Raw genomic sequence first — 70,151 nt, 5'->3', positions numbered from 1 at the left:
AGATAACTTCTTAGTACATTTTTCTCAGTTTTTATATAGTTGGTAAATTATCTCTTCGTTACTGAGCGCAGTTTTACTCTGTTGGCTAAAGAAATGTGCTGTGGTTTCCTTGCTCCATTTGACTATTTGAGGTAGTCTGGTCTTTTGCTTTATTGTGTGCTTGGGAAACACATTTTGCTGAAATCGACCTAATGTGTAAAATCAGGAAGCAAGAAGTCAAATTGTAGTTAATACTCAATGTAGTAGCTTGAATCAGCTGTTAATTTGTGTTATATATTATCTTGTTAGTAGAAATTGATGCATTTATTTTTATTGTCTTATGGTTGCTGACTCAAATGTAAGGAAAATGTAAAAACAGGTAAGGGTGCTAGGTATCTTGTATATACAGAACATATGCTGTGTTAAATGGTTTTTGTCAGGAATCAATCCCTAAGCCTCCTGTGTCCAACTTTTTTCAGTAAATGAAATTTGTCCTTTTGAGGTAATTTTCTGCAACAGTAGGTAGCACTTAAATCATTTACATGGCAGCACTATATTTCTCCAATTTGAAATCCTTTCAATGTTTCAACACTGTTTACTAATACTTTGGAAGTTAGCCTTGATTGATATGGCTGTGAGATGAAATTCAAGTTTTTACTCTTTTGGTTGCTATTCTGTTTATATGTACTTGAACCCCAAAATGCAAGTGAATTCTGTGAGTTTTCTGAATACTGGACATTTGTTAAAAGTCTGTGAAACTGCAGTATACAATTGTCCAGTATTGCAAATAGTGGAAAGATGCATGCACTAACAAGGAAGCCTAAGACGTGATTTCTCCCGCCAGTACCAAAGAAAGTGGTGAAATAAAGTGTGTGATTAAGAAAAATTCAGAGAAGATAAAATAATAACCAAAGTTGTAAAGGCCTTCCACAAATGGTATAGTATCAGTCTTGGAGCTAAAGTAACTGAATTCACTGTTACCAGAAGTATTTTCTGACTCTAAAACTGGAAGCATACTGGGCAGGTGCCTGGGTGGCTCAGCCTCTGTTTGAGCATCGGACTCTTGATCTTTGGCTCAGGTCATGATCCAGGGTTGTTGGATAGAGCCCCATGTGGACCTGAGTGTGGAGCCTGCCCCGGATTCATTTTCTTTCTTTCTCTGCCCCTCTCCCCTCATACACATGTGCTCTCTTCTCTTTCTAAAACTAAAATAAAAAACAAAACTGGAAGCATATTTTGAAGTGCCAGGATGAAATTTCTACAGTATTAAAAAGTAGTTTCATTTATTATTGTAGAGATTATCAAAGCTTAAATGCTTCACGTTTTTATGGCGTGCCTACATATACAAGTAATCACAATGTATAAAATATTGCCATTGCTTGTATAGTTTTCCTTGTGAAAAAGTTGCTTATGAGGATTTGGCTAGTAAAATCCCTTCCAGATGGGACTTGAGAAATACTAGTAAGTCTTTGTATAAGCTCTTGAATTAAGAGCTAATGAAAACAACTGTAGTTTTTGTGGAGAAACCACAGATCAAAGTTTGGTAAATGTTTATTTAAAGGTATTGTTTACTCAAAACTGATTCTACAAAATTCTGAGTGACCAGGAAGATTTTATGAGACTCTCAACATTTGATATTCATTTCCCTTGCATTTGAAACCCAGTGGCTGTTGAAAAACAGTAGGTGAGAGAATCAATCCTATGTATTTGAAGCACTAAAATCATATTTTGGGAGAAGAGGCTCTAAATGTTCTTAGTGACATTTTTTAAACAGTACATCAAATAAAGGTTACTTTCTTAGTTTTAAATGACTGTTTAGCAGGATTATGTAAATTCAGAGATAGTCAAAGAACTCACTGACCTGTATTTTATTGTTTTAAAGGAATTTGTTGAATCCTGTAAAGAATTGACAAACATGAAGACTATTTTTTATCTCTTTACTTTTTAAAAGGTTTTATTTTGGAGTAATCTCTCTACCCAATGTAGGGTTTGAACCCACAACCTTGAGATCGAGTCACATGCTACACTGACTGAGCCAGCCAGGCACCCCAGGACTTAAAAGAACATTATTTATGGATAGGAAACGAAATGCGAACTTGAAGTGTATAACAACTACACTTAATCATGACTCATTTGAAGAATAATTCTTTCGCATGGATGTTCATACTAGTATGAGAACAAGTATAGATTTCATGTATTGAAGTAAGGCATAGAAGTGGAGGGATGCTTTTTTTTTTGTCGGTAGACAACATTTAAATCCTTAAATTTAAGGAATGGAAAAGCAGGTGATGCCTTAGAATAGAAGACGGGTGTTTTAAGTGCTTTAACACATCCGATAAGAACAAGGGCTGAGTAGTTAATCTAGTGTATTTCTTTAGTAAAAGGCGAAAGATTTATGCGATCTGAAGAGAAACCAGAGTATTTAATCTAGTGTATTTCAAGTACACATAATATTTTCGTATGTGTTCTACAGGCTTAGAACTAAGTATATGTAACTGTGTTAACAAATTTTATTTAACTGCATTTTCTGTATTTTTATGTGCTAAGTCTGGCAGCCCTGAGCAGAGGACATAGGCAACATTGGCCAAACTGGCCTCTCTGCTCTTTCATTTCATTTATGTAAGCTGTTAAATGCATACTAGTACCATTGATTTCGTTTACAAAGATTCACATGACTTTATGTCTTTTTTGAAGTATTTGAAAGTAAATTATGTCTGAGTATAAATTCCCTTGCAATCAGTTTTTAATTATCTAGAGTTGAACCTTTTTGGTGGTAGGATGAAAAATAATAGGTATGTTGAACTGTACAAAGAAACATGGTTTAATTTATTGGTGTCTGTGAAGTGTTGTGGTTCTTTTAACCACATTTCTTTTTTTGTTTTCCAGGCTATTCAAGATCTCTGGCAGTGGAGGAAGTCTCTTTAAGAAAATAGTTTAAACAGTTTGTTAAAATTTTCCGTCTTATTTCATTTCTGTAACAGTTGATATCTGGCTGTCCTTTTTATAATGCAGAGTGAGAACTTTCCCTACCGTGTCTGATAAATGTTGTCCAGGTTCCATTGCCAAGAATGTGTTGTCCAAAATGCCTGTTTAGTTTTTAAAGATGGAGCTCCACCCTTTGCTTGGTTTTAAGTATGTATGGAATGTTATGATAGGACATAGTAGTAGTGGTGGTCAGACAAATGGAAATGGTGGGGAGACAAAAATATACATGTGAAATAAACTCAGTATTTTAATAAAGTAGCACTGTTTCTCTTTCTATTATTTACCCTTAAACTTTGTCAAAGAACTAGCTGTACATAGTTAAAAGTATCAGATAACACCTAAAAATCCCCTGAGAAACAGTCCTTGCCCTAAACCCTTTAAATTGTTCCTGCTTCTTAATTTTTCATCGTGAGCATTTAATGCTTCTACTTTCCTACCTCCTGATAATGGTTGATAATTGTGGTCATGCAGGCGTGTTTCCAGATGTTCGGTCAGGCCACCTATCCACGTACCCAGCCTTTTCACTGGTAAAATCTGGCATGTTAAACAGCTTGTAGCAGGCTTTCTTAACTTCGGTTCTTCATCTAAACCAGAACAGAAGATGAATTCTGTTGACCTTTTTCTCAGTTTGCCCAAAATAGCACATAATTTATACATTTGTAGATCCTTGGGAGAAAAGTTAATTTATTGCATGTGGTGGTTACATGAGGACATTCAGAGGCTAATCCTTGGGATCTATGTTTTACCATGTGCCAGTTGCATGATGGTGTCATGGTTAGATTACTGTTCTATTGTTTTGTTGTGGTGTATCCAGTAGTTTGCTAATCTGTGGAGGAGGTATTTTCTGAGTACATATAATCTGAAAAGTCACTTTTTAACCAAGTTCAGTGCCGCTAAATCTTAGAATTTTAATTGTGCCGTTTTTGTCCTCCTGATGTTTTCATGTGTTCTTTTGTATATGACCAGTTTTTCTGAGAATTCATTTTTAAGATTGTTGTTGGTTTTCTAAAGTTTTAGGTCTTATTCTGGGCCCTGGGTAAACTGGGTCTGTCCTCCAGAGACTTTTCCAGTTTGGGGCCATTTTCTTGGGAGATTTCAGTCTCTTGCTTAACTTCTATCTGTTCTTAGGCCTTCTCTTTGGTTCTCTTGGATGTTTTTCCTCATTCCTTTCTGTTTAAACTTTAGGAGAAGAGACTATTTTATGTCATCAAAATTGTGTTTTATTTTTTTAACTTCCAAATGCTCTTCCTTGGTGTTTGGGGACATAGTATCTGAAGTCTGAAGAAACTCTTTTCACCCCATGCATTGTTTACTCATTTTTTTTCACCTCTCAGTCTTTTTTATATTGATTAGGAGGATTGCTCTTGCTCATCAGGCTGCAGTTGCAGATATTTTGATGGGATGAACAGATACCACCAGCCTTTTAATTTCTTGAGTGTTTTTGGTACAGTAACCTTATTTTGGGAGGTGGGGAAAAGGTTGGTGCAGTACTGTCTTTCTAATCCCAGTTTCCAGGGGTTAGGTGCTTCTTCTAGTCGTTTACTTCAGGTTTTGTTTTTCTTCATTGAGTGTTCCATTTCCTCGCTCCAGGAGGTCTATCCTTGTAGTTTCTCATTTTATACCATTGTTAATGGAGACTCCAATGGAAATGGTGAATGTTCATTGTTCTTCATTTCACTGAACAGTGCCTTTGGCTTAAAGGATGTTTATATTAATGTTTAAAAGATCATTAAGGGGGCGCCTGGGTGGCGCAGTCGGTTGAGCGTCCGACTTCAGCCGGGTCACGATCTCGCGGTCCGTGAGTTCGAGCCCCGCGTCGGGCTCTGGGCTGATGGCTCGGAGCCTGGAGCCTGTTTCCGATTCTGTGTCTCCCTCTCTCTCTGCCCCTCCCCCGTTCATGCTCTGTCTCTCTCTGTCCCAAAAATAAATAAAAAACGTTGAAAAAAAAAAAAAATAAAAGATCATTAAGTTGATAGAATTCCAAAACAAGCTACACATGACTTTTTAAAACTTACTGGTGTAAAATAGTGCTACCGTGAGTTAAATACATTAGAGTTGTCGTTCCTTTCCTAGGTAGTGATTTACATTGCAGAATGTGATGATATGGGAGTATATTAGGTAATTAGTTACTTAAAATGTTCAAAAGTAGAAGTGTACTTTTGCATTATGTCTCCAAAATGTAGGTCTGATTTGTTTATTTGAGTAGCTTTGTGTAGAAGTTAACACTTGGGTTTATTATTTCATGGGTACGGATGTAGCAGGAAAATCAAAAGCACTACTCCCCATTCTTAGGGTTGGCCTTACTGGTGACCCTGTACCCTGTTCTTGCTCATAAGATAAAACTAATCAAATCCATCTTCAGTAAAGATTCCAGGTATGTCATGTGCCTCAAAAGTCACTAATAGTGCTTGGTTGTTCTAGACCTCAGCCAACTAAATAAGGTAAGGCTTATGACTAGAAATTCCTCCTTTTCAAGGAGTGCAAATTATTAAGTGACATTGGCCGTACTTAGATCAATATTGGTTTAATTGCTAAAAACAAATGAGGTACTTTGAGAAAACTAAAGTTTTAAAGCATATTTAGCTTTTAAAAATTAGTTTTATGTTAGAGCACCAGCTGGGCAGAGAGGCGAAGGGGGAGAGAGAATCTCAAGCAGACTCCATGTCCAGCATGCAGCCCAACATATGGGGCTCAGTCATGACCTGAGATGAAATCACGAGGTGCTTAACTGAGCCACCCAGGCACTCCACATTTTTAGTTTTCTAAGATAAATAGGAAAAAAATTATTTTTCTTTGTCCCTAATACTAATCTTTTTTGATTCATAGTAGAGGGACCTGTAAGAGAAGCTGCTTTGTTCTTAATTTTGAGAATTTATGGATTTGCCAGGAGTAATACTTTTTATATTTAGTACTTTTTGATGGAATAATTCTGGAGTAATACTTTTTATATTTAGTACTTTTTGATGGAATAATTCTATTTCCCTTCCTTAGGCCAGTCTGCTGAACATGAATGTTTAATGGCTTAGTTCTTAGCAATACCATTCACTGTTCTGCAGACATTTCTTTTAAAATACCCACTTTTATTGTTTCCCTTTGTTCCTGACTTCGAAAAACAGATATTTTAATGTTTTATTCTTTTCACTTACCAATTTTCAGAATGATGGGTTGATGTTCTGGTAACCTCTGGAAGTGTATTGAGTTTTAAGTATCCTGAAATCCTGTATTGGTATTTCACTGTAACTTTTTTGGCTGACAACCACTAGCTTAATGAGGGGAGAGAAAATGTCTAGGGTGTGGGGCTTTTTGAAACTGTCCAAGAAAAGTTGAGGGTCACGTGCACTGATGCTCTGAATCAAAGGTAGTGATCTGGGCTCTGGAGATAAAGGGGTTAAAATTTTTTATTTTGTTGAGTTTTTTAATTCCAGTATAGTTAACAGTAAAGGGTTAATGTTATTTCAGAAAGTCTAAGGCTACCTTCCAGCCAGTTCTTGCCAAAGAGCCAGTTGCTGCTCCCTGACTCATGAATTTGGCAGTTAGAGGTCCTGTTTAATGCTGTGAAAGTTCTAAGTGCTGGTTTTGAGAAAATTGTTGAGGCTTATCTGTGTTAAGGGTCTGCTCTTAACCAAACTACTTGATGCTGTTGAAGGCTTGAGGCTCTGTCCTGGGTTCTTAGGCTGGAGGTTCTCCCATCTGTCTCCAAAATACTTTATTTTAGTCTTATGTTGGGGAGAAGTGGGAAAAAAAATGTCGGATGTTAATTTACTTTCACTCTTGAAAAAGAGATGGGAGGAATCTAAAATAATTAAATGTATACTGTGTACCAAAGTTCTAAGTGTTTAGGATTAGTAAGTAAGCAAAACAGTTAACTGTCCTGTAGGACTTAACATCCCATTGTACTAGCAGTCAATACACATTCCCAACTCCCTTTAAATTTTCAGTTCTGCGGAAGACAACAAGGGGGTATTACTGGCTTATTACAGCTGGGAACTGAATTAGCACACAGCCATGTAGCCCAAACTGTAGTGGCCTGCATTGGCCTCCCTCACTGCCACAATTGGAACATTCCAACTCATTATCACCTACAGTAACCTTTTGAAAAAATGGATTTTGACCCTTCGTTTCAAAGCCTTTGACAGACTAATTGCATGTCCACACTGGTGAGTACTACTTGGCAATAAGAATGAACAACTGACCATCATCAATGGATGAGGATGAATCTCAACATGAGAGCAAGAGGCCAGACACAAAATCGCACATAATACATGGTTCAGTTTATGTTACACTAGAATCTAGTGCCAACAAATGTTAAATTGGGACCAGTGATGGGTGTGGGGAGCCTATGCTTCAGGTTTTTGTTTTGTTTATATTTTGAGAGGAGGGACAGGGAGGGGGAATCCCAGCAGGCTTCACACAGTCCGGCACAGAACCGGATGCAGGGGCGGGGCTTGAACTCAAGAACCTTGAGACCATGACCTGAAGTAAAATCGAGATGCTTGACCGATGCTTAACTGACAGCCATACAGGTACCCCCAGAAAGGTGTTGACATACAAACATTTTCCAAACTCACACTTAAAACATACGCACTTAAGAATTGTACATAAATAGTGGCTTAAAAAAAAAAAAAAGGCTTTTGGGTATGTATTGGCCTCTGAGAGCCTACAAGTCATGATTGAGCATTTGCCTGTTTTTACCCTCAACTCTTGCCACTCACCCCTGGCTTAGTCCTTCCTGTCACCTAGCCTTTTTCTCCTTGCAGGCACTTGATGTCTTTTGCTTGGAATATTCCTTTGCATGGCTGGTTCTCCCCACCTTTGTGTCTTAGCCCAAGTATTACCTAGAAGTGTTTTCTTTACCACTGGTTTTCTTCAAAGCCCTGATAACAAGCTAGAATTTCTCTCTTAACTTGCTCATTGCCCATCTTCCCTAGAAGTGAAGTGGCTTTTTATTATTATTTTTTTTATTACTTTTAAGTTTATTTTGGGGAAGGGAGCAGAGAAGGAGAGAGAATCCCAGGCAGGCTCTGTGCTGTCAGTGTAGAGCCTGATGTGGGGCTTGATCCCACCAACCGTGAGAGCTTCACCTGAACCAAAAAATCAGGAGTCAGATGTTTAACAGACTGAGCCACTCAGGTGCCCCCAATGAAGTGGCTTTTTCAGGACAAGAACTTGTCTTTCTTCCCCCATGGCCTGACAGCAGGATCTCCATAAATGGTGATTGAATGAATTGATAAGTGACTACCAAATTAGTATTACATATTAAGTGCTATATGAACATGTCAAATTGAGATAGGAAAACCTCATAAAAGATTCACGTATGGAGTAAGAAAAGTATGAAAACTAGATTTGAGGTGTAAATCTGGAGTCAAGACCTTCTGGTTAGACACCTCTTCAACTGTAAGTTGAGAATGATACTACCTACTTCATGAAATCATAAGTGAAAATCTGAGAATCATAATTACAATTACTAATAACAGCTAAAACCTTTGGAGCCTTCATTATGTGCCAGACTCTGAATGACCTCATTCAGTAACTGGAAACAACTCGGGTTGTTACTGTTCTTAGCCATAGTTTGTAGATGAAGCAGAGTCTCAGACTGTTACTTGCTGGAATTTATAAGTAAATGTTGGAGGCAATATTCAAATCCAGGATTTCTGACTTTTGAGTTGATGCTCTTATTCAGGACTGTTCTCTTGACTGGACCTTTTGGGTCAGCCTTAACTTGGGTGATATTTGTGCAGTTGAAAGACATACTTTATCTGAACATTGGAAAAAGTTGCAAGCATTTTACGTAGAACACAGTTATGTATGCATTCCATTTAAAAGTAACTAATAATAGTATAGCAAGATCAGTCCTTGCAATGAGAATGTCTAAATTGAGTCCAGTGCTTCACACAGGGACCTTTTCATCACCCAGTACCCAGTTTTCAAAAGGTTTTCTGCTCTTGTGTCCAATGCTGAAATAGAGGCTGCCTGTTTAAGAGCCTCAGCTTTAAAAGGAACTTAAAACAGCTTGCAGAGAGGACTGATACTTGGAACAGTTGAAATTTCGTATTCCGTAACTGAGAAATAGCGCTGTTTGACAGCAGCTACTTCAGTTTATGCTCTAGTGAAATGAAGGCTGTCAGCTGCCGCCAAGGACACAGGAGGGATCTAGCCCAGATAGCATGGATTTCTGAATTTTGCTCTTTGAGTTTGTTCTTCAGTGTCCTTCCCACTATGACCTCTTTCCCTTAGCATCAGGAAGCCTGCCACTAGAAACTTCACTAGAGAGTGAGGCAGTTGCACATGACAAGAACACCTACAATTCTGAAGTTTGTGGGAAGGACGGGAGTGACGCCTCTGAAGCGGGGAGAGGCGGTGAGAAGAGATGTCCTCATTGTTGACCTGGTTAGAAAAGAACTAAATCGCTTAGTGTGCAAACGGAAGCAAGTCTCAGCCAGGTGGCGGGAGGAGGGCCTGGAGTGGTCGCTGACCAGAGTCCTGCTGGTTGCTTCCTGTAGCCCTCTTGGGCGGGATTGCAGCGACACTTCAGTGCCGCTAGGTGGCAGCCGCGCGTTTCCAAAGCAGGCTTGTCTACCCGGGAGCCCAGCTGGGAGCGGGAGAAGCGACCCGAGAGTCCTGGAAGGGGTTGAGGGGGAGAGAAGTCCTGGAGACCCCCTTTCCCGCAGGGGCAAGGACGGAGAGATACGAAGGGGTCTCACTTAAGAGTGCCAGCCATCCGAGTAGGCATCTGGGGCACGCCACGTTCCTGCGTGGACTCACAGGGCGGGTAAAAACGAACCCTCTTAAGCGGTGCCGCCCCGGGGGCTGGGCCTGACCCGCCCCCTCCTGGCTCCCCACTCCTGCGCTAAAGGGTGTGAGTGAGTGCTAGTAGCGAATGTGGGCGAGTGAGGACGCCCCGCACCTAACTGCGTTCTTGGGGACCGCAGCCTTCCCAATTCCGGCAGGATTTGCGCCGCGGCGCGGGTCATTGCGCCCGGGCGCAGAGCTCCGACGGCTTCCAGCGTTCACCAGCTCCAGCCTCGCGGGCTCTGCCCCTCGCCGGTCCTGTCGCCGAGAGTCTGAGCGCCTCCCTCCAACCCGGAGCCGCCAGGAGAAGGCGGAGGCAGTGGAGAGGCCGCGGCAGGCAGGCAAGCAGGCTGGGCCGCCTTTGATGTGGGCGCGGCGCACCCAGCCGAGCTGAGCGCCCGTCCGGCCGCGCCCCGAGGGGGGGAGCCCCCGGGCCCCGCATCCTCATTGTGCCGACTCGGGCCCGGGCCCGCCCCCGGCCCCCCGCCCCCTCGCCGCCCGCGCGTAGAAAACGCCCCGGCCGCCGCCAGTGGTGGGAGGCGGCGATGCGCACGGCCGGAGAGACGCGGAGGAGGAGACATGAGCCGGCGGGCGCCCAGACGGTGCGGCCGTGACGCGTTCCTGCTGCAGCCGCGCGCCCCGGCCCTGGAGCGCTGACCTCTGGCCCCGCACCGCCCCGCGCCCCGGCCGGAGAGCGCGCCCCAGCTTCCAGCCCCGCCGCGCATGCTGCCCCCGGAGTGAACCGAGCAGCCAGCCTCCCGCAGACGCCCGGACAGACGGACGGTCAGCAGTGAGCAAGCTTCCCCGCACCAGCCGGGCGCCTCTTGCACAGCGGCGGCCACCCCGTAGCCCCCGCGCCAGCCCGGAGGGCGCAGCGCTCGGGAGGAGCCGCGCGGGGCGCTGATGCCGCAGGGCGCGCCGCGGAGCGCCCCGGAGCAGCAGAGTCTGCAGCAGCAGCAGCCGGCGAGGAGGGAGCAGCAGCAGCGGCGGCGGCGGCGGCGGCGGCGGCGGAGGCGCCCGGTCCCGGCCGCGCGGAGCGGACATGTGCAGGCTGGGCTAGGAGCCGCCGCCTCCCCCCCGCCCAGCGATGTATTCAGCGCCCTCCGCCTGCACTTGCCTGTAAGCGCCCGCGCGCGGGGCTGCCTACCCTGCCTTGCCGTCTGTCCGTGTGCCTGTGACTCTGTCTGCCCGCCCGGCCGTTCGTCTGACTTTCCGACTGCGTATCGGTCTGTCTGTCCGCGCGCCCCCCTCCCTCAAGTCCCACTGACCACCTCTCCATCTCTCTCCCGCAGGTGTTTACACTTCCTGCTGCTGTGCTTCCAGGTACAGGTATGTGGGATCCTGACTCTGACCTCCCCCTGCCCCTGCCTCTCGGTACAGGTCGACCCCCCTTCCCCGGGCCGCGCCCCCTCCTTGTGCCCCACCCCTACTGGGCGCCGAGCCCAGTGCACCTGTTCCCAGGGCGCCAAAGGGCGGCTCCGCGCGCGCCCTGCGCCGGCGGGGGACCAGCCAAGGGCAAGGGGCTGTGCTGCAGGGCTCAGACTGGCGCGGCCCCTGTCGGCCTCGGCTGGGAAGAGATCCCCGGAACCAGCGGACTCACCCGCTGCAATGTGCCCTGCTCCAAGGCCCCTGCCCACAATCGGCGAGGAGTTGGGACCTGGGCATTTTTTCTGCCAACCGTCCTTAATATCTCCGCTCGCTCTTCCAAACAAAAAAGCTCCTTTCAGCCGAATGGATTTTGAGTCCAGGGAGAAAGCTTCAGTTGTAAATTACTCTGTGGTTTCAAAGGCGTTTGCAGGAGAGAGAGAGAGGGAGAGAGAGAGAGAGAGCACGCGAGCGAGCGCTAGGAGACTCGGTGAGAGGTAGTAGAGACGGGCGATTGGGCTGAGGGGCCATTGCCCTTGAAGCCGCTACGGAATTGGCCACGTTCTGCACACCCTTGCCCAAGGTGGTGTGGCCCTCGGCTTGTTCCCCGCCTTGCTCCCCGCTCGCTTGCTCGCTCCCTGTGAATCAGAAGAGGGCTTGGCGCTCAGCCTGGAAAGCACTTGCTAAAATCTGATCTGTTACTTCAGCAGCTTTCAGACTCGGGAAGGTCTTGGCACGCAGACAGTTGGAACGCGCTGGCTTCCAAAGCCGTGGAAATGAAGGAAAAGCGTGGGGGGGGGGGCAGAGAAAGAGAAGAGGGAAGGAGGGAGCGACTTCAGCCCCGATTAGAACCAGACCAGGGCTGCCTCAGCATGGTTGGGGGGGGGGGGCGGCAAAGGGAAAGGGAATAGGAAGTGCCAGCTGCCCTAGCCCCCCACCCACTTAGAGCTGCAAGGGAGGGGTCCTAGGAGGAGCTGGATAGGGGCCAGAAGAGATTATCTGCCCCTTACCCCCTGGGTTGAAGGCAGGTGTCTGCAGGGTTAGAGAAGATGCTCAGGTTTTAGCTTTTGGGGTTCCAGAGGTGCCCCAAAAGACCCTCGAGCAGGGAAAATTGTGGCTCTCCCAGCTTTACGGCATAAGGAGTGTTGTGAGTGTTGAGTGCTACTGAGACTCAGCAGCCTCTCTCAGTGTTTGGTGTGGTGGCGGGTCTGCTTACCTCGCCTTCCACTCCTGGGAGAGGACTCAGCGTCAGGATGGACACTGGGCTTGGGGCAGCTAATTGGGGCGGGGGGCTATAAGGATGGATGGATGGATGGGTGGACGGACAGACAGACTGATGGGTTCTCTCCTCCTGTTAGTCAGGCCGGGGTCCCCAGTGACTCCTTGAATCAATATAACTGGAGTCAGTAACTTAAAACTGGCTGTTTGCCAAAGCAGATGTGACCCTATGATGGTGGGGGCAGGGGTGGGAATGGCTGGTGTCAGAGAGCCAGTGCCAGGCATGGCCTGCCTGGTTTACAGCTGAGTCTCCAAGCAGAGGGCAGGTCCCAGGGTCACTCCAGGGGATCTGTTTGTCTTACCTGGATGGGAGCTCTTTTCCCTAAGTGCTGCACCTGGGGATGGGGCCGTGATGAAATGGGCATTGCAGGCAGGGAATGGCTGTGGACTTGGTGGCCCTCCTGGTGCTGGCTGCCCCTTGGTCCTTAAAGCAGGGCCCAGGAGGGTTTGCAGTATGGTCTTTGTATTCTCTGGGGAAGTGTGAGGGAGGGAACCTGGACTCTGCATCCCACCTCCACCTCCTGGCCAGAGCTAGAGCTAGCTTCTTAGGAAAGAGCTGGGTGGGACACCTGGGTTAGGGCTTCAAGCAGGTGATGGCGCCTCCTCTCCTCGCTGTCTTCCCTCTTCCTTTCTTGGCAGCCTTTCCCCATCCGAACTGCCATCAGGCTGATGTAGTTAACCCATGGTCCATGCACCCAGAGAGTATCTAAGGACGGGATTATGGAGGAGGCAGGCCCCTGAAACGTTGCACCAAAATGGTGCTCAGATGCGCTCACATCTTCGAGAGGACTCTCAGCTCTCCACGGATTTTCAAAAGCACCTATGATTCCTAAACAATAAAGAAACGGCAGGCTTATGTCCCCACTCATGCTTTAGGGACAAAGGTGGAGTGGCTGTGAGAGGTAGAGATGAGGGGTGGGAGTGGTAGTTGCTGGGAGCTGAGGTCCGCTGCCTGCCGAGGCGGTGTTGGGAGAGCAGCTACTTCGCTGGCGGGGTGCACTTAGCAGGGGTGATGAGAGCTCCCTTGGGGCCAGGGGAGGCCTTCCTGCATGGTGGGAAGGGCTCAGGGCTTTACAATCTGTCAGACTGGACCTGAGTTCCAGCTTCCTCCTTCCTCCTTTGTAGACCCCTGTGAGTGTTAGCTTCATCATTTGGGAGAAGGGTGGCTTCGAGGCTGAAGTGATACATGCTAAGTGTGGAGAAGGGTTTGGAAATTCTCACCTACCCAGGAGGGTATGTTGTTCTGCTGGGAAATGGACACACCTATGCCCTTCCCTTCCCCCACCTCTATGTTTTGGGGGACTGCTCCAGTCTTAGCAGTTAGAGTTTCTGGGCTCCTCCCTTCTCCCCAGCCATCAGTCATCAGCCCCCATCTCTAGCCACATTTTCGAGAGAACACAGTCAATGCCAGACACTGCCCTCCCCCTCGCTCCCCCCCCAACCAACCATGTGGTGAGCCCCGCCCTGCCCCCTCCCCCCTGCTGACCACCCCAGGAAGCGGGAAGCTGGGAATTTAATAAAATCCCTTCTCCATACAACTTGGGACACCACGGATAGCTCAAATCGGAAGAATTTTAAAAATTTCCGAGGGGAGCAGGCGGCGTGACCAGTAAATTGCTTTTCTGCACTTGGCTGAGCTCTGACAATGACACCGGGCTGGGCTTTTCACGCAGCTTGGCCGGCACCTGCCTGACATTGTTCCTACCGCCAGGCTCGGCTAGGTCCTGGCCTTCCCCAGACAGGCCAGGCTTGAGGCGAGCCTGGGAAGGGGGGTTTCTGCCATCCAGCCCTTGTCACTCCCAGAGCTCCACTTCCTCCCTCACCGCATGATGTGTTCAAGTTTTGAAGTTTCCTTCCACGCCCCCTCTTGGCCTGACCACCCCCCACACCTGGCTTCCTCAGTGAGGATTTGAACCTTTCTTCTAGTTGGCTACAATAGGAAAGCCAGAGACAGAGTCCTTTGGGACATGAGGATGATGGGAAGCTATCCTATTGGGTAGCACATTTGATTTCTTAAGGCAGCAACATCATCCCTCTGTCCATCCGGTCAGGTATTCATTCAACAAACACTTGCTGGAAACCTCCTTCTTGCCAGCCCTGGGAACAACCCGAGTCAGTTTCTGGCCTCAAGATGCACCCAGGCTAGAGGGGAGAGTGCCAGATAAACCTGAGTTCCTTTAATCCTGCCTCCTGAGAAGTGCAGGGAGGCTGGCATATCCAGCCCAGGAAAACTCTAAGGCTCTTGGTTTCCCCGACACCAGACAGACTTTTTCAGAAAGAATACCAAAATTATTCAGAAAGAATACTGGTGGGAAAGGAGAGTTCCAAGAGGGATGCTAGGGTTCCTCAGTGAGAGATTCCCCTGGGATTCTCCTGATGGGTCTACGTTGTACCAGATGGTCAGAGCCCGGGTAGGTGTCTCCGATGGGAGGCATCTGACTCAGAGTCTGCAGACCTTGATTTTCCTGGAATGTTCTGGACTGAAAGGGTCGCTATGTGACAGGCAGGCACTTTCTCACATCACGGAGGTTAAGCCTCACAACCAGCCTGGCACTAGGGAATTCTACAGACAAGGAAGTGTGGCCCAGAAGCATGAAATAACCTGCCTCTGTCCACTGAGCAGGACAGAGGCAGTGCTGGCTTCGACTCTGGGTCACCTGGCTCTGGGCCCCAGGCTTATTAAACGGCAGCCTAAGGGCTCTGGAGTCCGCTAGCCTGGCTCCCTGTTGCCGCACTGCCTTACCTTTGCTGTATGACCTTGGCAAGTTTCTTAACCTCTCAGGTCTCAGCTTTGGGATGTGTAGAATGGGAAGAAAACAACCAACAAAGCAGTGAGAGCAGGGTGAGAGCAGGGGCCAGTGCGGAGCCTGGTCCTCTGTCCAGGGCTCTAGCCCCAGTGCCTCTTGTTTGGGGAGGGCTCCCTGGCCCCCACGCCCCTGTCAGGGTGGTAAGCTCCCCTTCCCCAGGGCACTGTCTCCTCCTGGTGGCCAGGAGAGGGGAGATGTGGATTGTTTCCTTTCTGAGGGCGGGGACTTTCTGGTTCACCTCTGTGTGCTCCGCATTTTCTTACCGTGTCCAGTTGCCCCCACTCGCAGACTGGCAGAACACTGCCAGGGATACAGGGACCCTGTATGCCAGGGATACAGCGGTAGTGCTAAGGGCCTTATCAGGGTGGCCTGGGCTGGGCGATGGCCACCGGGCCTCAGAAAGGGCAGAGGCCTGTTGTCTCCACTTTGGGCCTGAGTCTGGGGACTTGTTCTGAAACGTTGGTGGGTCAGCGGGCCCCTCAGGCTTTAATCAGGCTTGCTGGTAGGGGCTGGGAGGTGTTTGTTCATTGCTCTGACATCTAAATGGCGTCACGCCCATGGGCCATTTAAAATGCTCCGGTGCCGAAGATGGGGCCAAGGACAAGCCTCCTGTGGGCCACAGAGCAGAAACAGTCTCAGGACCCCTGGGATCAGTCCTGGATTTGTCACTGGCTCACTGAATGGCCTCCCTCCCTGGGCCTCAGTTTACCCACCTGGGTATCAGTGACATGAGCTAGATGACTTCCGTGGAGTTTGAACACATGGGCTTTGGCACAGGAGAGACCTCGGTTTGAATCGTGCGCTGCTGGGCAAATTTCTTAACCTTAAACAATTTGCACCTCGGTTTTCCCCATCTGTAAAGCGGGGGCAGTGAGAGATACCTAGTTCTTAAGGGTTATTGTGGGGACTAAATGGGCTAATGCACACAGAGTAGCTAGCTGGCACTCAATAATGTGTAACGGTACTCGTTAAATCAGTTACATGCTCTGTGTGTGCGTTAGGTGGGTACCGTGCTGCAGGGTGCTGGGCAAGGCTAGGAGGGACATACTCCTTGCGTCGGTGACTTCCGGGCTCCTCTTGTTCAAGTTGAGAGCACAGGCTTTGGACTTAGGCCTGCATTTAATCCTCATTGCACCACTCCCAGGCTGTGTGGCCTTGGGCAAGATCCTTAACCTCTCTGAGTCTCTGCCTCCTCATCACACGAGATATAGGGATGATAATACCACTCCCCAAAGGTGTAATTGGAATCATGTCTTGGGCCAAGTATGCAGTAGGTACTCAGTTATGGTGCTGTGCCTCAGTAGCGATCAGCAAACATTTATGGGACATCCGCTGCCTGGGTGGCCTTGGACTGGGTTTTAGAGAGAATGCCAAGAAGGCATCCAAGGCTTCAGTTTTTTCCTCAAAGTGTTCCCTGTGAAGAGACTTTGGGCTGATGCTTTGGGCAGCTTTATTTACCTCCCTCATCCCCATTCCGCCTCTGCCTTGGAACCTCTTTGCACTTTGTCACTGTCACAGGCCCCAGTGTGTTCTCCGTGAGGCTCACAGGGATGCATAGGAGCTCAGGCTCTGGGTCTGGCCCACCAGATCACACCCCGCCTTGGCCCCTTGGTAGTCTCAGATTGAGCATATTGCTCGGCCTCACGGTGGCTCATCTTTGTTGTGGGTGTCAGGGTAGAACCTCCCTCTTGGGGTTGCTGCGAGGGTGAATTGTGATCACCCGGGGGCACAGCACCTGGATCACTGTAAATGTTAAGTAATACACGCTGCAGCTGGGCATTTGACGTTGGTGCATCTAGAGGCCTGTTCCTGGAAGTCAAGGGAGGCTGGACCCATCCCGAGGGCCCTACGGCACATCGCACAGACCTGGCTTGCGGGATGAATGTTGAGTAAGTGAGTAGAGGGGCCATAGCTTCTCTAGGGCAGGTCCCTTCTGGCACCAGGCATGGGGCAAGGAGACTCAGGACCTATCCCAGCCCTTGGGGACTTGAGAGAAATCAGAGGGGTCTGTGCAGGGGGACATGGGCTGCAGGGGGACATGGGCTCCAGGGTGCCATGGGTACCCTGGTGAAGGGCCATGAAACCAGACTGGGGGCAAGAGGATCTGGCCAGAGAAGATGCCCTGTTTGAATCTTAGATTAAGAATAAGGCAGATGAAGATGCTGTGAACCTGTGTGTACATGTGTGAGTGAGTGAATGAGTGTGTGGTTGTGTGTGTGTGTGTGTGTGTGTGTGTGTGTGTGTGTGTGTGTGTGTAAAAGCCATTGCAGGCACATGGAATATCTCTAGATGGAAACAGGGAACAGCCTGATATGCTCAGGGGACTCTAAGCCTGTTGCAGCACCAAGTTTAGGAAGAAGGGTGATGTAAAAGGCCATGGTAGGCATTGAATGCCAGAATAAAGGGCTTGTTTCTGGTCGGCATGCATGACCACTCTTCCCCCACCCCCCACATGCTTTAAGGGACAGGGAAGTGAAACAGGGTTTGGAGGAGAGGGGAAAATAAATAAAAGAAGGGAATGTGGGTCTTTAGGGGTCCTGCCTCCTTCCCCAAGCTGGCTCCAGGGTTGACCACCAGAGGTACTCGTATTGACGATCTGTATGGAGAAGGCTGATGTGTGGGGAGAGGGGCTTCTAGTCAGCCACCTTGGGTGGCAGCACCTCCCTCCCATGCTGATGGCTCAGCCCTGCCAATCAATACCTTGGTAGCCCTGGGAGCTTAATGGACAGGCTGGGGGTGGGGAAGGGCCCTTTACAACATCACCAACATCACCGTTCCGGCTGGGTTGGGTGTAGGGACTGTGACGGGATAGAGGGGGAAAGCCTGGGGCTGAAAGGGGTGGTGGGAGCGTGAACCTGAGCCAAACTGAGATCCAGAGGTGGGCTCCACCTTCCTCCTCCCTTTTCCGCCTACAGATGCCAGCTGGGGAAAATCCTTGGGCTCTGGAGCCAGAGATGGGTTCAGATCTTGGCTCTGTCGTTTTGTGTACAACGTGGATGAGTCCCTTGGCCTCTCTGTGTCTCCCTTTGTCACAGGGACGGGAATCGTTCTGACCAGCCCAGATTGTGTGAGGAGGAAGGAGACCTTGCTTGCAAAGTGCTTAGCTCAGGCCCCGGCACAAAGCAAGTACCTAGCAAGTGGGAGCCAGTGTTAGTTTCTGCCTCACAAATAATAAGAAGCCACAGAGCACTGGGGCTGGCAGCCACTCCTGGGCCTGAGTCCAGGCCCGCTCTCTAGGAAGAGTTTGTGGGGAGCTGCATTTTGGGATGGAGAGCAGGGCTGACTTTACCCGGGACCACTCCTGGAGGGGGGAATTGAGACTTTGGAGAAACTCTGAACGCCCTCAGCAGGGCTGGCAACATTGCTGCTGGAGGAGGAGGCAGGCGGTGGTGGAATGTGGCCGGAAGTCTGTGGGCTGCCCCTCCTGGGACGGGGAGACCCTCCCTTTCTGGGCAGGCTGCCTGGAGACAGGGGCATGGATTGTATGAGGCCTCAAGGATGGGGACCTGGGCGGGAGGGGGCAGTGTGACCCCATCCTCCTCTTGAGTAGGGGGAGTGAGCTCAAGGCCTTGAGCCCTTTCATGTTTAATCCCTGCTCCAATCCCTGCCCCAGCCATGGCTTGTGGCCAGAACCAGTTGCCATCCTGAATAGAGGTAGAGGCGGGGGTGGAGAGAGGAGAGAGTGAAAGCAGGCAAGAGTGAAGGGGTGGAGAGCTTGAGCTCTAGACTGAGATGGATTTGAATCTGGATTCCTTTTCTCAGTAGTGAGTGTCTTTGGACAAGCGATGTAACCTCTCTAAGCCTCAGTTCCCTCATCTGTAAAGTGGGTACGATAATTATAGAACTCATAGGCCCGCCCTGGGAATCCCATAAGATAGTTTACCTAAAGTGATTCTTAGCACAGAGGGAAGCGCTCAGTAAGTCATGGCGTGGCTGTTCAGAAAACAAAACACAAGAAAAAAGAAAAAGAAAAAAGTTGTGGCTGTGTTGTCTTTTTCTCTGAGATAGATTTTTTTTAATGTTTATTTTTGAGAGAGAGAAAGAGCATGCACGAAGCAGGGGAGTGGCAGAGAGAGCGAGAGAGTGAGGAGGGCAGAGGATCTGAAACAGGCTCTGTGCTGACAGCGGTGAGCCCGATGCGGGGCTTGAACCCAGGAACTGGGAGACCATGACCTGAGCTGAAGTTGGACATTCAACCAACTGAGCCACCCAGGCGCTCCTGAGATAGATATTACAAACAGTCCCCCTTCTGCTAGTGAGAAAACTGAGGGGTTAAAGAAATCAAACTGGGGCGCCTGGATGGCTCGGTCAGTTAAGCGTCTGACTCTTGGTCGCAGTTCAGGTCATGACTCACAGTTTGTAAGTTAAAGCCCTGCGTCAGGCTCTGCGGTGAGGAGCCTGCTTGGGATTCTCTCTCTCTCCCTTTCTCTTTGCCCCTTCCCCCGCCAAAAAAATAAACTTAAAAAAAAAAAAAAAGATACCAAACCGAGTGGTGATTCAGGGTGCAGCCAGGTGACCCCAGACGTCAGTTAGTGCAAGTCATTTTGTTGTTGACTACATGTGGTGTGTGCTCACTTGTGCTGTGTGTGTACATAAGTGATGTGTGACCATGTCTGTGGAAGGTGGGGAGATATAGGAAGCCCCCACACGTGTCTTCAGAGCATGAGTGGGTCCGTGAGGCCGAGATCTTCAGCCAGAGGGAGGAGTCGTGGCTGACAGATGCGCCAGAAGGAGGGGACCTGGGTTGATGTCTGGAAGCTGGCACTGAGATCACCCCATGGAAGGTTCACCCCAGGTGCCTGAGAGAGGAGGGTCAGAAGGTAGGAGAGGCTAGACTATAAAGGCCCCTGAGTGGGTGCTGTGGGCGGTGGGGAGCCAGGCAGAGTGTGGGGTAGGAACCGAACTCGCCTTGTGCGTTAGAGAGCTGGGCTCCACTGCAGGCCAGGCCGAAGGCGAGGGGCTCTGTCCCACCAGACACCTTGTCTGTGCCGGGCCTGGGACCTTGGTGGACCCCGGTGCGGGGAGATGTGAACCTGTCAGCCCGTTGTTGCCTCTGTGCAACTCCTGGATGGGGGAGTGAATATTTCCACTGGAGCCCCAGCTCTCAGGGCAGGGAAGGGGCTGGCAGGGGGGTGGTAATTGGGAGTCTTGGGCTGCATGGGGACCCCTCTATATGCCATCCTGCTGTGGGAAAAGCTACTTCGACCCAAAAGGTAATTTGGGGTGGGGGGAAGGCAGAGTGACAGAAGGTGCCTTCCTGTGCCTAAGGACACATCTTGTCTGTGCCAGCCCTGCTCACCTTGTGAGAGCTGTGCCAGTCTGGTTTTGTTCACCCTGCAGCTCTTCAACAGCCCAGACAACTGTGTACCTGGAGGGGCGTTAGCCAGCAGACAGCCACTCTGACTATTCTAGGAAAGGCCTGGAAGGCAGGCCCCCTCTTAGGCACCGGGGCCAAGTGGCCTGCTACCCCATGAGCAGGAGAGGAGGAGAGAGAGATTGGTCCCGAGGCAGACGCAGGAGCCCTGCTTGTCCACGTTCTGGCTCCGTGGCCCTGGAGAGATGCCTCAGAGGTCCAGTGACCTTTGCGAAGCGAGCTCTACCTGGTGCCCACCTCCCAGAGTGGCTGAGAGAATTATAGGAGGTACCACAGAGGGCTTCGGAGCACAGTGCCTGGAAGGAAGTGCCTAGGAAAGCCTAGCAGCTGATAGCTTTGCAGACGCCCCTTGCCACCGCTCTGTTGGGCATTCTGCTTGTCTGGGTAGTAAGTGGTGGGGCTGATTTTGGCCTCTAGGTTTCCCTCATCCTCACCACAGTCATTTAGCACACATCGGCCGGGCACCCTCCTGGGGCCAGAGCTGGAGATCCCCAGATGAGCTGGACAGGCTAAACTCTGGGGACACTAAGCCATTACTGTAGTGCCCAGAGGCCCTAACCCAGCTGGAGGATGGGGAGCAGAAAAGGCTTCCAGAGGAGGCACCTGAGGGCAGGTGTCGGCTGGGCAGAGGGGGCAGGGTGCCCTGGGCAGAGGGCCTGACCTGTGCAAAGGCCTGGGGCTCCCCAGAGGTCTTGCCCAGGAAGCCCAGGGGCGTCGCTGCCTTTTCAGAAGGATGGACTCTGTGTATGTATCAGAGGCCCACCCCTGCTACCTCCCTTGGGAAGAATGTGACCACAGAATGTGGCTTAAATGGTGGAAGCTGGGCAAGATGGATTGTTCCCCCCACATCCTGGAGAAGGGCCACCGGATAGCCCCTGCTGACCCTGGGTCACCCACACTGCCTCTGTCCAGTGGGCCAGGGAGAAAATCGTTAATGGGAGGCTGGCTTCTGGGGCAGGGCAGCTCCCCTTGGGGACCCAGGGTAAGGAGATTGGTTTGACCTCTGGTCGATAAGGTCTCCTGTGAGCAGGAGGAGAGTTGGAGGACAGGGAAGGAGGCTGGAGGCCTGCCCTTGGGGGAGGGGACAGGGCCGGGCTACCTCAGGAAGTCATACCAGGAAGGTCGAGGGCCATGGGTGGGGGCTCTTCAGGACATGTGCCCACCAGGTGTGAACCTCAGGGGCTGATGGAGCTCTTCCCTCCCTGAGCATCAGGATATGGAAGGGGGTGGGTCCCAGGCATCAGAGCCTGGCTGTGAATGGTGACAGGGGCTGGCCACGGAGAATAGAGGAAGTAAAGGGCGTGCACCCTTGGTGGGCCTTGCACCACTGGCCGTGTGGCTCGAAGCCGCAGTTTCTACATCTGTTAAATGGAGGTGGTAAGCATCCCCATGCTGCAGGGGTGTCTGGAAGGACCGGAAGCAATAGCATCTTCCCAAAGCATGGTTTGCGAGGAGAAGTGCCCTGCGTGTACGGACGAGGAGTGTGATATGAGGGTGTTTCTGGAGAGGCTTCACGGTGAGCCTCTTAATGCCCCTTGGGTTCCCTCACTCACGCCTACTGAGTGCGTACTCTGTGCCAGGCCCTGTTCTAAGACTTCCGTGTTTCATCTGCAGGGCAGCCCGTGACATGGGTGCCACTGTCATCCCTCTCGTTTTCTACGTGAGGAAACTGAGGTACAGAGGGGTTAGTGACTTGCCTGGGGTCTCTTAGCTAGTGAGTGGCGCACCCCTGGGTTTCGAATCTGGGACCTCCTCCCGATCGTGCCAGAGGGGCAAGTGGGGCCCAGCCAAGTGGGGCTGAACGAAGGGCTTTGGGGCCATAACTGGGGCTTACTCTGCCGTTGCCTGTACTGTGACCTTGTCAGTTTAGCTTTGGGGCCTCAGTTTCCTCACCTGTAATGTGGGATGATACTTCCACCCCGAGGATGATAGTGAAGGTTAAATACTGTGGTCCTGCTGAATTGCTTGTGGGGCCCAGGCCAGCGTTGGAGGACATGTGTAAGTCAGCTTGGGGACAGAGACCCTGGGCCGGGCACGGGGTGTGCGATGAGGAAAACACAGTTACTGCCCTTGGGAGCTCACAGTTGAGAGGTGAGACAGTTGCTTGGGCAGCCCTGGTCCCTGGAGCCCTGCCCTGGGCTGAGTGGGGCCATACTGTCATGGGAATGGGGTCCTGCATGCCTAACATCATGTCAGACCTCATGGGCACACGAACAAACCGAGAACGCTGTCCGGGCTTCAAGAATAATTCAGTTCAGATGGAATGGGGCAGATGTACATTTAGGAAAGGAAAGCATAGGAAAACCTAATTTAATACTAAATGGAATTCCAGAGCTCCACATCTTTTCAACGTTCATTTGTTTATTCATCCATGCATTCAATAAATATTTGAGTTTCTACCGTGCTACGTGCTGGGGATATAGCAACAAGCAAGAAAGAGACAGCCCCAGCTTTCATGGTGCTGTCAGCCTAGTCAGGGGGAGCCAGACAAAAACCAGATAAATAGAAGTCATGTCAGGTTGGTCAGTGTTAGAAAGAAAAAACAAAGCATGACAGAGAGATGGAGAGTGACAGAGGAGTGGGGGCTGCTTCAGAGAAACAGTCAAAGAAGGCCTGTCTCAGGATGTGACACTGAGCAGAGACCCTAATGAAGTAAAGGGGCCAGAATGTATAAATCTGGGAAAGAATATTGAAACCAAGGAAAAAGCACGTGCAAAGGCTCCGAGGCAGGTATGTTTTGTGTTTGGAATCCTCAGCAACGTAATAAGGCAGCCAGTGTAACTGGTGGTGAGGGAGTGGTAAAAGATGAAGGCGGGGGGGGGGGGGGGCTCATCATGAAGGACCTTGAGGCCGTGGTGGGGACCTTTGTCGAGATGTGATGGAAGTTCTGGAGAGTGTGAAGAGGGAGGATTATACTAAGTGACTGGGTTTGGTGGAAGACAGACTACCAGGGGGCAAGAATGGGAACAGGAGACTGGCGAGGAGGTGGCTGCAAGCTGTCCAGGTGAGAAGCCATGTTCAGGAAGTGAGACTGGAGAGTTATTATGTCAGCATAGCCAGAGGCCGCTTCCTGGAGGATGTGGTCAGACATGAACTAAACCTCTGGGGATGTGGGGACTTTTGGTGGGAGGTGCAAAATGAAGTCTTCTCCAAGAGCGGCCAGCGGTGTGGGCAGATGCTGGGTGAGTGTGGGTGAGCATGAGGACTCTCTGGACATGGAGAGGAGAGTCCCCGGCTCCTGGGGACGAGTGACAGTGGATTTTAGCCCATTCCTTCCCAGGGTGACTTGGCAGCCTCTGTCCTTCCCTGCCGTGCACCCAAACGACAGTGATATGCCCCCCACGCTTCTCCCATCTCCATGTCCATGTTGGTATTTTACTCCCCACCTGCTCGCTTTATCCTCATGGCCACCCTGGAATGTGGTCGGGGTCGGGGCTCCGCTCTGCCGTTTTACTGGGAAGGAGTCGGTGTGGCCAAGGTCAAATGCTCCGTGCTGCTTCCTTTAACTTGGTGCTGTGGTGGAAAGATGGCAAGTGTTGTTGTCCCGTAGACCTAGGCCTGATTCTTAGCTTCGCCACTTCCTGGCTGGGCCCCCTTGGTCAACTTGCCTCACCTCTCCGAGACTTGGTTGCCTCATCTGTGAAACAGGGCTGGTAACAGGGCAGGTATGAGTCTGGGCCAAGGCCTCATACAGAGCCGGCACACGGGGGCTCTGGCTCTTTGCTGTGAACGCAGCTCCTATCTGCAGGGGACCTAGGACCTCCCAGGTAGATCACTGATGCCCCTTTCCCTGCCCAGGTGCTGGCGGCCGAGGAGAACGTGGACTTCCGCATCCACGTGGAGAACCAGACGCGGGCTCGGGACGATGTGAGCCGTAAGCAGCTGCGGCTGTACCAGCTCTACAGCCGGACCAGCGGGAAGCACATCCAGGTCCTGGGCCGCAGGATCAGTGCCCGCGGCGAGGACGGGGACAAGTATGGTAGGTGCCGGCCCCGCCCCCCTAACTGGGCCCCTCTGAGACCTCAGGTTCAGATCCCAGCTCTGCCGCGTCCCGGCTGTGTATCTTGCACCTGGCACCGAGCCTTTCCGGCCTTCAGGTTCCTCATCTGTAAAATGGAGCTGCAGTAAGTGGTGTATCCCCCGAGAGCCTTTGTGGGGCACTAACTGAAGCTGTGAATCAAAAGTGCTTTTGCCGGCAAATGCCAGTGGTCGTGGGTAGCTGCTCCCCATGGCCTTGCTTCACCAGCCCCAGGTTCAGGTGCTCGGAGAGCGGGGAGTCTCTAGGGAATGTTATTTGGGTGCTGCCGGTGGTGCTGGAAATCGGCCTGGGGTGAGGGTGGGTGCTCCTGTGTGCAAATGGGTGTGTGTTCTGCGAGCTTGAGCTTGAACACCTGTGAGGAATGGGAGCGCTCGCTCTTAGCACCTTGGGCTATGGTCCCTTTGACCTGCCCTTGACCCCGGAACTGTCCAGCCCTCCTCTGAGATGTTTGGGAACCATCACTCACCTCATGCTGCCTCTGCAGGGGGCTGGGAGGAATGAGACACCCTGACCCCCTTCCCTCCCCAGGCCCCCTGCCCACAAAGACCCTCAGGAGTAAGAGAAACAGGACTCCAATTTCCTAGAGCTTGGAGTGGATCTTGGGAGAGGCACTGAGCAAATACTGACCTTGCCCCATGGGTTCTTGCCTTCTTAGGCCAGGATTTGGGTGGGAGGTGTCCCGGGCCCCGGCCTTGGGCAGGGGAGCCGGGGCTGTGGGTGGCCAAGGCGTGGGGCTGGGACCGGGGTCCTGTGTATGCACTGTGGGACTGCCAGCCTAGGCTTTTCTGGGATGATGCCCCGCCTGCCCGCCGGCCCCTGCCCATTGCAGTCAAGACGTGACAACAAGACAAATAATTTCTTGGACCTTTTATCTTGGACACCATTTATTTTCCCTCCGCCCCAGGGCAGGACTGACCTCATGGTAGGGCCCAAGTGCGGCAGCTGCACCGTCACTGGGGGCTGGGGCCAGCCAGGCCGGGCAGGGCTGGGCCGGGCTGGGCTCCCCGTCTCCAGGCCAGCTGCCTCCCTTCTCCCTGTGCCATCACTCTTTACTGCCTCCGTTCCCCTCCCTCCCTCCCTCTTTCCCCTTCTTCCTTTCTCAGTCTTGCTGCTGCTGCTGCTGCTTTCAACCGGTCCCTCTCTCTGAGTCCTTCTCCTATCCTTCTGGGTACTCATCCCTTCCCCTCTTTGTTTCTGTCCACCTCTTCCCCCCACCTCCCCACCATCTCTGCCCTCCCTGCCTCCCTCCCTCAGACCACAGCTCTCCAGTCCCTCCGCCCCACCTCTCTCAGGTCCTCTGCTGGCTGCCTCTCAGGGGCCTCTGTCTCTCTGTGCCCCCCGCTGTGCTGGGCAGACCCAGGTGGTGCTTTTCCCTGGGATCTGCTGTCCTCTTGCTGCCAGGGAAGGGGCAGCTGGCCGGCCGGGCGGGAGGAGGGTGCCCTCCTGGGGAGTCCCCGGAGCTCTCACTGGCCCCTCCAGGCTCGAAGAGTAGAGGGGGGTCAGACTCTGGTCTGAGCCATCTGTCCACGCCCTGAGACAGGAGGTAGGAGCTCGGGAGGGAGAGGAGCCCAGAAATGGCCACCCCCTCACTCCAGAAGTTACTTGCCTCTCGCTTCCTCTGCCTCAGCCAGAGACTTAGGGGACCTCACCTGCTGTGTGACGTCAGGCAAGTCCTTCGCCTCCTCTGGGCCTCAGTTTCCCATCTGTACAATACAAGGGTTGGACCAGAGCAGTGCTTCTTAAACATGAACATGCCTGTGAATCACTCAGGGATCTTGTTAAATGCTGATACTGATTTGGTGGGTCCGGAGTGGGGCCTGAGCGCTGCATTTCTAACCTGCGCCCAGGTGGTGTGCAGGGACCGCACTTTGAGTATCCAGGAACTAGCCCGTTTTGGCTTCTCCAGCTCCACAAACCCCAGATTTAATCACTCTCTCTCAAGGAATATGTTTATCACTCCTCCACCCCCCTGACACCCAGGGCAGCGTGGGGCTCTGCTGACTGCGGAGGCTGCTTCATTTAAGTGTCGCATTAGAAACGCAGATGAGGCGAAGGGACCCCATCTGTGAGCCCTGGGAGAGGAAGTGAGACAATGGAGCCAATTGAGGCTTCCAATCTAGATAATCAATACAAATATTATTGGGAGGGTGATTTATGTGGCCAAGCCAGCCTGGAGGATGGGGCTGTGTTAGGGGCCTGCCCTGCCTGTGGGGGATGGGCAGCCAGTAGCCCCCAGCCAGGCCGGTGCGGGGGGGGGGGGCCTCCCCAGACAGTCCGAGAGCCTACTCCCTCCTTCTCGGGACTCTGTGCAGCTGAAAGAATGATGCAGCCCACGGCTTCCATCTATGTGCAATTATAATGCAGTCGGGGACTTGCGGCAGACACCAAGTATAAACAGAATCCCCATGAACACATGGAGTCTGGAACCCCGACAGACACTCATGGCCTCAGATTCAATGGCGTCCAGAGGTGTTAGACTCTGGGCGGGCCCAGGGCACAGGCCCACCTTAGTCTGGGTGCCCTGCCCAGGAGCTCTTGGCCTGCTGCCCCCATGAGCAGTCTTTGGTGAAATCTGCATGGAGGGGAGCACACCCCCACACCATGCTGCTCTGCAAGAGGGTCTCCCCATGACTCCCTAAAGCTTTCCCAGAGCACCTGAGGGCCCTGCGGGTGGGCCAGGCTCTGGCCAAGAATGGGAGCCAGGAAGTTGGAGGTTTAAGTCGTGGGACACCTGGCAGGCCGGTGGCTCGGGACCTGGTCACCCTGCCCACCTGGGGTTCTTACAGCAGCCCCTCTCCTTCCGGCTCTTGGTCCTGGCCCCCTCTGCCTTGTAGGCAGTCACCATGTTGAAGAAACAGCACCAGACCATGCAGGACACCTGGGTTTTGTTGCAGCCGTGCCACTAAGCAGCCCGCAGAGCTTGGGGCAAGCTTGTCTGGCTCCGGGCTCCACTCCTTCCTGTGCCAAGTGAGGGTGAGAAAACCACACTCCACCTGCCTCTGGGATGGATGCACTTAAGCCCCAGGTGTGGAGGCATTAGATCCTCTTGGCCGTGGGAAGCAGGGCTGACAGTGACAGAACTGGTGTTTTAGAAGGGGAGGGCTGGGACCAACTGAGTCTGTGCTCAGGGAGCAGGGAGGGACCCTGGCACCGGGAGTGGTGGCGTGGAGGTGACTCTGCTTTGATATGCACCCTATGATTGGATATTCCTGCCGGTTTTCATTTGAAAAAAAGGTTTTTCTACTTGAGGAAAAAAAAAAATGGTAAGCACAAACCCAACATGTTGCAGAAGGCCAGGCTCCCAGGACTGACTGTGCTCGGAACAGCCCCTGGCAGGCCACTGGAGGGACTGTGTTAGCCAGGAAGGTGATCTTTGGAGGAGTCGAGCAGGTAGACTCTGGAGTTGGACAAGATTTGAGTCTAGCTCCCCCACTTGCGAGCTCGAGACCTAGGATCTGAGTTAGCCTTTCTGGTCCTGTTTGCTCTTCTGTGAAATGGGGTGATGGGAAAGAGAGCATATCTAATGCTCAAAGATTGTATGATTATTAAAGCAAAAATATAAGTAATAACTGCTTGAACTCGGTGCTGTTGTATGGGGGTGGGGGTGCCATCCTGGGCTCTGGTGGAGGTTCCCCTCTTAGGAACTGATTCCTGGGGCTTCCAGAAAGAACCTTGTCTGTCTCACTCATCAGTGGGGCCCTGGCAGGTCAGCTGCAGGCTTAAGAGGCTTCTTCAGCACGATTCCAGGTAGCGGGACTGCCTGTTCGGGCTGCTGTCTGGCCAGAGGAGGAAGGGTCTTTGGACCTTCTTGTTGGGTGCGGTCTGCTCTTTTCTTAGTTTGAACTGGGGTCCCTCACTCACTCGGCACAGAATTACTGAGCCCTGGGGACCCGGTGGTAAGACGCACCTGGTACCAGCCTTCAAGCTGCTCCCAGGCCAGAGACTGTGCTCCCTCTCAGGGGTTGACTCTGAGTAGGAAGAGTCTAGTTCTCTAACCTCCAAGTGTGACCTTGGGTCCTCCTCATTCCCTCCCTGAGCCTGGGCTTCTTCACCATGAATGGGGGCTGGGTGTGGGGGGTGGAGTTAGCAGTCCGATGGCTTCCTCGAGAGCTCAGGCATGGATCAGTCTGTGACTCCAGCTGTGGTATTGCTGTGCGGGATCATGAGGACTCAGCCTGTCCCGGCATAGGCCTGCTGAGCCGGGCCAGCTTCCTGCGTCCCTTGCTCAGCCTTGCCCCTCTGAGAACGTGAGCCCTTTGGAAATAGTGACCCTTCTGCATGTCCCCATGTCCAGTACAAGGCTTGGCAGAAAGCAGGTCCCCACTTAAAGGTTGCTGGATGAACGTATAAAGTAATTGTGGGGCGACTCAAAGCATAATCGGGGACTGACTTGTGCGGCTCACATCGAAAGACATGTGGGGTGTCCCAGGGCTTTTGCTGAGCAGATGACAAGAGTCGGGGTGAGGTGGGGTCCTCTGGTCTGCATTTCCTTCGCTCTGGCATCTGCTGGAGGGCTGTGGTGGAGAAACCAGCAGCAGGGACCCCCTACTCTGAGTCTGACGCCCATAGCCCCTTCTCCACATAGCAGTCCGAGATGTGAGACTGTGTCACAGCATTGTCAAAGGCGCTTGTCTTACTGAGATTAAAATCCCAGTTCTTGGGGCAGTGGGAAAGCCCGGAATGGCCTCGCTCCTGGCTACCACTCAAGCCTTGGCTGCACTGCCCCTTCCTTGCCCACACAGCTCCAGCCCCAGCCCCTCCCTGCCATCCCTGGACCATGCCAAGCATGTTCCTGGCTAAGGCCCTTTGCATTTGCTGTTCTCTTGACCTGACGAGGCTCTTCTCCCAGACACCCTCATGGCTTGCTCCCTGACTTCACTCAGGCTTCTGTTCAATTTTCTCCTTATCAGAGACTTCCCGTCTCTGTCTCCTCCTGGGCATATTTTTGTTCCTAACACTTATTGCTACTAGATATTCTATTATGTATTTGGCTATTTGCTCTCTGTCTCTCCTGTTACAATGCAAGCTCCTTGAGGTAGGAGGCTTTTGTCTATTTTGTCTGCTGCTGTATCGCCATGCACAGAGCCCACCACAAGCAGGTGCTCAGTAGACACTTGAGCCCAGTGAATGCGTGGACGAGCCATGTGTGCATCTGGGAGTGCTCCCCCTGGGGCAGGTGCCTGACACAGAGCTCAGGCACTCAGAACATACTTGGCAAATTAGTGCTCCCTGCCTCTCCTCTGCTGTCCTCTCTTCCTCCCTCCCATCCTTCCAGCCTGCCAGCTCTGTGTCGTGCGGTGGGGATACAGCGAGCCACAGACCTGGCTTCCCCTAGGGCTTTTGCAGCTGGGAAGGGGCATTAAAACCCCTGCCCTTTGAGCTCATGTCCCATAACTTCTGTCCCCAGTGAGAAGTGATCCCCCACACCTCGCTGACTCTGCAGCTGAAATGACCATATGAGAGCTATGGCTGGGATTAAATATAGCTCCTGATCAATCCTATTGATTTTTTTCCCTGTTCCTTTCCAGCAAGCCCACGTGGCCTGCAAACCTCCTTGGGGGACTTTAGGAGAAGGGGACTTTGGGAGAAAGGCTGTGTGTGTGTGTGTGTGTGTGTGTGTGTGTGTAGACAGTGATGTGGAGACATCTCCAGAAAGCATCTTTCTCCCCACCCCTTCCTGTCGACCTGGTCCACCTTCAGAAGGGAGGAAGGGACGACTGATTTGCTATGACCTCCCAGTGCCTTTTGTGGCAAGGACATTTCCTCTCTGGAGGACACCTGGACAGTGGCCAGCATGCAGTCAGCACTGGAACCGTAGCGGTGAGCCAGCTGCTGGTCACCTCATGCAAGGTCCAGGTGGCTCCTGGCTCCCATACTGCTCTTGCAGGTCTTGGGGGGTTTTAGCCTGAGGCTGGGGAAAAAGAAATCCCCATTCTCCAGCTTTGTTCTCTCGGGTTTCCTCTCTTTGGTTCCTGTCTCCTGTGTCTCTCTTTGTACTGTGTTTCTCTCTGGTTTCTGGCTGCCTCTCTGTGTCTTTCCCTGCTGTTTCCTACCCTTCAAGCCAAAAGTCTTCCAAGTGAGGCCCTGGATCACATGTTGGGAGGCCCCGCTAGGGAATCACACTGGAATCAATCAATCAGTCAGTCAACGTCACTTCCCTTTTCTCCACCATGGCTGGTCTGCGTGACGTCTGTCGCATTCTGCCTACCTCTGAATCTCTCGTCTGCCTCAGACTACCTCTGGAGTGACTCTGCCAGTGTCATGGGTGTTTTTTTATAGAAAGGGCTCTGTGGGCATCTCTACCTATAGCCCTCTGCCTCAAGAAAGTGAGGTCAAAGCAAAGAGCTTCCCTGGCTTGATTTACTCACCCACTGCCCCAGGAAAGGAACGGCTGCAGAGGAAGGGTAAAGCGAGGGGTGGACAGGGCGAGACCAAGACTTGTGAATTAGCCTGCCTGGGTTGTACCTCCGTCGCTGTGTAACCTTGGCACTCAGTTTTCTCACCTGTAATATGGGGATGAGGATAACAGTTCTAACCTCGGGAGATTATTGTAAGGATATTGTAAGTGAGAGGATGCATAGAGGGGAGTTAGAACAGTGGCCACGACATTATAAGCTCCAAATAAATGTTCGTTACTGATACTTTCTAGAAGGGCGGAACTGAAAGCCGGTGACTCGGAGGTCACTAGGCCTGGCCCAGAGAGGAAGAGGGTTTTTCCCTTTGTCACACAGCGAGTCTCTGCGCCTGGGGACGGGTGGGTGGGAGCTCCGGGTTCTAGCGAGAGCAGGAGTAGCACTGGAGGACACCAGTAGGGAGCAGCGTGGCCAAGGGTGTTGACTGTGGCATCACACTGGCTCCCAACATCTGCCCCGCTTTGACCAGCTGTGTGCCTTTGGGCAAGTCCCTTCACCTCCCTTCACCTTGCTTTCTTTAACCCTTAAATAGTATTACTCATATCTACTTCACAAAGCCATTTATGCATTTACTAAAATTTACTCGTTGGTCATTTACTACAGGCCAAGTTTGGGCTAGGGGCTAGAAATCACAGTGGTGGATAAGACAGATAAGCCTTTGCTCTGGTGAATCTTACCTTCCGGTAAATAGAGACAGACAATCTAAAAAGGTAGCATCCAAGACAATTTGGAGAAGAGCTCTAAGGAAAATGGAGCAGGGGGTGGGTAGAGCTGGACTGGGGAGGGTGGTATGACATTGGACCTTGTGGCCAGGAAAGGCCTCTCTCAGGGGGTGACATTTGAGTGGCAACCTAAGAGAAGAGAAGCTGCTGTGGGAAGATCCAGGTAGAGGGAACAGCAAGTGCAAAGGCCCTGAGTTGGGAGTGTGCTTGGTATGTCAGAGAGGAATAGCAAGGAGGCTTGCTGACTGGAGGGCTGTGAGTGAGGTTGGGATGTAGGAATGGTCAGCAGGGGCCAGAGCATGTGTCCCATATAGGTCCCCATGAAGAGGCTGGATTTTCAGCGAGTTGGAGATCACTTAGGAGGCCTCTAGCAGGGACGAGAGAGAATTAATTTTATATTTTTAAAGGATCTCTCTGGCAGAGGGAGGAGGCTGTTGAGTTGTGCAGTCTGGAGGGGATGCCTGGAGAGGAGGTCTGATGAGTGGAGCCAGATAAAGTTCCAAACTCCTCCTGCCTGGCCTGGTACAGGCCTCAAGAATGGAACTGAGCCCAGAAGAAGTCTTTAGCTCCTGAGAGCTGCATGTTGGGGGCTTGGGTCACGAGAAGGGGGAGCGTGATGCTGAGGACGAGGTAGGCTCTAGAGCAAACCTGGCCTGGGTGGGTGGGGTCTCTCGCTCCATCTGTCTCTCTTTCTCTCTCTCTTTCTGAGAATTGCTGCCGCTATTACTCCCCACAGACTTTACATAATTCTGGCCCAGCTCCCTCCTCATTATGTCATGCGCTGAGTGGAGTCTAGGTCACTGCAAGGCTTGCTGTGGTCGGGGAGAACAGACTGCTGGCTCCCTGGCATGGCATCTGGAGCAGACCTTCCCAAGGCTGGGGTGGGGGTAGCGAGGTTTGTGGGGGTGGAGGTGCAGCCCAGCTCCAGCCCTAGGCCTTTGGGACAGCTCAGGCAAAGGCCGGGGCTTCCTGTGCTGGGCTGTGGCTTACGAGCACTGGGGGTTGGGGGGCAGGGAACTACATCTCCCCAGAGTTAGGGGCCCTCCCCTGGAGCCCAGGCCCCATCAGAAAATCAGGTAGACCTGCTAAGTTGCTCCTTTGAACCTCAGTTTCCTAAACTGTAAAATGGGGACAGAGACACCCCAGCTCGTGGTGATGTGTGACTTCAGTGGGCTCACGTGGGAGCAAGAACGGTAGGAAATGTTCTGAGGACAGAGGTCTAGGCACATGCGGGGAGAGGGGCAGACAGAGAGGTCTGGGGTTGCCTTGGGGTTGCCTGGGCTGCGGTCCTGGGGCCTAATCCCCTTCCTACATGCTGCCTCCCATTTCTACCCCTCTTCAAGGCTCTGCCCCAATCCCGGAGAGAATCAGAATAGGCTTGACCCCACCCCCCCACCCCCACCTTGCACAGGTAAGGAGACTGAGGCTCAGAGGGGGCTGTGACTTACTCAGGGTCACACAGCCCAGCATGGCGATGATCAGACCCCATAAGTCCCAGCCCAAGGCATTTCCTGATGCACTCACTTCTCAGTGTGAGATGCCTGCTACCCTGGAGGATGCTGAAGAAGTTCAGGTCAGAGGGCATGCCTGGGGAGGCAAGTCTGGCTCTATTCTGCCCTTTTACACACATCTGATTTTTTCCCACTATGGTGCACGCGCATGAGTGTGTGTGTGTGTGTGTGTGTGTGTGTGTGTGTGTGTTAGGGGAAAACAGTTTTGTTTTGCAGTTATTAAGAAATGTAAACAATAGTTACTTGCCTTACCTGGCTTCTGAGTACAAGGGACTAAGCCCTTTCTGCCTTCATGTTGTGGAATCCTCACAATAACTTTTGAAGATTAGGGTTGATCATACCCATTTTACAGATGAGGAAACTGAGGCCCAGGGTCATACAGTTGGCAAGTGGGGCCAGGGATTTATACCCAGCTCTGTCCATTCCAAAGCTCTCGCCTTTCCCTTAACACGTGCTGGCTTCTTTAGAAGCTCCTGGGATTGGAGACCCTCTTGAACCCCCACAACCTCCATCCTGTGTGGGGCAGATGCAGAAAGCAGGCCCCGGGCTGCTCTGATGTTTGACCCTGGGTTCCCAGGGAGGGTTATAGGGAGTTTGAATTAAAGGGGAGCAGGGAGGATGCAGGGCTCATAACCCCCTATCTCACTGTTGCTTAATGTTCTCCATTCAGTGTTTACTAGGGATGGGGGAAGGTGGAGAGAAGAATGTGCCTCCCGCTCCCTCCCTGTTTCTAGAATTACTGAATTCTTGTTAGATCTTTAAATTTTATGTAAATTCTTCTTATTTTCCTTGGAAAGGTGGGGTATCATATTTTAATTAGTAGTGGTGTCAAAGGAGGGCTAGATTAATTATTGGAAATCCTGAGTTCCAGATGGTTTTAATTTTCACAGCAGGGCACCAGGGTATATATTTTTAAATTTTTTTATTAAAATCATACCTAGTGTATTTTAGGGGCACTGAGGTACACTCTTTGTGGCTCCAAAGATGCCGTATTTAGGGCTATGATTTTTGTTATGGAGAAGTAAGTCCCTTGTCACTGAAATTAAAAGTTTGCGGGTGAGGGAGGGGCAGGTGCTGGGAAGCAAAGGCTCAGAGATGGGAGGGTGAGAATTGGGGGGGGGGTCATAGGCAAAGAAGGCAGCAGTGGGAGGAGATGCTGGGGAGGGAATCAGGCACAGGAATTCAAGTCCAGAGAGGAGAGAGAGCTCAGAGAGGGTACATGGTCTACCAAAGTCACACAGCACCTTACTGGTGAGAGAATATGAATTGACAGAGGGACAGAGAGGGGTCTGGACACAGCTTGCCTATTCAAGGGACAGTCACCCTTTGACCATTTGGTGTTCTTTCTCAGTCAGGGCTTGGGACATTAGCTCTGGACACCCCTCTCCTGAGAGAGGCTCTGTGGAGAATGGATGGTTTAGTGTGGGGTCTCCTACTCCAGATCAGGGGATAGATACTGGGTCCTGATTGGGACTTCTGGGCTCCTGGAAGTTAGCCACCTTTCAGCCTTGGTGGCCTTGACTAAAGAAAGGAGAATATCCTGAAGAGAGCCTTCATTTCCCAGGGGCCTTGAACCTCCCCTCCCTGGACCTTCTCCACTTCAAGTGGCAAAAGTGTGGAGTGGGGAGGGGACACTAGCAGGGGTTCTAGATGTTTGCCTTGGGGGAAGGGGCCTTTGACCTAAATTTTGGGGGATGTAGCTTGATGTCCCCCAAGGCAGTGTGCATGAGTACCCGTGCAAACTTGCATGTGTTTGTCTGTCCCCTCGTTCCAGAGACTGCTACTTCTTTGAGGTTATTCATGTGGCTGTCTGTCCTGTTTTGGGGAACAGAGGTGAGGGGCTGGTGAGGGTGGGTGATGAGGGGAGAAGGGCACACTGGTATTTAGCCGCAAGGGGCAGAACAACCCTCCAGCTGGAGCCATCTAGGTGCCGAGTGGCGTCGAGAGAGGCTGGGGGTAGAGAACAAATGATGGACAGTCTCATGTGTCCAAGGGAAAGGGCGCTCCAATGAGACCTGTTAGATGCCACCCTCATGCCTGATGTTGGAGCAGTGAGGGTCCAGGGACAGGGTCAGGGATCTTTGCCCCTGGTAAAAAAAATGTGTCTTGTTCTCCTTCTGCCTTTCGAAGCCCAGCTCCTAGTGGAGACAGACACCTTCGGTAGTCAAGTCCGGATCAAGGGCAAGGAGACGGAATTCTACCTGTGTATGAACCGGAAAGGCAAGCTCGTGGGGAAGGTGAGTGATGGTCTGGGATTCCCTGGGTGTTATCTCCCTGGCATCCCTGGGTAGCTGGCACGGGGTGCTGGGGGCCCTGTCAGCCCCAAAGGGAAAACGGGAGGGGGGGGTATGTGTGTGTATGAGATTCCAGCTGTACCCTCTTCCTTTAGCCCCTTCTCTGCCACCATATCATAGCCTACCAGGCAAAGGTACCCACGGCTATGACTTTGGGGAGCACGTAGGGTCCTGGTCCCTCCTGCTGGGTGTAGACTTCGAGGGGTTTGGGGGCTCCCTGCCTACATGCACCTGCTGTCTAGGAACAGGGATGCAGCCGGCCTTCCCTTCCCTTCCCTTCCTATTCCTTTTCTCTTTTCTTTCCTCTTTCCCCAATTCCTGTAATAACACATAGTTTCGTTTCCCTGAAACCTCCAGCTCTTCCCCTCTTCCCCTTCTTCCCCTCCTCCACACCCTAGTGGCTGGGGAGAGTGTCACAGGCCAGAGTATTGTTGCTTATTATTTGTTAATAATAACAGGACCAAAAGCTTCTGTTAATTGAGCACCTACTTTCTGCCAGGCACTGTGCAAAAAATACTCCCAAATAATCCCACGAGGGCCGTACCACTACCATCCTCACTTCGCAGATGAGAAAGCCGAGGCTTGGCCCCCGCCCAGGCACTTGTCCCGGGTCCCACACTAGAGCTGGGCGGGGATTCAAAGCCCAGTTTGGAAGGCAGAGGTTCCAGCCGCACTGCCCACACCGACTGAAGCCGCTCGCTCACCGAGCACAGTAATAGTAATCGGCAGAGCGCGGCCCCGGGACGCCCGGGAGTGGTTTTAATTAGTGATTCACTTTCCGCGTCCCGGGGCGGCCGGCCGGCCGGCGAGGGGATCGGGGCAGGGGCGGGCCGGGCGCCGGGTCCCCTGGCCTGGCCGTGCGTTTCCTGTGGCGGCGCTGCCCGGCCCCGCGTCAGGCGCTTTGTTCTCCTGCCCGCCCGGGCCGCCTCCCAGGCCCAACCTGCCCGCGGCTGGACGCTCGGCTTCCTTTGCTCGCGGCTTCCAGGAGGGGCGCGCGGCAGCCCGCCGTGCCCGGTGCCCGCGCCCCCGCCCCCCCCCCCCATCCCGTCTGCGCGCTTCCCGGCAGCTTGACCCCAGGAGGGCCGTGCTGGGGTCAAAAGAGCAGCCCCGCTCCCCGCTCCCCGCCGCCGGCCGCCCACCGCCCGCCTGCCCGCCTGCCCGCCCGCCGGCTGGCCGCTGAGTCACCGCTTCCACAGGAGCCGGCTCCGATTTCCTGCCCCCTCGCCCTCTCTCCCGTCATTAATATTGGGGACGGTTCAGCTGGCGCTGGCTCTGCCGGCTCGGCGCAGCCCAGGGAGGGCCCCCTCCTTCCCGCCCCCCGCCTCGCGGCATTTCCCCCATCCCCGTGCAGGCGTCCGTCTTCTGGGCTGGCCCCGAGGATGCCCCCAAATCCACCTGCCCCAGGATCGCCCTGGGCAGGCCCCCTGTTGGCCTCTGCCTAGCTCAGCTCCCCTTACTGCCTCCCCCCCCCCCCGGGGCAAAAAGCCACAGGCTCTTGGGGTGCTGTTCCATCACAGCCTCCTAGGCAGTCAGGGGCCAAGGTCCTGGGGTTACCCCTCCGAACTTCACTGCTGCCACTGCCTCTGTTCTGACCTCATACTTTGCCCCAGCTGCCCCAGGGCTGCCAGCCTCAGGCTTTTGCCTTTGCCCACTAACCACCGTCAGCTTTCTAAAGCGCACCCCCTGTCCTCCACCCCAACTCCTGTCAAAACCCATCCCTGGGTCCGCACCATCTACCATCTACCAGAGAAAGGCCACACTCTCTGGGGAGACACACAAGGCCCTGGGAGCGGGGGGGTCTCCCTGGCCTCACAGCCCTGCCACCTATCCTCACATTCTTAAGCCACAGACACATAACACTGTGAACTGCCACCCCCCTGGACCGGACCTTCCGGCTGTGTACAAGCCGTTCCCTCTGCCCAGGTTGCCCTTCCCTCTGTCTATCTGCCCCGAGTCCTGCTCAGCCTTCCACAGCTTCTTGCTTCCCTGGCCCCTCGTACAGCACACCCACCCTGGAGCCCACAGTCCCTCACACAGTCCTCTGTCACCTATTGCTAACCTGAGTTGTCACGTTTGTGTGCCTACGCCTCCCAGTTAGATTGAGAGCTCACCGAGGGCTGATTCTGGGTCCAGCCATCCATGCTGTGTGTACCTGGCCTCTCAGAAGCACCCACCAAAGAAGTAGAAAAATAGTTCATGCTTTCCGAGGTTGGTCTTAACCTACCGCCAGAATTATTCACGTCAGGCCGGGGAGTCAAGTGCCCTAACTGCTGAGCCTCAGTGTTCTCCTCTGTAAAATGGCAGTGATCATGCTGGCATTTACTGGCACTTGTTAAATATTCCTTCCCTTTCCCTTTGAAGCCAGGCCATGACGTTACTCCCTCGCCTGTGGGAAGGAGGACCTTTGTGGCCTCAGCTTAGGCTCTGGCTCCTTTGGAGTGGCCTAACAGGATAGCTTTCTTGGGTGGTCTTGGCCGTGGGTGCCAACCTTGCACCCTTGTCTTTGGCCCTGGTAGGGCACGTGCGTTGAGCCCCCAACAGAGACCATTCAGATGTTCTGGGCCCTGGCTGTAGCTTCTCTGTTGTAACAATCACACACCAAGTCTCTGTGCTGAGCCCCTGCGTGCTCAGGCAGCCCCTTTTCTTCTTGTCACCTTTCTGGACCCCACAACCATCCCACTCCTGGGAAGGAGTACACCCTTTCATTCCATAAACAGTTGCTAAGTATGAAGCACTGTGTGCCAGGCATTCCCCCCACCTCCCCGTCTCTGACTGTTCAACCCAATCCCCTGTGTGATCCCTGGTGAACCCTCTTTGGGCTGAGGCAACATACGGCCCCAGACCTTTCAGGGCAGAGGGGTACCCTGCCCACCACCCCATCTTTGTGAGGACTGTTTCATTTGTAGATGACTGAAACCCAACTCAAAAGGCCTTAAGCAAAAAAGGAATTCTTTTGGCTGACAAAACTTAAAATGTCCAGGGGGTAGTTGTAGCTTCAAGTTAGACTGGATCTAGGGGCCAAATGATGTCATCAGGATTCGGTCTTCAGATCAAATAGAAGGAATGGGACTCTGGTTTGGAAAGGAGGAGGTTGGAGGTAGTGGGCAGGGAGAGATGCTCAAATTCTACTTAATCACCCAGGTCCTGGGATGGGATATTCACTCACTCCGTAAACACTGATGATCTGCCTTGCCCGAACCAATTGAGTCAGCATTTCTGGGGGTGAAGCCCAAGCACGGGTTTTTGTTTTTGTGTTTGTTTTTAAAAAACCTTGGCAGGCAATAAGCAGGACCTTGGAGGTAGTCGGGAGCAGAGGTGAGGGTCAAGCCCAGGTGCAGCCTGCCATTTAACTTCATATCTGCTATGTCTGAGTTCATGGGGGGGACTTATGACCGTCACTGGCACCATGGCTCCCCCCCAAGGAGCTCCTAAGGTCTCGGGTGCTGGGAATTTCGGCTCTCATAAGTAACCCCAAACCTGTACAAGCACATGTGCTAGCTCCTTGCATATCCGAGACCTTGCTTCATGCTGATGGTGGCTGTGTGGGCCCTGGGGAGGTGAGGTGCCTTGATAGTTGGTGCCCGCTCTTCCATACCCTTTCTCCTCATGGACCTCTCCAGAACTGGGCAGAGGGGAAATGAGCTGCAGTGGCAAATGCAGGTTAAAAGCCGGCTCTGCCTCTTACAAGCCCCATGACCTTGGGCAAGCCCTTTTACCCTTTTCTTCTCACAGAGAGAGAGAGTCTACCTCAGCAAGTCGAGAGGATTAAATGAAATAATGCATGTGGAAATGTCTGGCCTATAATTGACAATCGATAAATGCTGAAGGAATGAGTGAATGAATGAGGAGGGAGACCAAGTGGGCCTGGCCCTCTGCTCGCTGTGTCCCCTTCTCAGCACATCCCCCAGGAGGGCCTCTCACGGCTCATGACTGACTGTCTCTGGGACATTAGTGAGGGGTCTGGGACGCAAAGGCTACTTTCTTTTAGAGGAAAGCCCTTTGGTGAGTCTATCCCAGAACCCTTCATTCGTTTGACCACCTGTGCCCGGACCTGTGCTGAGCCCTGCGGGCAGCTGACAAGTGGTCCTGACCTGCTCAAGCTCTTGGGCTAGTGAGGAGGCAGGCAGATATGGAATTGCTCTGTTGGGGTGGGGGAGGAGGAATGGGTGCCAAGGGAAGAAGATGGAGTACGTGAATCCACTCAAACTGGATACTTGAATGGAGTCTTAAAGGAAGAAGAGGAAATGCCCAGGGAGATAGAAGGCAGTGAAGGAAAGCTTCCTGGAGGAAGTGGTTACTGAGCGGAACCTTGGAGGACGAAAGCAGTCTTCCAGGCAGTGGCAGGCATTCTGTGATGGGGAAACAGCACGGTAGAGCCTTTGCTCAGTTTGCTGTCACTGTTCCATGGAGACTGGCCAAAGGACCTGGGCCCAGGTTGGATAGGCAGCTTCCAGAATTATCCATGGGGGGCCCAGAGACCACTCCCGTCTACCTTGCACATATGCCCCACTTCCCTCACAAGAGTTCCTCACTGCCCAGCCCCACCCCGTGCTGCCCGACACGCACTGTCTTCTGGGTCCTACATGTCTTCCAGCCCCACCCCCTGCCCGTTCCGCAGCCTCCTCGAAGGATCTCATCCTCCAGACAATGTTTTCTTACCCTGCCTGTCCCTTTCTGCAAAGTTCAGCACTTTGTCTGCAGGGCCCGAGCCTGCCCTCCACTCAAAGGTGAACATTCCTGGAAGCTCCAGCCTGTTTTCCACTTCAAACAAAAGGCTGGAACTCGCACCTCAGTCTCCACGCACGGCCAGACCGCTGGGCTTCCAACTTGGCGGGGCATCCGTCCATAACGAGGAGTGGGCCTGGCCTAAATTTGGAGATGTTAGTTGGAAACTCAAGTGCTGCTAATTCAGGCCTTCCAACTCTGTGCACTTCCCACTCTTCTACATGGACCAGTCCGGCCGGCTCGGGGAGGAGGTTCAAAGCCCTGCCTCCCACCATCCTTTGTCCAGAGCCGATCCAGGGAGGGAGGCCAGAACCATCTGAACCACCTGCTTTTCAGAAATAGTTTAGCAAGTTCCTGCTGTGTATGAGGCTCATTTACAAGCGTCATTCCTCACATTTCTGTGACGCAAGGGTCGCCGTCCCAGTTTGGTAAGATGAAGAATCCGAGGTCTAGAGAGTGGAATTAACTAGCCTGAGGTCACGTGAGGAAGTGTTCGAGTCGATTCAACTTCTGACTCCTTGCCTGGCATCCCTTGTCTCCTGGGCAGTTCACACATCTGCTCGGGAGCCTGCAGTCTCAGAACCAAGGGCATAGGCTTTGGCGTTTGGCCATGTAAAAACTCGTATGTTTGGAGGTCCCCACCCCTCTTCACACCAAACACTTAAAATGCACCATATCCCATATTAAATGGAATTGAAATTTAACTATATGGCAGTGGGGTTGAGTGGCAGTGCAGTAGCTGACTTTGTATCAGGTTTTGTGCACATCTGCGGGGACTCTTTCTGTTGCAAGTGACAGAACATAATCTCAACTACTTTAAAGGAAATGAGACATTATTGGCCCACATCACAGTGAGGTAATGAGCTGCAGCTGCTGCTTGGTCCAGAGCCCAAAGGATGTGACCAGAACTTGATTTCTCTCATTCTCTTCATCTTGGCTTCACTTTCTCTGTGTTGGCTTTGTTGTCAGATGGCGTTTCTCCTCATGGTGGTAAAATGGCTGCCTTTGCTTCAGCCTCACATTTTCCTCGTGTTTAAATCAGCCTATGTGTTTGGGGATTGCTTATACAGGGGTCTTTAGGAACATTCTGATTGGATGGCTCACACCACATGCCCAGCTCTGCCCCAGTCACAGGAATGTTTTATTGGCCAGGTCTGGGTCTCGTGTACTAGCAGAGTTGAGGTGGGAGCCCTTGGCTGTAGGGTGGAGAGTGGGGAAGGGCTGGATTCCTGAATGACGAGGGAATCTATTACCTAATTGGCTGGCAGGGAAGAAGGCAGGGGCCAATATGACAAGTCCACTCCACAGACCGAGGAAGTGAAGTTGCTCAGGTCAGGCCCTCTCTACGCTATTGCGCCAACCCTCAGTCACCTGTCTGTACCCGGGCCACACAGCCTGCCCCTCACACCCACCCTCCCTGTCTCACCTCCTTCTTCTCTTGCCTCCTCCAGCCCGATGGCACCAGCAAGGAGTGTGTGTTCATTGAGAAGGTCCTGGAGAACAACTACACAGCCCTGATGTCCGCCAAATACTCTGGCTGGTACGTGGGCTTCACCAAGAAGGGGCGGCCACGGAAGGGTCCCAAGACCCGGGAGAACCAGCAGGACGTGCACTTCATGAAGCGCTACCCCAAGGGACAGGCAGAGCTGCAGAAGCCCTTCAAGTACACCACGGTGACCAAGAGGTCCCGGCGGATCCGCCCCACGCACCCAGGCTAGGCTGGCCCCACCGCAGCCCCCCAGGCTGCCCCCAGGCCCACACTCACACTCACAGAGAACTGCATCAGAGGAATATTTTTACATGAAAAATTAGGAAGAAGCTCTATTTTTGTACATTGTGTTTAAAAGAAGACAAAAACTGAACCAAAACTCTTGGGGGGAGGGGGAACGATAAGGATTTTATTGTTGACTTGAAACCCCCTGTCTATGACAAAAGACTCACGAGAAGGGACTGTTGTCAACGCACAGGTGCTTGTCTCTCTCTAGGAACCGACAACTCTAAACTTGTCCCCAGAGGAGGATTTGAATGAGGAAAACGACACTCTGAGAAACCAAAGTCCTTTTTCCCAAAGGTTCTGAAAGCAAAGAACAAAAAAAAAAAACAAAAACAAAAACAAAACAAAAAAAAAAAAAAAGAAAAAAAAGAAAAAAAGAGAAAAACAAAGAGAAAGTAGTACCCACCCCCAAACTCCCTTTCTTCTCCAATCCCCCGTCCCTGTCCCAATCTCCAACAAAAATCGCTCTCTGGTTTGCAGTCATTTATTTATTGTCCGCTGCAAGCTGTCCCGAGACACCGCGCAGGGAAGGCGTGCCCCTCGGGAATTCTCGGCGCCTCGACCTCCGACCTCCGACGACAGACGGCCTCGTCCAATCAAGTGACCCTGCATTGCTCGCAGTTCTGGAGGATGCTGCTATCGACCTTCCGTGACTCACGTGACCTAGTACACCAATGATAAGGGAATATTTTAAAACCAGCTATATTATATATATTATATATATATAAGCTATTTATTTCACCTCTCTGTATATTGCAGTTTCATGAACCAAGTATTACTGCCTCAACAATTAAAAACAATCGACAAATTATTTAAAAAACCATGAGGTGAGTGGTGGCAGGCGGGGCGAGGGGAGGCGTGCAGAGCTCAGGCAGGGTGGCCTGTTTGTGTTTCATTCTTCTTGGTCTTTGCGCTGAGAGCTGGGGCCTCACTCATTCATTCATTCACTGATTCACTCCCCGCCCCCCCCCCCGCCCCCACCCCACCACCTCCCCTCTGCTTCCATCCCACCGTGCTCCCATGCACTGTTCTAGGCCCTGGGAATGCAGCCTTAGACAAAGAGATCTTTACTTCTGGAAATCCTTGCCTTCAGAGAGATTACATTCCAAGGAGTCACCAGTCATAGGGTCACATACATTTGCTCGGCACCTCCTGTGTTATTCTGTGTACTGGGCATGTATCAAAGAACATACCAGAAAAATTCCAGCCTGCAGGGAACGTCACGTATTCACCGATTCATTGCTTCATTCATTCATTTATTGATGGAACCACTTATTCAACCTATATTTATTAAGGCCTTACCAAGTGCCAGGGACTGTTTTAGGTACTGGGGATTCACCAAAGACCGAAACAGACGAAAAATCATGGAGCTTGCAGTCTAGGGGTTATTGCTGGAGTCATTTGTGCAGCCGGTATCTGGGATTCTGCCAGAAACGGGCTGAGGAGGGAGCGGGGCCCTGTTCTGCATCTGGTGGCAGTGGGGTCAGAGGGCCCAGGTCCACTCTGAAGACCTTAGATTCTCATGTGCTGGAATGTAAGGAGTCTGTCTGCCTCTAAAACTTTCTTCTAGGTCTTCTTCCCCAGGGCCTGGCCAGGATGTAGGCAAGAGGCCGGGTTGGTCTTGGGGTAGGAAGCAGATTGGGCAGGAGGTTGACTGAAGAGGAAGATGCCTTCTGTGGGGTCCTGCTGCTGTCACCTGCCTCCCTTGAAACCTCCTCCTGCCAAAACTGTCCAGAAGTCCCCAGTGAGGCCCTACAGAGAGGAAGGAAAGAGGGGGGTGGGAGCATCTTGGTAAAGGACTCCTGGCTGGATCGGGGCTTGGCTTCTGAACTGTGTGCTCCCTCTGCAACATACCTCAGAGCTCGGGTCAAGCACAACTCCCGGTTCTGCCCTTCCTCCCTGCATTATCAGGGTCCCTCCCCATCCCTGGGCCCTGTCCCGCGTGTCACAGCACATTTCCTTAGGATTTTGTGAAGCCCTTTCAGGTGCACCATCTCATTGTAACCTCAGGACAACCTGCGAGGAAGATACTATCATTATACCCATTTTTCAGAAACATTTAGCAGCTTCCCCAAGGTCACAGAATAGGAAAGGGCTGGGGCTGGTGTCCAAATCCTACACTCTCCAGGATTGCAGTAGCTGCCACCTGGTGAATGCCTCCTGTGTTTGAGATGCCCTGCTGGATATTTTACATACCCTGCCTGGGCATCCACCATACATCCCGGTGTGGGACATGGGTACTCTTGACTGAGGTCCAGAGAGACCATCAATGTGTCCAAGGACTCAGTGAGTGGGTGACTGAGCCTGAGACACCTGGTGATAATAACTGTGATGGTAGTTGTCATTTATTGAGCACCTACTATGTGTCAGTTCCTTTCACACTCTGTTATTTAGTTTAAACAATAACCCTATGAGATGGGTGTGCACTGTCTTTTGCACCGGAAGTTCCAGATAAGTGAAATGACCTGCCCAAATACCACGATTCAAGGTAGAAAATCGTGGAGTCAGCATTCAATCGATCATTTATTTATTCATCCAAGAAATGTGTTTAGTTTACTCTGTGCCAGATGCTGTTCCAGGGGCTAGAGATAGAGCCCCTGCCCTCATGGAGCTTACATTCCATTGGGGAAGATAGACAATAAACCAAATAGATAAAAATATGTCAGATAGAGGTAAATCACAAAATAGGGAACAATAAAATGGGGTGAGGGGATAGAGGGGGATGGGGATGCTATTTTAGATAGAGTGCTCAAGAAGGCCTCTGGAGTGGGGGATACAGGCAGACACTGAAGGGAAGAGCATTCTGGGCAGAGGAAACAGAGAATGCTAAGGCCTGGAGGCCTGTCATGAAATAAGGAGGGGCCGGGGGGTAAGGCATAGTGAATGGGGGAGAAGACAGCGTATTGGGGAGGGCCAGACCACGACTTGGCTTTTTTTTTTTTTTTAAGGTTATTTGAGAGAGAGAGTGTGTGAGAGAGCATGAGCGGAGGTGGGCAGAGAGAGAGGAGAGAGAGGATCCCAAGCAGGCTCTGAGCTGTCAACGCAGAGCCCGAGGCAGGCCTTGAACCCACAAACCGTGAGATCATGACCTGAGCCCAAATCAAGACTGTACCTGTCATTAACATATTTCACATTGCTCAGGCACTGAGCACTCGGGAGCTCCCTGACGCGGGCTTTTATCCAGAGTGAGATGGGGGACCACATGTGGCATACCTTACACTGTGAAGGGACTGCTCTGGCTACTCTGTGAAGGAGGGTGGCAGTTCCCAGGCTGGGCTTGCCTGATGCCCTAACCTGGGCTCTCACCGCTGCCCTGGGTCACCTTCTGCTGCTGGTTCTGCCCACCCCCTTACAGGCCGCAGGCGTCTCCCCCACCCAACACCCTACCTTTGCTCCACCTCCCGGAACAATGGGGCCAGTGGTTCTTTTCTTTTCCTGCCCCTCCAGCGGGGAAGGTGTGGGCCCAGCCTCGCTTTCCTCTAGACGGAGCTTTCTGGATATATCCGGAGCAAATGCGACATATGTTAACGACAGGCACAGTGGACTGGTGGGAAGATTTCCCAACACGGATGAGGTCGGAGGATGTTCACTTGATGGAGGAGCCGAGTGTTTCCACGGTCCCGCTGAGTAGGGAGCCTTTTCAGAGCACCTATTATGTACCAAGCACAATCTTACTGCATCTACCCAACAGTCTTTGAGGTGGGCATTTTTAGCCTTATTTTATAGAGCAGGGTCAGAGAAGTGGAGTCACTTGCCTGAAGTCACACAGATAGTTCATGATGCAGCTGGGATGTGAGCCCAGGTCTGTCTGGTTCCTAGAGCTTGGAGCTCCTGGCACCTGTCCAGGGTTTCTGTCTTTGCCCGCCTCCCGCCTCCCCACTCCTGTCTCGGTGTCCATCATCTCCCAAACCACCAGAGGGAGGGGGCAGATATACACCACATTCCCAGGCCCCTGATGACAGCTCCTCTCCTACTCCCCTGGATCCTTTCCAGGATGTCAGTGTCACAGAGGGTACAGGGATCTGGGACCTATGGCCTCTGAGTTTATTTTCAGCTTGGCCCTTTGCCAGCTATGTGACCTTGAGTAGTATCCCTCATCAATCCAATTGTTTTCACCTTGCAGGGCCAATGTACTGTTCAAAAGAGACAGCAGAGCAAAGAGTTGTGGATTATTCCTGCCCAGTAAGAGCCGGGAGGCACCCATGCAGGTGTTTCACCCGCAGCCTTCTCTCTCCATTTCCCTTCAACCCCGTTGCTTTAGAGAGGAAGCAATCAAGACACAGGGAGATCGACTTGCTCCAGCGCACCCAGCGAGTCTATGACAGAGCCCATTAGATGACTAATGGATAGTGATGGTAGTGATTAATAAACACGATGGAGTATGGCAAAGGGAGATGAGTGGGGGCTCTTCTAGGGAGGTCGAGCGCCAGTTCAGCGGCCAGTCTGGTCCCTCTTAGCATCCTTCCTAAATCTGCTTCTCTGACCCAAGGAAGCAGAGGGCCAGGAGGAGAGGGCTGAGGTTTCTTGGTCCCAGACTCCACCCCTCTGTTCTTCACCCCATCGGGGTACCATGTGACCCAAGTGCCAGAAGTGAGGAAAGATGGAGCTTTGCCCTAGTACTTCACGGGGTCAGCATGCAAGCAAAGTGGGACTGGCCCCCAAAAGGGAGAGAAATGGGTTTGAGAATGAGAGTGCTCTCTCTACCTGCCCCACCTTTGGCCATTGTCTGCATTCAGTCTTCTCCGTCTATGGCCACCCATCCTCTGACCACTGGCCTAAGAGAGGAAAGTGATGTTTATTGGTCATCTGATCTAGATGGACTCATGATCCTAGCACTCTGCACCCACCCTGTTCGGGATGGTCCCCGGTGCACAGTGAGCTCTTGGTACCCTAGCTATTACTGTGACTTCATTTGACTGGTACAAGAACTTGGCAAGATAAGTGTCAGGAGGCCTATTTCGTAGATGGGGAAACTGAGGCCTATAAAAGAATGTGATTGGCCCCAGGTCCCTGGGTAAAAAGTGACAGAGGTGAGATTTGAACCCAGGTTTCCCTGGTCCCACTTTCCACTTTGCCTTCGTCCCTTCGTTGGGGGTGGAGAGGGCAAAAAAGCCCCAAAACTCGGAGCAAGGGAAATAAAGTGTCCTTCCTGTGTGGGTGGGGAGGGCATGACAACCAGGAGAGGCTGTATCTGGGGGTGTTCCTGCCAAACCAGGTGAGCCTGGGTAGGGGGAGGCTGTGAAGCCCCAGGCTGAGTGCAGGAAGTTGGGGTGGAGATGCCCTCCTGGCTGCCTGCACAGCTGGAGCCTAATCAGACCGGGCTGGGATGCCCGGGGCTTGAAAGCCTCATAAACTTGGGCAGAACCCTCCCTCCCCAGGCACAGGATTGGGGCTTCCAAAGAAACAATAGTGAATTAGGTGTGAAAGATGTGACGGCTGCTCCCCAACTATGCAATTAGGTAGTGGGTCTGTTACAAACATTAGGGGGGGAGTTGGGACCAGATGTCGGTGAGGCTCACCCTCGCTGTCCTGTCCCAGAACTGCCTGGCCTCCTGGCTGAGGTTTCCAGCTCTGGCAAGCAGGAAAGGCGGCAGGTAGCCCGGGGGGTGTGGCCCCCTGCAGAGCAGGCCAGTGCTTAATCAGACATTCCTCCCCTCCTTGGGGTAGCTACTTAGACCTAATTAGCACTTGCTAGAATTTCTGCCCACCTCCTCTGCTTGCGGAAGAAGCCACTCTCAATGTTCCGGCCTCCCAGGCTGACCACTCTGTAGCTGCCAGGCTGTGGGTCACCCACTGGGTCAGAGGCCCAGGCTGATTTTAAAAGACTGTCACAGACTGAAGTCTCGTTTGCCTGCCACACGCAGGACTAATTGTCATCTACTGGGCACCAGCTGTGTGCGGGCATTTTACCCCCTCTTATTTCTCACCCCAATTGCCTGAGACAGCTATTTTTATCTGCTTCCTACCAATGAGGAAACGGAGGCTCAGAGAAGGGAAGTCACCTGCTCAAGGCCATCTGACTTCCCAAATCCTGCACGTGACTATTATTATGCCCCAAAGCAGACCCCTGAGGAGTTAGTATCACCTTGGTTTACATAAGGATAGAGGATCAGAGAAATGACCTATTCAAAGTCACACGGTTACTAAGTAGTGAAGCCAGGATTTGAAGCTAGGTCTGTTGTTTTCTAGTGTCTTACCTCTACATTCCTCCCAACCCTCTATTTCTGTCCCTGTGTTATTCTGGATTCTTTTGGTTACGAGTGACAGAAACACATGAAAACTGACTTAAGCCGATAAAATGTATTGGCCTGTGTAACAGAAATGTGTACAGGCATCGGGCTTCAGGCAAAGCTGGATCCAAGCGTGTCTCTCTCTGCCTTCTTCTGGGTTGGTTTCATTCTCAGGAGGGCTTCCCTGTAGTTCCAAGCTCATATCTTACTGGCTTAATAACTTTAGAGGTAAGAAAACATATCTTTCCCAAAGACTCCAGTACAAGTCCTGGGGCTGACTCTCATTGGATCAGTTCTCTCTCCTGCATATCTTTGAATCAATCACTGCGATCAGGGGGACAGATTAGTTTAAGTGACCAGGTGTACATCCTGCACCGGCCCCTGGAGCTGGAGTGAGGGAGGCATGGGCCAGTCTACCCAACTAACTATAAGGTCTGTAAGTCAAAGAAGGGGTGGTTTCCCAAAGGAATATGGAAGTGTTCTTACCAGAAGCCAAGGGGCAAAAGCAAGACAAATATGTTGCAATGCTTCCCCACTTGGGTGTGCATCAGAGTCCCAAGAGGACTTGCTCACATACAGATTGCTGAGCCTCACCCCTGCAGGTTCTGCTTCAGTAGGTTTGGGGTAGGCCCAAGAATTTGCAAGTTCCCAGGGGATGCTGATGCTGCTGGCCTGGGATTTTTAAGGACCACTGGTTTACCCCTTTCCTTTGCCTTCATTCTCCCCACCATCACCATATGCTATGTATTCTCATTCGAGACTTCAGACTGGGGGCCCGTGCACTCCAGGCTATGTGAGGGCTTTCCAAGAGGTCCATGGGTACAATCATCTTGTGGGAATCAACGTACAGATGTTCAGCTTTCCTGAGTGCTTTCCCCTGAATTGTTCTACTGGAGAGTGCTCCTGTGGTCAGCAGGCTCCCCCGCTCACCACCCTTTCTACAAAGTCCCTCCTCTACTTTAGAGTAGAAGGTACATGTCGGTTAAGTGTCTGACTCTTGATCTCAGCTCAGGTCATGATCTCAGGGTTCATGACTTTGAGCCCCGCATCAGGCTCTGTGCTAATGGTACGGAGCTTGGGATTCTGTCTCTCCTTCTCTCTGCCCCTCCCCTGCTTGTGCTCTCTCTCTCTCAAAATAAATAAATAAACTAAAAAAAAAAAAAAAAAGAAAAAAAAAGAAAGAAAGAAAGAAAGAAAGAAAGAAAGAGAGAAAAGAAAGTGCACGTCTTACCCTGCCTGCATCTCACTGTGGGCATTGCCTGGAGTGTAGGGAAGCCCAGATCATGGAATAAAGGGATGAGAGTGTGGGGAGCTCCCTTTGGTCGTAGTGCCACGAATCTGTGGGAAGTCCTCATGCTCTCCCCTGCCTTAATACTGGTCTATTTTGTAACAGGGCAAATTGTGGATTTCGTTTTGGATCATGGTGGTTTATTCTGAGTTCAGGTATATTGCACAGCAAGATGTATTGGCGATTTTTCTTTAATTACTTTGCCTCCTTTATTCCGCAAATGTTGTTCTGGAATTCAATCACAACTAAGGAGTGTTGGTAATGGAAGTAACTTATTCAGGGGATACAAACTCATAGATAATTTCCATCTGTCCATCTATCTGTCTGTCCGTCTATCCATTCACCCATCCGTCCACCTATCTGCCTATTTATCTATCTATCTACTGAACCATCTTAGAATGACAACATTCATAATTTGGAAAAAGCAGCCTGGGAAATACAAGTGTAGACCAAGTGCATCCCTACTATGTTGCCGCTATTCTCAGTGATGAGAAAGAGCCTCGTGCTTCTTATCCATCCTTTCCTTGGTCCATGTCTCTGTGGAGTATTTTTGCCCAATTTCAAATAGGAATAGGTGAAATGTTCCAAACTTACTTCCTACAGGTCATATTTAGTAAAATATCTTGTCTCAGATGGAAGTTAGTGTTTCATATATTCTTGAACACTTGTTCAGACCGGTAGGAGAAATATTTTCATTTAACTTTTGCGGAAAGATTACTGGCTACTATAAATCCACGTTTATGTTTTCCTTGGGTGTAAATCTCTTATTTGCCGTCGCCTGTTCATTTGTTCATTCTCAGTGCATTTTTATTAAATGTAGATGAATTTAGTTGTGCGTGGCATGGATTCTACCGAAAAGATCTAGTTTTCAAAATTACTTAAGGGGCTTATGAGTAAAAAAAATGTGGAGACCCCATTCTAGACCAATCCATGCATCTGTACGCTCTGCACCCATGCACAGACAGTGCAGTCTCAATCTGGAAACATTGGCTTGCTTGCCTATTTTCTGCAGCTGTGAGCACAGAGGTGCCACAACATAGTCCCTTGCAGGTGCCCCGAGAGATAGCCCTTGGGGAGCCCCCAGCTGAATGCTGCAAACAGGTGGACTATAACTCAGCAAGAGAAGAGAGTATAGGTGGAGGCCCAGATGTCTTGGATGCACAGAGGACGAGGGGATGAACTGGGTAAGGGCAGTTCAATCTGCTCTGACAATCTGAAATGAGGTTTAACTGCAAAACAGGGAAGGGCAGCCCAGGCAGAAGGAAGAGCAGTGCAAAGGCAGAGAGGAACAAAAACCCAGCAAAGTGTGGCAGAAGCTGGGAAACGTGAGGCGGCGTGGTGGGAGGTTGCAGCCGGGAGGGGAGAGAAGTAAGAGGGTCAAGGCTGTGGCTTTTGTAGGGTCCCATTTTTGAGTGGCCCTCCTGCACGGCACACGTGCATCTGTGTTCACGTGCACCCTGATCTGCACATGTGTGAACAGTCAGTCACACTCCCACGCTCAGCCAAGAGCACATAGCAGCACTAACATAGCGCAAGGTCATGCCTCCCTTCCTCCTTCTTTCTTGCTACGCTGAGTGCCTACTCTATACTGGGTTCCTTGGAGATAAAGCAATGAATGTGGCAGGGTGTCTGTCCCCGCAAGTATTATTGAGGGGACAGACCATTAACATTGACCACACGCTGTGACAAGTGACACAACGGACAAGCATAGTGCAAAAGGGGAGTCAGAGAAGAAAAGTCATGGAAGCTGAGACCCGAAGAATGAGAACGTGTTGGCAGGAATAGATGGGGGTGGGAGGAGTAAGCATCGTAGGTGGAAGAAGGAGAAGCAGGTACAAAAACCTGGCTGGAGAGAGTATCGCTGCCAGAAAAATACAGAAAGGGGCCAAGAGAAGATTTATGATTTCAATACAGGAGTGGCAACTTGGTCGGCAAAAGCCCAGGGATGTTACTACAAGACTCGCCTTGGGTTTCTGGGTTTTTTAAATTTTATTTTGTTTTTTATGTTTTATTTACTTTTGAGAGAGAGAGAGAGAGAGAGAGAGACAGCGTGAGCAGGGGAGGGGCAGAGAAAGAGGGAGACACAGAATCCAAAGACAGGCTCCAGGCTCCGAGCTAGCTATCAGCACAGAGCCCCACTCAGGGCTTAAACCCATCAACCGGGGGCTGAAATCGATTGCTCAACTGACTGAGCCACCAGGCACCCTGGTTTCTGTTTTGATGAGAAGGCCGGGAGCCCAAGCTGATGGACACCGATGATTGCAGTGGGTATCCCGCCTTCCGCAAGTACCCCCAGGGGCTCTAAAGAGTCAGGTGTGGTTCTGTTCCTTCTAGATATCACCTCGTGGTTTTAGCAGCCATTGAGCATCGTGGCCTGCATCAGTGGTTCCCAAGCAGGGCACTGTCTCCCGGGACGCTTGGTAATGTGCAGAGACACGTTCGATTGTCACAACCAGGGGTCTGTTACTGGCGTCCAGTGGGTATCTAGAGCCCAGGGGTGCTGTGGCATAAACATCTCACAACATACAGGACAGGGTCCCCCTACAAAGAATTATCTGGCTCCAAATGTCTGTTGTGCTGAGGTTGAGGAAACTTGGTCTAGATTCTCTCTTTCTGGAGGGTGGCAAGATAATGATTTCCTAATTCTCTCATTTCTGCTGTTTATTCAATGGGATTCTTCGATGAACTAAGAACTTTCCTCCATCAACTGTTCAGTTACCCCAGGAGGCAATTCATTCAGAAATTCATACAGGTGCTTGATGCTTGATTCTTTCTCTGTATTTACCACTTTTCAGAATAACTAGTTAATTGTTATCCTCCAAAGATAACCGATGCATTTTTTAGTACCACCATGAGAATTATCAAAAGCTTATTTAGGTGGAGCATCATATATATATATATATATATAGCATCATATATATATATAAAGCATCATATATATATATATATATATATAAAATGTTTATTTTATTTTTGAGAGAGAGAGCATGAACAGAGGAGGGGCAGAGAGAGAGAGGAAGACACAGAATTTGAAGCAGGCTCCAGGCTCTAAGCTGACAGCACAGAGCCTGATGTGGGGCTTGAACTCACAAACCATGAGACTGTGACCTGAGTCGAAGTCGGTTGCTAAACTGACTGAGCCACCCAGGCGCCCCTGATGCATTTTTATAAATTTAATTTTAAAATTTATTTTTGAGAGAGACAGAGAAAGAGAGAGAGAGAGAGAGAGCGCACGTGCATGTGAGCAGGGAGGTGCAGAGAGAGAGGGAGACAGAGGACCTGAAGCCGGCTCTGTGCTGACAGCAGAGAACCCGATGCTGTGGGGCTCAAACTCAGGAACCTCAAGACCATGACCTGAGCTGAAGTCGGACATTTAACCGACTGGGCCATCCAGGTACCCTAAGTATCTGGCTCTTGGTTTCAACTCAGGTCATGATCTCGCTGTTTGTGAGTCCAAGCCCTGCGTCAGTCTCTGTGCTGATTCTCTCTCTCTCTCTGCCTCTTCCCTGCACGTGCTCGCTCTCTCAAAATAAATAAGTAAACGTTAAAAAAACTTATGTAATGCCTTTCAATCTATAGCAGTCATTATTCTTTTTGAAGGTCAAGTTCTTCCACCTTTGGCCAGCGAGGACTCTTTCTGGTGGCTCTTGTGTTTCTTTTGTCATTGCCCTAGCATTCTGATGGCTTCTTTGCTTCCTGGTGTGACAAGATGTCCCCAGGTCATCTTGTACCTTTCCCACCCCCACCCAGGGATCAGCTATTTCTCTCAGAGCCTGGGTTCATTTTAGTGGAGAATGTCAGGGCTTCCTGAGAGTGAAACGAAATGGTTCCTAGGAAGCTGTTAGCACAGTGCCTGGGACACAGTGGGTGCTCATCTAATGCTGTGGTTTCGAAGACAGATTCTCTGCCAAGTTGCTTCAACTCCCTTCCTCCCTGCAACCTCCAGTACATTCCAGCACTTGCTTTCTGTACCTCCAGACAGTCTGGGGTGGGGCCTGAGTGTAATGAGGGTTCAGGTTACCCAGGGGAGGTTTGCACGTAGAGGCTTTATTGGGCAGAGGGACCTGCCAGCCAAGAGAGCACGGCCATTAAAAGCCAGGCTAGAGGAAGAAGAGAGGAGCAATTAGCTAATCCAGGAGTCAAGGCTTTGCTTTTGTTTTCACCGTCAATTTTAATCCTGTCCTAACCTTTGACCTAAGCCTTGGGGCAATTAGTGCCCGCTAATGAAGTGGTGGTGGGTTTGAGCTTCTGCTTTCCTCCCCAGGCCGAGTCAATACCTTGTATTCCAGCACACGTAATTGAGGGAAAAGGGTTTATTTAAGCTAACAAATGATTACTTCCCACAATAGAATCTCCATCCCAGTTAGTGAATTGGCTCTTCAGGCATCCCCTGCTTTGTCTGCTGCCAAAGCCTGTATTTCATTGACTGCTTTGCCCTCTTCTCTCCTTCCTCCTTGCTTCTCTCTCCCTCTTCCTATCCCTCCTCTGTGCCCTCACCAGCGAATTCAGTAAATTCGCTGTAGCTACCGTCCACCCATCCCGAGGCGTTAGGCGGGCCAGGCCCTGAGGTCCCGGTACAATTCTGACCCATCCCAGAAGGATCTCACAGCCTAGGGACAAAGACAGACATATAAACAGATAAATTACGAATCGTTCTGCAATGTGGTAAGGGCAAAGTAATTCAACAAGTCTAAATGAAGGAGCCAGATGGTGTGGAGTGGTCTTTGTGCAGAAGAGTCTAGAGAGGGAGAAGAAACTGGAAACATTTGAACTGTTCAGACTTAAGGCTTCCATGGACCAAAGAGGGTTTTTATCCAAGTGGCCTGAAAGGTGGTTATTGAGAAGAATGTGGCAGACTTCTCACTATAGAATGCCGATTTGGGAACCCCCGTTCCCCTGTGGGGTTATGTACCTCAGAGAAGGCTTGGGTCACCTTCACCTCAGCGGGGGCGTCTTACCTCATCGGGGCCAATCATATGAATTGCATTTCCTTTCCCAATTGATTGGCTTAGTAAGGGGCATGTGACTATAGCTTGGCCCATGAGCTATGAGGGGAAGCATGCAGGAGGTGGTGGTGGGCCTTGTTTCTAGGGAAGTTTCTTAACTCTTGTAAGCATACATAATAAGGAAGTCATAGTTCTTTTTTGAGTCTGGATTTTGGTGAGGATGTGGTGGCTGGAGCTGTTGTAGCCATCTTGCAACACGAGGACAGTTAGCTGCTGCACTGAGGACAGAAGAGCAAAGTGATGGAAGAAACTTGGATCCTTGAGGCCGTCGTACAGCTGCTGACATCAGCCACATGGGGCCTTCCTTGACACTTCTCATTGTCTGAGACAACAAAATGTTCTTGTGTTTAAGGCCCTTTCAGTTGGTTGCTGGAAGCTTCCCAACTGATACAGAAGAGGAGGGAGAATTTGAAGAACGTGTCCTGAAGTGAGGGAAGAGCATTTCAGGAAAGGCATATGGACAAAGGTGCCAAGAAAATAGGAAATGTATGGAAGGCCTAGTTCTCAGAGGTGAGGTCACATAGGGTCTGGCCATGTTAGGCAACACCCCATGTCCTCTCTCTGGGCCCCTCTTTCCTTCCATTCCCCCTGAGGGGGTTCTCCTCTTCATCCAGTCTCCTCTCCAAATGTACTTGAGAGGGAGACCCAGGTAGCAGCCATCTTAGCCTAGGTATAAGATGTGTATTGAGTATTCACTCTGTGCCAGGCCCTGAGCCTGGCGGAAGTAAACAAGATAAGATCCCTGCTGCACAGAGCTCTTGGCCCAGGTCCAGAGATACAAACATACACCTATGATCCTAAACAAGTGACCGGTGTCCGGGGAAAGAGTTTTAGTTGGGTCATGGACTGACATCACGTGTGAACATTAGTTCATAACTAACTCATAACATTCATAACTCATAACATTCATACCAGTTATGAGTTTATTTTGATGATCAATTTCTATATGTGGCAGAAACGTAAGTTTTCCCTCAGGATGTGTTTAAGAAAAGAAAAAAGAGTTAATTTAAGGAAAACTAGTTGGTAACGTTGTAAGTAGTGTGTTGATATGGTAAAACTTGTGCAGTTAGAATGAAATGATGTGTGTGTGTGTGTGTGTGTGTGTGTGTGTGAGATGTTTGTCTGTGTGGTCTTTTTTTCACCATATGAGAACAGACTTCTATTCTTTTAGGAACTACTGTTTTTGTGCTTTATGTGGTTTTTCTGGGAGGTACCATATACTTCCATGATCTTCCCTACTCCCACTGTTTTCAGTCAGGCTTCTCCCAACCATGAGAAGCCCCACTCTAGTGGCAGATGCTATGAAATGTGAGGCTTGGGGGCTGTTGGCCTGTGTCTTGCCCTACCAAGGACACTGACCTGGAGCAACAGAGGCAGGCAAAGAAAAGGGAAAATAGCAGACTCAGTCGATTCTCATTACTCATGGTAGTTACATTCTAGAAATTGGCCACAAACTGAATTAGTGACCACTGAACCATTGCTCCTAAGGGAAATACAGGGCAAGGTTCCTGTGAGTCCCTGGTCATGACATTTTCATTAACTCATCAATACATAACCTTGTTTTATTTGTGTTTTGGTTTAAAGACACCTTATTTAATATACATTGTTGATCCATTAACATTACACTCATGGCCAGCAGCCAGCAGCTATATGGCCAGCAGCGATAACTCATGCCTGAGTGAAGCCCAGATAACACACGTGTTTTCTCCACCAGTCACAGCCCAGCCATCCTGCTCTTAGGATCGCTAGGCAGCCCTTCAGAGCTACAGTTGGGGACCACTTTCAATGATGAAATCACCACTAAAAAGCACTAAAATGAGAAAAATGTGGCACTAAATAAACAACCACGAAAAGGATACTTGTTCACCTTATGAGAGCTGGGATAAGAACACAGAGTGTCACCTTGTGTGACCTCAGCTGGGAATGTGTGTGTGGGATGACTCAAAATTTTCACCACTCTGCACATGGCCATGAATGACCATGAAAATGCTACAAATATTGATTTGGGGGTTGCCAATACGTTTTAGCAAGTAATAGAATTCACAAATACAGAATCCATGAAAAATGAGACCTGGCTGGAAGATAGATGGATAGGGATAGAGAAGAGAGGTGGGAGGGGCAGAAAGGGTGTGCTTTCAGCTCTGGTGGGAGTCTGAGTCACTGTCTCTAGCCATTTCTCTGCCCTCCTTATGGTTTGAATATCATATTTCTGTTTGATGGTGTGAGATATTTCAAAGTCCTTTCTACATCCCACCCCCTTTTGTTTTCCTCTAAGAGGATTCAGTTGGAATTCTGTTGCTTACAACCAAAGGAGTTCTGACCTAGTATATAAAACCCTTGGCACATGGTAGGTCCTCTTTGAATGTGGTTCTCTTCCTTCATGGAATGCAGGGTTGGCTAAAGTAACCAATGAATGTATGTCGCGAGAGAGGGAGTCGTGAGGAGAAGGAAGTCTTTCCAATGTGAAAAATAGGGGGCAACGTATTTCCAACTTTTCCCTTTACCCTTTGCAGCAGCAACCACTTCTTGCCATGTTCCAGTACAGATGGAAAAGTCACTGAATTACAAACCCGGTTGCAAGCTATTTTTGGTGGAGTTGTGGGGTGTGTGTGTGTGTGTGTGTGTAATGTATGCATTGGGATTCTTGGCCACTGCCTCTGTTTGTATCAGCTGTCAGCAAATCAGAGGCGCCGTACACGTTTGTCATAATTCATTACATTAATTAACCACGTTTGAGAACTGGGCGCAGGCCAGAGGGGATGCGGGGGAGGGAGGCCTCCACATTGTTGTGTCTGAACCTCCCGGGTCAGAATTTCCACGGTTTGATGGGCTGCCATCGCCTGCACATGTGTCCCCTGACACTTGGACCTTGATGAAATCATCATGTTTACATCTTTGAATATTCCCTGCAGATGATGCCCGTGGCGGAAAGCCAGAGGCAGAGAGCGTCCCAGAACTTGGCTCTGGAGGCCCATCGCTGTACCCAAAAGAGTTTGGAATTACCCTGACGTCCGATACCAAACTGGGCATCCTTCTCTAGCCCATCCCTCTCTGGCCGGTTCCCTGGGCAGGCTGCCTGGCCCAGGCCTTCTGCAGGACAAATGGTGCTGGCTGTACCTCCCCCTACTTGAAACCCAGTGGGGTGAAGCCCACTTCTCTTCATGTCCCCCATTGCAGTGAATGGTGCCATTGCCTACCCAGATGCCGTCTTGGAATGTGCAGGCAACCCTTGACTCTTGCCGCATCCCAGCCTCCATGTCCTGTTGGTTCCCCATTGTTACCATTTCTGAGGTCGTTGCACTCTTCAGTGTTGCTTCACCACTGCCCAGCCTGGGCCTCTGTTGCCTCTTGCCTGGCCCATTGCAACAGCCTGATCTCTGGCCTCCTCTTTAACTCTTTCTCTCTTCCATCTTTCCTGCGGGCTGGGACTACAGGGACTTTTCTAAAATGCAAATAGAAGTATGTCACTCTCCAGTTGCTTTGCAGTTGACCTCGGGATTCTTTTTTTTTTTTTTTAATATTTTATTTATTTTTGAGACAGAGAGAGACAGAACATGAGTGGGGGGAGGGGCAGAGAGAGAGGGAGACACAGAATCCGAAGCAGGCTTCAGGCTCTGAGCTGTCAGCACAGAGCCCAATGCAGGGCTCGAACCCACGTACCGTGAGATCATGACCTGAGCTGAAGTCTGACGCTTAACCGACTGAGCCACCCAGGTGCCCCGACCTTGGGATTCTTTGCTGTGGCTTACAAGGCCCTTCCTGAGCTGGCCCTGCCAGTCATTGATTCCTGTGCATTTCTAAGCCTTATTCTCTGACCTCTCTATCAGTTCTTCCAATAAATTTCTTTTGCCTAAGTTAATTTCTGCTGTAGGCAACCAAAGACCCTGACTCTTGAATCATCAAAGTTTCTATTTATTCCATATGTGAGATTAAGGGCAATTTTTCTTTTCAACAAAAATGTCCTATATTCTTACTGTGTAATCAGTCACCGGGCCACAAATCAGTATTTGGCCACAGTCTTTCTGCTTAGAAACTAGATCCTTAGTGATATTATTTAAGCTACTTGATGAAACCTTACCTAAAGCCAGCACCAAAAGTTTTCCAGTGTCTTGAGTCAACAGATTCTCTTTATTTTTTAATTAAATTTTCTGTGACTTTCAACTTGACACAGACATTGAATCACAAACTGTTTTGGAACAAGGACAATGCCTGCTTCATCATGACCCTAATAACCTGCTAGGGCGGACTTTTATTTGCATTATCCAGGCCTATTACCAACCTAAAAGATCCTCAGTTTCGTGATGAGGGTAACTACTCTCTGCACATTATTTACAATTTATAAAGCACTCTCACACCCATCATCTCATTTAAACCTCTCAACAGTCCTGAGAAGTGTGTGTAATTGGGTCATTTTATAGATGAGAAAACTGAGGGTTAGAGAGGTAACAGGCTGGTGCAAAGTTACATGGCTAGTGAGAAGGAGGGCTAGTGTTTAAATCCTGTCCTCTGATTCAGAACTTGTATATTTTCTCATATTCATGCATTTATTAATTCATTCCAGAATGGCAAAAATGATTAAATGCCTACTATGTTCAGGGATCTTGCTAGGCTTTGGGAAATATATTAGCAAACAAAACAGAATCCCCATTCTTGTTTTTTTTTTAATTTTTTTAATGTTTATTAATTTTTGACAGAGAGAGAGACAGAGCACGAGTGGGGGAGGGGCAGACAGAGGAAGACACAGAATCCGAAGCAGGCTCCAGGCTCTGAGCTGTTGGCACAGAGACCGACGATGGGCTCGAACTCACAGACCGTGAGATCATGACCTGAGCTGAAGTCGGGCGCTCAACTGACTGAGCCACCCAGGTGCCCCGACAGAATCCCCATTCTTAAAGAACTTACTGACTAGCAAGAGACACAGGCAGTAGAGTGATGTGCAATGGGGCATCTCGTCATTTGGAGTCTGAATAGCTGGTCTGCGAGCCACTGCGGGATGAGCCCCCACAGTTCCAGTCTTGGCGTCTCTCTGTGTAAGATTCAAATTCTAGGCTTGTGTGGAGTGGGAGGAGGCAGGTTAGAACAGATACAATAGACTGTGCGCAGGGGAGAACAGGAAATTCTGCAAGAGGAAATTAGGACTCTCTAAAGAGTGGGAAATTGGAACAACAAATGTCTGCTCTGATTCAGGACATGTGAGCCACTTACTGGATGCCGGGGTTTCCACCAAAAGTTACAGTCTCTACACTTCAGCTTCCATGAAGTGGTTTCACAGTTTTGGACATTAGATTTTTGTCTCCTCAGTCTTTTCGACTTATTTTGAAACCATATTCTATGAATGTCACTAAACCTTTTAGGGAGAAGGCAGAAGTGGGTGAGGAAGTCCAGTGTACTTTTTCATCTTCTTCTGAAGGACTGTCAATACCTAGGACATACTCTCAACCCCACCCAGGGCCGCATAATGGAGTCTGGCAGTCTTTCCCACTGAGTCCCGATAAAGACCCAGAACTCTTGTCTTTTTTTCTTTTAAGTTTATTTATTTATCTAGAGAGAGAGAGAACACATGTGGGAGAAGGGCACAGAGAGGGAGAGAGAATCCCAAGACGGGTCTGCACTATCAGCACAGAGCCCGACTCGGGGCTCGAACTCCTGAACCGTGAGATCATGACCTGAGCTGTCATCAAGAGTTGGACGTTCAGCCGATGGAGACACCCAGGTGCCCCAAGACGCTGACCACTTATTACAGTCCTCAAGATCACTACCAGTCTCCTAGAGTTGGCACATGAGGTGCAACCTATTGGCCTGCTCTATTTTGGGGATTGTGGGGCCTTGGGAAAATTCCTTCCTTTCTTTGGGTCTCAGTTTCCCCATCTGTTAAATAATGGCCTGAGTGATCTGTAAGGTGCCTTCCAGTTCTGACAGTGTGGGGATGGTGGATCTTGAAGTCACTGGGTGGGAAAGCACTTCCTGGGTCAGAGGCTTTTAGCAGGCGCCTCCTCCCCTTCCAACTCCTCCTGGGGCCTTCAGGACCGGGGAGAGGGTGGGAATCAGATCACATCCTGTGTCACGGGTGAAATATTTCCCTCATAACCCATGCAGGTAACTGCTGTAGATCAACTGAGGCTCAGGGTTTTGGATTCAAGGAGCAAAATGGTAAGGGCGGCCAGCATCTATTAAATACCTTCTGTGTACGCCTGGCCTTGCCTCTAATCTTCAGCACAACCCTTCAAGTTAGTGTTTTCATTCTTATTTGTAAATAAAAGGAGGGTGCTGCCCTCAGACGGCTGTCCACACACTTACCCTCACCCAGTAACAGAGTCAGGATTGGGACTCAGAATCCACATTGCTTCCTCAATTCCACCTGCCTCCAGCTAGAGAGGCCCTAAGGGTATGGTCTTTGGTACTAACTGGGATTTGTCAAGCCAGGTCCCCTTCCTCTGGGGTGCCACTCTGCCTCTGCAGCCAACACTGCCATTGCTCTGTCCAGCTTCTCCCACCCAGCCCCTGACTCTGTCCCCTTTTCCTGTCTCTCTGAGCTCCTCCCCTGGCTTCTGTGTTCTCTGTGCCTACTGGCCTGACTGGTGATGCCTCACCTGGATGCTGAGAGATGGTCGTACCCTAGAGCTTACATTCTCCCTTAACTCTGTACCAGGGCATCCTTGCCCACTGACTGGCTGGTACTGGAGTGCAGAAGCCCAGTTCCCATGCCTTGGTCTGTACAAACTCAGGGATAATGTCTGTTCCGAGTCTCACTGCGGGATCAGGCTGAGCCTAGGCCTTTGCCTCCATTTGTATCCTGGCTTGACTCCTTTCTTTCCCTGTTTTCCTCCTCCCAATCTCTTCCTGAAACCAGTTCTTTAATAAATCACTTGCCCACAGACACTTAGCTTAGAGACTGCCCTGGGCAAGCTGACCTAAGATACCTTCCTTCCCTTTACTTCCTAGGAAATTACCCAATCATGAGAACTTTGATTTATAGAATTCATCTCAAAGCACTTTTGGATAGATGATCTTGCAGCTCTGTGCACGCAGCTCTCTCTGCCTGAATGCCCTCTCACTGCCTACTTCACTGCTGAACTTGGTTCAATCCTCACTTCCTGTGGGAAGCTTCTCTGCTCAATCAGTGAGGCTCAGTTACTTTCTCCCTTGTCCTCCCCATGGTGGCAGAGGCCTGCCAGCGGAGCATCAATACTGGCTCCTCAATTCCCAGCCTCCCTTGCAGTTAAGTGGGGCAGTGTGACTGACTCTAGCCAATGGGACATGGGCAAGTGAGGTACATGATTTCTGGGGCCAGGCCATACAACGTTCCATGCGGTCGTCCACGACGCCTCTCTCTTGCTCATTGGCTGCCATCCCATAGAGGATTCCAGTAGAAGACTCCAAGGAGGCCTGGATCTCATAATGATTACATGGAGCAGAAGCATTGCACCCTGCGGTATCTTGTTAAGCCATTGAGAGGCTGGGGTTGTTTGTTAAAGCAGCTTACATTGAATGCCCTAATATGCCCTGCATCTTGTAATAAATCTATTATAACAACAATCAAGCTCCATTATTATTGGTTACTTACTGTCTCACTCAATAAGCTGGAAGATCCTTGAGAGCAGGCACAAGCTTTCTCTCTCTATGCCCAGTGCCCAGCACAAGGAAACACTCCATATTCATTCGTTCAATGAATGTGTGAAACACTGTGAGATTCAGTGTGATAGATCAGTCTTCAGGCTCTGGAGATGAAGTGGCTGGGTAGGAGTCTTTCCTTTGTTTCTTGATCACCTTTGGCAAGTTACTTACCGTCTCCGAGTTTAGCTTCCTAATCTGTAAAATGGCCATAAAACTCTTAGTATTATCATATCTATCATTGTCCCCATTGACACTGAAGTTCAGAGAGAGTATTTGACCCAAGATCACTCAGTAAAGGGCAGAGATGACCCTTGCATTCTAATCTCCCTCTTGCTGCTATGCTTTGAGGAGTAAGTAGAGAGCTTGTCTGTCATCTTGGGCTTTTCCCCTAAAGCTCTGGGTGACAGCCAGTAGCCCCAGCAGGAGTGGTGACCTGAGAGTTTTCAACACCTTCGGGTGCTAAGTTGAGGCAAAGGCCTGAGTGATTTTCCAGGGGAGAGTCACGCAGTTGGTTAAAAGATAGCACAGAGTGGAGACATGGCCTAGAACCAGGGCCCTCACTGGGAGGGGCTGGGTTGCACCCTGGGGGCGTCCTCTGTTGCAAGGGACAGGCATCCACTTATAAACCACAGAGCTGGGAAGCCAGCTTTGCCCACTTTCCAGGCCCTCTTTTCTCCCCCTTCAACTTCTACCTCTCTTCCTCCTCCTCCTTTTGGCAATCTCTGAGCTTGAATTTCAAGACCTGTGGTCTCTGAGGACTGGAGCCCAGAGGAAGGTTTTAGCTCTGCAACCCAGACAGCAGGAAGCACTGGGGTTTCCTGAGGGGTGGGGGAGATAGGGGCACTCCAGGGTTTCCCTGGGCTGCATGAGAGAGGCCCAGCTGGTGTCTGACCCCAGTCCCTTGGGAATCAAGGGCCTGGACCCCTCTGGAGAAAGAAGGCCCATGGGGAATGCCTGTAATTCCACGGGATCCTGGCCTGGTTAGTGTTTAGGGCCCACAGCAGTCCTGGGGGGATACTGATGTGCCCTGCTGGAGCCAAGGTTGGCTTGGTCTGTGGGTGACCAGCTCTGCCCCTTTCTGGCTCCTCTCTCCCTTCTGAAACACACTGTGCCACCTCTCTGCCATCTTCCTGGCCTGCTGTCTCCTCCTCCTTCACTACCCGGTACCCTCCCCTCCCCTTTCCAGAGCCCCCCTTTCTCTCTGAGGCTCTCGCAGCTGACCTGTTGACCTTCCGCAGTCTCAGGTGGGCTCTCTCTCAGAGATTTTCTGCAGGGGGCATGTCTTAATTTGAGAAGGCTTTGAAGGTAGGGGCTATGGCTGTTCACCTCTGAGCAAATGCATCAGTGAATGAATGAATGAATGAAAGAGCCAGTGAGGAAATGAATGAACAGGAAAGTGGCAGCCTGTGCTAATGAATGAATGAGTCAGTGACGGCTGGAGGGAATGAATGAACTTGCCTGAGTGGGAGTGAGTGGGTGAGCTGGGGGGTTCTGAGGTGGGCCCTGGGGGCAGAGACAGCAGCAGCAGCAGCACAGAAAGGCTTCAGTGGGTTGGGGAGAGGGGCTGTCTTGGTTCATTATTTGGGGAGGACACCGTGGGCCGCGGGGTCCCTTCCCCCCTGCGCAGACAGTGCTCTGTCTTCTCTCCTGGCTCCTGTGTCCCCTCAAGCTCCCATCCTTGGCCACGCTCAGAGGAGAACCTTCCTGGCCCCCGCCCTTGGGTTTTCTTGGCAGGATCCTCCTTGGAGGCTGTTTCTCTTGGATGAAGCCTCTCCCTGACCCCTCCTCCCCTCCCCAAGTCCCCATAAAATGTTCAAAGTATTTTCTTTTACTCAATAAAGCAAACAAAGGCAAGGGCAGCCTGGAGGCCTGAATCTGCAGCCCTTGGCCTTGCTCAACTGAGGCTCGCAAACCACCTTCACGCTGGAGTCTCTGGGGACCCTTCTATGCGCTCCACTTCGCAAATGGGAAAGCCAGTCTCAGAAGGAGGGAGGTCATTCTGCTAGGAGTGGGAGGCAGAACCTTGACCTTGGGCCTTCTGTTCCAGATGGGGGGAAAACCATCCCCCTCTCGTGGCCCCTCTCTGCCTCACTTTGCTTCCAGTAGGTGACAGCAACAGAGAGGCCTTGGGCTGGGTCCCGGGCAGCCTCAGTGGCAAGGGTCTGTGATTCTTCCTGCAAGAGGCTACGGTACAGCTCTGTGCATCCCTGCTGAACACACACCGTGAACAGGCAGGGGAATAGTAGAGCTCGAGGGGAAGGACTTCCCCACTGCTGCGGAGGTCAGGAATCCTCGCCTGGGGCTCCATGGGACCCATGAGACAGGTGGGTGTGCAGGGCAGACAGATGCACAGAGATGAACACGAAGTGAACGAGCCCACTCTCCACTCATTACGACAGCCCCCTGAGGCGGGTACTATTATCACCATTTTATAGATGCCGAAAGCAAGGCCCAGAGAGGCGACATGACTTGTTCAAGATCGCACAGGTAGTAAGTGGTGGAGCCAGGATTTGAACCTAGCAGTTGTCAGACTCCAAAGCCCAGGTTCTAACTTGTTCTCCTAGTTGGGTGAGAGCTTGAGGGAAGGGGGGCAGGTACAGGTGTGGACTGGTGTCAGGCGTATAATGGGCCTTCAAGTTGCCAGGGGCAGAGTGGTGCTCACCTGGGCTCCTGGCTTCCTACCCTCCTGTGATGGAAGGCTGAGCCTGCCTAGGAAGATGGGGTCTTCCCGTTCTCGCAGGAGTCTGGACTCTCCTTGGTCAATCAGTTCTAGAAGCCTAACCACTTGCTTCATCTTTTGTGGAGATAGATGCTCTCCAGCCCTCAAGTGTGGGCTAGTTTCCCTTCTGCCTGCGCTAACCCCACAGCCCTGTGGTGGGCGAAGCAAGCTCCTCAGGGAAGGGGGTTCCCTCTAGACAGCCCCACCTTCTACCCCCTTTTCCCATCACTGGCCCTGGCCAGCCCCCTGGGCCCGGTTTGAGAACAGACACTCACCCCTTTGCCAAGCACGGAGTGGGAAGGGCTGCGGCAGCCCAGCCAGGAGTCCCAGCCAGGGAACAGGATCAAGAGTGGACGGGATAACTGGGGCTGCCGAGAGGCCAGGACCAACCAACAGGGACCTGGGGGGTGGCCTAGAGGTTAAGGGAGGAGCAGAGCGGCTCCCCATCCCCAGCTCTGCCTGGAGGTGTGAAAGTCAGGAGTTTTGCAGCTGCAGCCCATGGGAGCACATGGTGGGAAATGGCCTTACCCATCTCTCTTCTTGACGGGGTCAGACCTTTTATTTATTATTATTATTATTATTATTTAATACTTATTTATTTTTGAGATAGAGAGAGAAAGAGAGAGAGAGAGAGAAAGAGAGGGAGCACAAGCAGGAGAGGGGCAGAGAGAGAGGGACACACAGAATCTAAAGCAGGCTCCAGATTCTTTGCTGACAGCGGTGAGCCCAATGTGGGGCTCGAACTCACAGACCGCGAGATCATGACCTGAGCCAAAGTCGGACGCTCAACCGACTGATCCACCCAGGCACCTCAGGGGCAGATCTTTTAAAGGGGCAACTCTTGGGCAGAGCATGGGGGGTGAGAGATCTCAGCCTCTCAGCCCTGGGGTCAGAGCTCAGTGCCTTCCCAAAGGCAGAGGGGCCACCCCCTCACAGAGACGTAGTGGTTTCCTGCCTCCTCACCACAATGGCATCCCATTGGACCTGTTCTCACTTGAGAGGGCCATGGGGTAGGGTCCCTCATCTGCCTTGTCCTGAGTGTCCAGACCTGGGCCAGGCCCAGAGGAGTGCATCAGTAATTACTAAGGAGGAGAGGACTTTGGTGAGGGGTCCGGGTTGGGGCTGTGAATTGGGACCCTAGACACCAACCAGAGGCCTGCCTGACTCAGTGTCCTTTTGGTCTCCCAGACCCAGCATATCTGGGTGGTCAGAATGGATCCCGGCAGGGATGGGTGTCCCCCAGTTGGGCTGTTTTCTGAGTACTCCCACTCTCAATGTCTTCTCTTCTGGGGACATCACCCCACTCAACCCAAAGTTCCCAGGCCCATAGCACATCTCACATCTACGATCTGTTTTTCATACTTCATAAATGGACATTGTAGCTTGTATTGAAGGGACCAGAGAGGCAGAGTTCAAATCTCCACTCTGCCCATTTCCAGTTGTGTCTCAGTTTTCTTACCTGTAAATGGAGCCATCAGTGACACGATATCAGAAGATTTTTATAAGGGTTCCATCAGTGAATGCAGCTAACGTAATTAGAACAGGTACAATGGTTGATAGCCCGGATTTGAACTCAGATCCAACTGGTGCCAAAGCCTGCTTTCTTTCTGTCATCATGTGCTGGATCCTTCCATAGCTTGCCCCAGGATAGCATGCACATTGGGAGCTGGTGCCTGGTGAATGCTGGGGTGCGGGCTAGAACTGGCTTTTCACCGGGGTCTTGGAGGCCAGTGGCCCTCTCTGGCTGAACAGAATCTACTCTTCCCTCCCACTAGCCTAATTCCACAGATCCCAAGAATGATGGGTAGTTGAGGGCGGTAGAAATCCTCCCAGAGCCCTGAAGTCCCTTCCCCTTTCCAGGCCTCAGTCTCCCTGTCTGTGGGCTGGGAAGATCCGACAGAGGCAGTGTGAATCTCAGCTGAGCTATAATGCATGAGAAAGTTTTTAGGACACACAGTGGGCGAGGTCTCCCAGGTTGGAGGACGGGATGGGGGCTCTTTGGAGCAGGGGAAGTGAGCTGGCTGCATCCACAGACTCAGACTTCGGCCTCAGCCGGCAGCTGGGCCTGGACTCCTGTTCATGGCCGCCCCCTCTCATGGGCCTGCTCCAGGCTGACCCCTTCCCTGCTGAGGAGGGTTCTGCTGCCCACGCAGGCACACCCTCCTTGCTGGGCCTGGGTGCTTGTGTGTGTGTGTGTGTGTGTGTGTGTGTGTGTGTATGTGTTGTGTTGTGTGTGTGTGTGTGTTGTGTGTGTGTGTGTGTGTGGGTGGGGTGCTGAGAGGTGCTGAAGGGTAAGGAGACCCTGAGCACACTCTGCGCCCCACACAGAGAGCCCCCATGGAGTCAGCCTGGGCCGCCGGCTCAGCCATCCTTCCCGGAGCCTCCATAGCCCCTCTGGCTGCCGCCACAGGCAGATTCCCGGCGAATGGTGCTCCTGAGACTGCCACGGGCCCAGGCTGCGTCATCCCCGCCCTCCCTGAGCCCTGGGACCAGCTGGGCAGAGCTCCAGCCCTGGGAACTCTGCCTGCTGCTTCTTTTTTCCTTCTCCTTCGAAACTTCACTCTATGATTCAGTGAAATGTCCTCTGCTCCCCACTGCCTGGCTTGGCTAAGCTGACCTTGTAGGGCAGAGAGCACTGGACCTGGAGTCCAGGTTCCAGGCTGCTGCCTTGCATGCCCTGCGTGACCTCATGAGGGTCCCTCGCCCTCTGTGGGCCTCAGTTTCTCCATCTGTAAAATGGAGCACCTAGCAGTGAAAGAAGGAAGAAGGAGAACTGCCTTTGCACTCTCTCATGCCGGCCTCCTAGCTCCGTGCTGGGCACCATTCTTTCTTTGCAGAGATTTCCCAAGGTTCTAACTTGGACCTCTCTACTCTGCCCTCCCTGCCACGCCAGCTTACAGATCACTGGTCCCAGGCCCACCTGTGGTGGCCTTGGGTGAAGACTCATCCCCAGTCCCAAGAAGGTCACCTGTAAGATCTAGGTCACAACTGTCCTCCCTTCACTACTGTCCTACCCCCCGGCTGAAGGCTGAGACACCCCTCCGTGTGGGGCTCCACCACTAGAGGGCGCCCATCACTCCCCAAAACATGATTAAAAAACAAAACCAAAATGCTTACCCCAACTGAATTTAATGATAACAGCCATTTATGGAGTATTTATATGTGTCAGGTGCTATACCAATCCCCACAGCACCACTGAGAGGTACACAGTGCCATCATCCCCACTCAACAGATGATAAACTAAGGTTGGGAGAAGTGAAATTACTTACCCAAGGTCACCCAGCTAGACCGTGACGGGGCTGGAGCCAGCATTCATGAATCAATCTCAGGCCCAGGGCTGAGGGTTCCATGGCTCCCAGAGTCATTCACTGAGGTGGGGGGTGATGGCTGAGATGGAAACTGGAGATAGCAGCTAGGACTGAGGTGATCAGAGACCATCAAAGTGAATGGTTGCAAATTTAAAGCATTCCGTAGGGTCTTTTAATAATTATACAAGTAGGTAACATCCCTGAAGTACTTACCATATGCCAGGGACAACACCAAGTGTTCTGTATACGTGAGCTCAGCCGATAGTTGAAACTACCCAGTGGGGATATGTTCTGGTGTGATTTCCATTTTACAGGTGGGGAAACTGAGGCACAACAAGGCCAGCAGCCTTGCCCAAACTGACTCATTTGAACCTATCTTGTCCAGAATCCCAATATTTAAGAGAGAAAAGCGGGCAGAAGCAGAGGTGGAGACACAGAAGCCTGAGACTTCCCAGGCCACTGTTGGAAGACCCTTGATTGGATGCATCTCCTCTCTGGGCCCCAGAGAGGAGCAGAGACTTGGCCAAGGGCCCAGACCTGGTTCGGGGCAAAGCAGGAGATGATCCCAGTTCTCCTGGCCCCCTGCCCACTGCTTGCTCCCTCTATGTGCTGCACTGACTCCCAGACAAGCTAATCCTGTCTCAGTCCGGGCCTCAGTTAACTGAATGGTGAATGTCTTTCCCCTGGAGAGGACACTCCTGGAGATCTGACTGGAGATCTGACTGGAGATCAGCCCTTACTGGAGATCTCTGGGACACATGGGCTGTCGTAGGCAGTGGTAGCCAAGAGGCAGAACTGGCTTGGGGGATGGCGACCTGGGCCCCTGCATTATCTATCAGTCCTTCCCCCAAAGCACCCCAAACAAGCAGCCCCAGTCCCACCTCAGTCCCACAGCTGCTCCTGGGTAAGATGCCAGAGCAGACTGTGGTCACGTGAGTTGGTGGTCCCATGGCGGTTTGTGCAGGACAGGAGCACTAGGGTGGGATAGGGTCCCTGCCCCATGTGAGGCGCTCTTTTGGCATAATAACTTCCCGATCCCGGGTCTGCCTTGGATCCACCTTGGTCCTTCCCAAGGGCTGAATCTTTGGGATTTTCTGACTTATGCCGTGACACTGGGGTGACTAAGTTCCGCTGCAGTGTGGACACCAAACCGCCACAGCTGGAGAGAGTTTGGTGGGTCAGGCAGGGGTTGGGGACACTGGAACCAGTAATGTGTGGGCCGTTGGGAATCAGGCCAGGGCTGAGCAGGGCTGTACTGAATCCTTACAACAACCCTGTGAGGCAGGACCGCCCATGCTCCCACCCCCTTTATGTAGGTGAGTAACTGGGGCTCACGGTGCAGTCAGAGAGGCAAAGGGAGCTCAGGGACATGCAGCACAAACGGCACCGGGGCCACTGGCCCACGTGGTACGGGGCCAGATGGGCAAGGTGAGTGAGTGAGGGGCTGTGTGTTGGGCCATGGGGAATGGTGTTCCCTATTGTTTGCTGAGCTGCAGAGATACACCTCAGGATGGGGTGAAGGGGGCCCAGTGGCTGGCCACTGAGGTCACTGCCATCAGCCTAATCACTGGTCTTGAGGGCCCCAAAACCAGAGCCTCTGGTGTTTAAAGCCAGGTCAGAAATGTTGATATTTGTGTGAGCTGTTCCATTTTCCAAGACCTGGAAAACTAATTAAAAGCTTATTTTAAAAATGGGGGGGGAGGGGGGAGCGTGAATCAGAAAAGTTAAAGGTTCCAAACAACAATAGTAATAATCGGAGCCATCCAGACAAACCCACAGACCAACTCCAACCTGATAATGTAAGTGGCCTGTGGGATCCTCGAAGCAGGGCTCCTAACTCAGCTGGGGAGGGTCCTGGGCAAAGAGAAAACTATCCTGAGGATGAGAAGAGATGAGGGGAGCAATAGAAGAGTTACTCAGGCAGGGGGCGG

The 70,151-nt window shown here is 51.3% G+C and overlaps 2 protein-coding genes across 3 annotated transcripts in view; both read left to right on the top strand.

Annotated features, from left to right (window-relative positions):
* NPM1 (nucleophosmin 1) overlaps window positions 1-3,222 on the top strand; it is a 15,988-nt gene extending 12,766 nt beyond the window's left edge. Inside the window, exon 11 of the mRNA XM_049647782.1 lies at window positions 2,866-3,222. Coding sequence (XP_049503739.1) covers window positions 2,866-2,904 — 39 coding nt within the window. The 3' untranslated portion in view covers window positions 2,905-3,222. The remainder of the gene's footprint in view (window positions 1-2,865) is intronic.
* Window positions 3,223-10,290: 7,068 nt separating this feature from the next.
* On the top strand, window positions 10,291-42,870 carry FGF18 (fibroblast growth factor 18). 2 transcript variants are annotated; one of them, XM_049647785.1, is made up of 5 exons: window positions 10,632-10,872; window positions 11,046-11,082; window positions 24,376-24,556; window positions 35,393-35,499; window positions 41,733-42,870. In XM_049647785.1, exons 1-5 carry the CDS (start codon window positions 10,841-10,843, stop codon window positions 41,997-41,999), a joined length of 624 nt encoding a protein of 207 aa, XP_049503742.1. In that variant the 5' UTR covers window positions 10,632-10,840; the 3' UTR covers window positions 42,000-42,870. The 2 variants fall into 2 exon arrangements, with proteins under 2 accessions (XP_049503741.1, XP_049503742.1); XM_049647784.1 differs by lacking the exons at window positions 24,376-24,556; window positions 35,393-35,499; window positions 41,733-42,870 and having other exon boundaries at window positions 10,291-10,872; window positions 11,046-11,919.
* The last annotated feature ends 27,281 nt before the right edge of the window (window positions 42,871-70,151 follow it).

The sequence above is a fragment of the Panthera uncia genome (genome assembly GCF_023721935.1).
Source record: "Panthera uncia isolate 11264 chromosome A1 unlocalized genomic scaffold, Puncia_PCG_1.0 HiC_scaffold_17, whole genome shotgun sequence".
NCBI lineage: Eukaryota > Metazoa > Chordata > Mammalia > Carnivora > Felidae > Panthera > Panthera uncia.
The sequence above is the reverse complement of the archived record's forward strand: the minus strand, read 5'-3'. Positions and strand labels throughout refer to the sequence as shown.

Coding starts and splice junctions, on each gene's coding strand:
- FGF18 (XM_049647784.1), top strand. CDS start 10,657: ATGCCGCAGGGCGCGCCGCGGAGCGCCCCGGAGCAGCAGAGTCTGCAG. Junction 10,873..11,045: donor CCCTCCGCCTGCACTTGCCT/GTAAGCGCCCGC, acceptor TCTCTCCCGCAG/GTGTTTACACTTCCTGCTGC.